Source organism: Thamnophis sirtalis, unplaced genomic scaffold (genome assembly GCF_051295495.1).
Source record: "Thamnophis sirtalis isolate CommonGarterSnake01/CBP01778 unplaced genomic scaffold, rThaSir2_p1.2 scaffold_2, whole genome shotgun sequence".
Taxonomy (NCBI): domain Eukaryota; kingdom Metazoa; phylum Chordata; class Lepidosauria; order Squamata; family Natricidae; genus Thamnophis; species Thamnophis sirtalis.
Genome location: NW_028261382.1, coordinates 5406197 through 5476948, shown reverse-complemented (window position 1 = coordinate 5476948; position 70752 = coordinate 5406197). Strand labels below are relative to the sequence as shown.

The window sequence follows — 70752 nt, the reverse complement described above, 5'->3', positions numbered from 1 at the left end:
GCTTCCCTCCGAGGTGGGTTCTATGTTCTAAGTTTGGAATCGCGAAGACCAATCCCAAGGATTCGCCTGCTGTGTTTATTTATTTATTTATTGGTACGATTTATAGGCCGCCCAATCCCGAAGGACTCCGGGCGGCTTACAACGAGGAAGAAGGAAAATAATAAAAAATGAAAATAAAAAATAAAAAATAAAATAAAAAACAGGTTAAAATCAACACACATCCATTCGTTATGATCGAGGCTGGACCTCACAATGAGATCAACAGCTCCGGGCCTGCCGGAATAGCCAGGTTTTAACAGCTTTCCTGAAGGCCATGAGAGTGGGTAAGGTCCGGATTTCTGGGGGTAGCTCGTTCCAAAGGGTCGGAGCAGCCACAGAGAAGGCTCTCTTCCGGGGAGCCGCCAGCTTACATTGTCTGGCTGACGGCATCTGAAGGAGGCTCACCCTGTGGGATCTCACCGGCCGTTGGGAGGAATGTGGCAGTAGGCGGTCTCGCAGGTATGCTGGCCCTAAGCCATGTAGGGCTTTAAAGGTGATAAACAACACCTTGAATTGCGTCCGGAGACCAATAGGTAGCCAGTGCAGCTCGCGGAGGATAGGTGTAACGTGGGTGTACCTAGGTACACCCAATATCGCTCGCGGTTCTTTAAGAGAGACATGAAGTATCATCCCATCTGAACAGCTGCTGATACAGCTAGAAAAGAGCATGATGGATTGACTGACCCATCAATACATTTGATGTCTCTTGTCCACGGTGGTAGACAGGTTCTTGTCAACAGAACCGTCTTGAAATGGTCAAAGCAGAAAGATTTAGAGAGGTGATGTTGGAGCGGGGAGGACTCAAGAGAAAATTTAAGAGTTCTCCTTGATGGACATTACAGTTACGTATGAATCATGAGCTAGGCTGAACAATAGACCTCGTAGAAATATGAGTTGATAATTAGTAGTTGCCATAATGATCCCGTGCTTGCAGTACTCCAAACCATTGTATGCGGTACACATCATAATAGCGAAGTTAGCCCATCACAGTTAAGGGAAAAACTATGATGGCGCATCTTGGCTAACAACCTTGGTTGCAAAATGATTGGTGGCTCATTGCACTGCTTTGACCTTCCATGTTGGCTCGGATCGGGCAGTTAATTCAATCCATTGTGGGTCTAGTAAATTCCCTAGTTGGCTTGCATGTGTGAATGGTGTCGGTGTTTCCAAAACCACGTTACTTAGGGGTTACTTGGCGTATCGGGACAGAACCCTTCCCGATGGCCTCGGGTCTGGTGCACTCTTGGCCTAACCTGTCCAGCCCCCCCCCCCCTCCTCCTCTTCCTCCGTCTTCTCTTTCCTGGCAACTCACCCCAGCTGAGCAATAACTGTATCCCAGCAACCGTCATAGCAACCAGAAGAGACCCTCCTGCTACTCCAATGGGCAAACAGTTGCTAGGAGACCAACTTCAGTTTTTCCTGCTCCCGTTGCCTGCACTTGGGGGAATCAGCAAGCCCTACCTTGCGTGGATGAGATAATGGCCAACCAGAGAGAGAACCTGGCACCCATGCCCCCCGCAAGGTTTGAAGACCCCCTGCTGCCACCCCCACCCACCCACCCACTCCCTCCCCACCCCAGGAGAGATACCGAAAACAAAAATCTGGGGAGTGGAACCAAAGTGTTTATTTTCTCAGCGGGGAAGGAGATGACTTGATCAGCAAATGTTTTCACTTCTTCTCCTCTTTCTTCTCCTCTTCCTCCTTCTCCTCCTCTTCTTCATCATCTCTTCCTTCTCCTCCTCCTCTTCTTCTTCTTTTTTTTGAAAGAAGCAGTTCCAAAAAAAGGACAAAAGCAACAGGCTGCTCTTTGTGTCGTGTTTTTTTGTAAAGCTGACACCCACTGTCAAGAGTGGGGATGATTCTGCCTGTTAGGTTTGTGGCACAAAAATAGGGGGGGGGGCGATAATGACGACTCCCCCTGCCACCCCTCACCCCCCCCCCGAATCTCAGATTGGCAAGGAATAGAAATTAAAAAAACTTGCCTAACTGGCAACCCTTTTGGTTCTTTCTGTCTCTCTCCTGGTCAAATTTCAAAGCTCGGGGGGGCAGCTAAATAATTTCATCCGGGGGGGGGGTTTAAAATGTTTAGAGTGACTCTTGCAAAGAGGGTTTTAGCCCCGCGCTCTGTAATTCCCTTTCTGCGTCTCTCAACCTGCAAAATGTGTAATGCCAAGTCTCTTTTTTTTTCTCTCTCTCTCTCCCTGTGTGTGTGCGCGTGTGTGTGTGTTTGTCAAAGTCCCCCACCCCGCTCTTTTCACGGAACAAAGGCTCACGCAAAAGGTAACAATTTGCACTGCCAAGCAAAGCGACAGAGATTGTTAAAAAGAATAGCGGTGCATAGTAATTACTCCACTCCTCCTGCCATCCTAGGGACTCGGAAATTTTCCCTCCAAAGGGGGGAGAGAAAAGGAAGGGGAAGGAGAAGGATTGGGGGGGTGGGGGGGGAGGTCTTAATTCCCTAGACTAGCACTGCCACCTGCTGGCATCGTATGCCCAATGCCAGCCAGAACGGCAGAACTGCTAGAAGTAACAGCGGAGCAAACAAGAGGAATAGAATGGTGATGTTGAATCTTTTCGGTCCAGAGCGCCCAAACTAGAATGGATGTGATGTGTGCGCAGGTGCGCGCCAGAGCATTGGCTGAGTGGCGTACCCGTGCCTGTTTTTTAGCCATTTTTCAGGCCGTTTTGCAAGTTGCTTTCAGTCCGATTTTTGGCCCTCCAGCACCTGCAAAGAAAAACGCCCCAAAACCCACTCTGTTTTTTAACTGTTTTTCAAGCTGTTTTTCGGACTCTGGCTGGCGCGCCGGAAACCAGAACAGCAGCTGGCAACAGCTCGTGTGCCCACAGAGAGGGCTGTGCATGCCACCTCTGGCAGGTGTGCCATAGATTTGCCATCACGGGGATAGAGAGTCTCCTGGGCGATGCGTTTGTTTTGCTAGAAATACCTGTGGGCGATTTGGGCCTTAAAATCAAATTTGCCTTAAAACCAATTTGTGCCTTAAAAAAAGAATGACAATTTTAAATGCTCTTCTTTCTTCTTTCTTTCTTTCTTTCTTTCTTTCTTTCTTTCTTTCTTTCTTTTTCTTTTTCTTTTTCTTTTTCTTTTTCTTTTTCTTCTTCTTCTTCTTCTTCTTCTTCTTCTTCTTTTCAAAAAAGGCTTCAAATAATAGGGAACTGATTTATTGAAATATTTGGGTTTTTTTTTTAAAAAAAAAAACAAGATTCTCCCTGCACATATTAAAACAGTACAGATATTTGCGGTGAGGGAGGGAGGGAGAAGGAGGTGATTGTAAAATCAAACTGTGTCAAATTCACAAAATCCTGTATAAAGGGGTTCGGCCTGAATACCTCGCCTGAAATAAAAGGAAAGAAAAAAGAAAAAACATGGTTAGAAGATGATATTTAGGGAAGAGTCTAGCAGCTTTTTTTTTTTAAGAGAAAAGAATATAAATAAAAAGTAGAGATGTTATGAAGTTTTTTTTCTTTTCTTTTTTTTTTTTTTTTAATGTATATTTTATTATGTTTCATTCTATACAATCACATATTCACTGTGCTTGATCAGGGCATATAACATTGAATAATAAACACGGCCCTCACTTATATAGAAAATGCCCTCTACAATACAAACCCAGTATACCACCTTGGCCTGCCATACACCCTCTTTCAACCCCCTCCAACTTTCATTCTTCCTTCTCACACACCCCTCTACGCCTACTTCCCCTCCCCTTCTTTCTAACCCTATCACTCCCTCTCCATTCCCTCCCTCCCTTCTCCTCCTCCTCTCTCTCACCCTCTCCACCCTCCTTCTTCTTTCACTCGACTCTTTCCTTCGGTATCTATTACCTTCCAGTATATTCGGTTTGTACTATTTTCGCACTAACATTGAAAAGCCACAGTATACAAATACAATCATGGAATTTTAAGAGAAAAGAATATAAATAAAAAGTAGAGATGTTATGAAGTTTTTTTTTCAAAGACATCACCTGTTGCTTTTTCACAAAGCCAACCAAGCTAAGAAAAAAACTTCATAGGAAAAGACAGGAAATGAAAGTTTTATCAAAAATATAAAATCCAATAAACAAACAAACAACAAACAAACAAAAATTAACCTTGTCTAAATTATTTCCACCTCTTACCTAGTTTACCAAGTTTCTTGGCAGGGCAGCAGAACGGAAGAGAGAACAACTGATGAATCAACCAGGGAGGATGGATTTTTCAGACGTACTGGTAGTCCTGACTTACATCCATTCATTTACTGACTGTTCAAAGTTACGACGGCACTGAAGCAAGTGACATGACTGTTTTTCACATATACGACCGTTGCAGCCTCCCCCAGGATCCAAATTCGGATGCTCGGCCACCGACTCATACTTACGACGGTTGCAATGTCCCGAGGTCACGCGATCCCCTTTCGCGAACCCTTCCCACAAGCAAAGTCAACGGGGAAGCCAAATTCACTTTGCAACCATGTCCCTCACTTAACAACCGCAGCGATTCGCTTAACAGGCGTGGCAAGAAAGGCGGAGAAATGGAGCGAAATCCACTTGGCAAACGGCTCGCTTAGCAATGGGAATTCTGGGCGGGTGGGTTTCAATCGTGGTTGTAAGTCGAGGACTACCAATTACGGGCAATGAGATGCCGGAATAAACACAGATGTTGGAATGATTTACGTGGCCTAACAGAGCGAGGAGAAATAAGAGGAAGAAGAAGAAGAAGAACGGGCGTTACCTGAGCAACGTGCAGCGGAAATCTGACAAGCGGGCATAAGCATCTTCCCGGTTTCGAACTGTCTTGTTGCTCCACAAACGCTCAGCAACAGCTCCAGCTCTGGGCCTGGAGGAGATTAAAAAGCGTGGCTCAGTTTGGAGAGTTTATACCAGGGGCCAGCAATCAGCGGCTCTGGAGCTGCATGTGGCTCTTTCATCCCACTTTTGCAGCTCCCTGTTGCCATGTTAACACTTCTACAGAAACTTTTCTTTTTTTTCCGCACAACCGGGCTGGTTTTTGCTATCTGTGGATGGGCTGCGAGAAAAGCCTTGAGGAACAGAAGGAAGCAAGCCAACCCATTGCAGCAGTCAGATAAGAGAAATTTGAGTCCCGGGGCAGAAATGTATTTTGATAAAGCGTCTCAAGGAAACCTCCCTTGAAGAGAAAGGGAAGGAGAGGGGAAGCGTATGGGGCTTTGCGAGATTCTGTCATTGAAACGTGAGAATAACTCTTACCACAGCCTGGGGGTTAAATTGGTTGCATCCACGTATTCGCCCCACATGCAGGCTTCCCCCCCAATAACCAGTTCTTTCTGTTCTGCGGTGCCTGTTGGAAGAGACACAAAGGTGTTTGGTTTATATCCTGCCTTTATTGTTTTTACAAGTAGCTCAAGGATGTAAATGTATCTGACACACCTTCCACCTCTTTCCCCCCAAAACAACCACCCTGTGAAGTGGATTGGGCTGAGAAAGAAAGAGAGACAGAGAGAGACAGAGAGAGACACACAGACAGAAAGAGAGACAGACAGAGAGAGAGACAGAGAGAAGGAAGAAAGACAGAGAGATACAGAGAGAGAGAGAGAGAGACAGACAGACAGAAAGAGAGAAGAAAGACAAAGAGAGACACAGAGAGAGACAGAGACAGACAGACAGACAGAGAGAAGGAAGAGAGACAAAGAGAGAGACAGAGACAGACAGACAGAAAGAGAGACAGACAGACAGAAAGAGAGACAGAGAAGGAAGAGAGACAGAGAGATACAGAGAGAGAGAGAGAGAGACAGACAGAGAGACAGACAGAAAGAGAGACAGAGAGAGACAGACAGAGAGAGAGAAGGAAGAGAGACAAAGAGAGATAGAGAGAGAGAGACAGAGACAGACAGAAAGAGGGAGAGAGACAAAGAGAGAGACACAGACAGACAGACACAGACAGACAGAGAGACACAGACAGACAGACAGAGAGAGAAGGAAGAGAGACAGATATATATATATATATAGAGAGAGAGAGACACAGACAGACAGAAAGAGAGACAAAGAGAGAGAGAGAAGGAAGAGAGACAAAGAGAGAGACAGAGACAGAGAGACACAGACAGACAGAAAGAGAGAGAGACAGACAGACAGAGACAGAGAGAGAGAGAAGGAAGAGAGACAGAGAAAGATACAGAGAGAGAGAGAGAGACAGACACAGACAGACAGAAAGAGAGACAGACAGACAGAAGGAAGAGAGAGACAGAGACTGTCTCTTAGTGATTGGCCTAAAGTCACCCAACTGGCTTTCATGCCTAAAGTGGGACTAGAACTCACCGTCTCCTGGCGATGGCCTTAAAGTCACCCAGCTGGATTACATGCCTAAAATGGCACTAGAACTCAAGTCTCCCACTTTCTAAACTAGTGCCTTAACCACCAAAGCAAAGTGGTTCTCTATGTAGATTATTAGTATTATTAACGTATTGTACCGTTGATGGGGCTATACAGGGGAAAAACTCACCTTTGAAGTCCAGGGGTTCCACCTTATATGCTGTCAACCAATCCTGCCCGTAGGAGATGATGTTCAAGTACCAAGGGGAGGACAGCAGGGTCCGGAAACCAGCCTCCGTGACACGGGACATCTCCTCTTGAAAGGTGGTGGTTGACCCTTTCCACACATGTATTACTGTATTAGGATTCACCTGGCCAAAACAGAGAATGGAACAGGGACTGAAGTCCAGAAGAAGACATCTACAGGAGGCCTACGTGCCTTAACAAAGGATGTGTGGTTGTGAGTGGGCTCCAATATTGACAATACTGAGAGCGGTACTGTAAAAGAAGAAGCTGAGCTGGAAGGCGGAGTTAAAAGGGTCATCAGCTTAAAATCCTTACATCGCCACAAACGATCTCAGCTCTGCTGCCTGTGAATTCTGTTGACCCTTATAGCAATAGCAGTTAGACTTATATACCGCTTCATAGGGCTTTCAGCCCTCTCTAAGCGGTTTACAGAGTCAGCATATTGCCCCCACAGTCTGGGTCCTCATTTCACCCACCTTGGAAGGATGGAAGGCTGAGTCAACCCTGAGCCGGTGAGATTTGAACAGCCGAACTGCAGAACTGCAGTCAGCTGAAGTAGCCTGCAGTGCTGCATTTAACCACTGCGCCACCTCGGCTCTCGGCTCTCAAGGGCTGACAGTTAGTTGACTAGATTCTTGTGCAACAGTTTATGGCCCAAAGCCCAGTGGCGATTGCGGTCGTAATTGGAGGACCATACCCTTCCAGTTTAGTCGGCGGGAAGCAATTCAGGAAGGGAAAGAAGAGAAGCAGCCTAAGGCCTTAGAGCAGGGGGTGTCAAACTCGATTTCATTGAGGGCCGCATCAGGGTTGTGTTTGACCTTGAGGGAGGTGGCTAGAGTGGGCACGGAACAGCTCGACGTCACTTGTGTCGGGGGCACCTATGGAGGCCCAAGTGTCCTGCCAGAAAAAACGGGGGCCCCAAACTCTATTTTCGTCTGTGACGGCTTCCTGCAACGTTCTCAGTGAAAACGGAGTTTGGGTGTGCCTCTTGTGGCCCTTGCAAACTCCGTTTTCAGCTGCTCCGTTTTCAGCTGCGACAGCTTCTTGCAGCCCTCTGCCAGGGAAAACAGAGGTCAGGTCACTCAAGCTCCGTTTTCGCTGTCAGAAGCATCGCAGGCTTGTCCTTCACTGTTTCCAGGGTGGCTCCGCAGACCAAATCTTAGCACCTCATGGGACAGATACGCCCCCCCTCTCCAATGGCCTTGAGTTTGACACCCCTGGCCTAGAGCATCCTGAGTTCTCCCAGCACAATCCTTACGTCAGGCCTGCCGCCATCTTTCCTTTTGAATCTTTGGCCTGCCACACTTTCTATTATTCTACTATGCATTTTCTATTGCGGGAAAATGGGAGGGTGTGTGTGTTGTACAGAGTTAGATGCTAAGTAGCCATAACAACATTCTTTCTAGAAAGCCAAGGTCATCCTTTGTCTCTGCACCTCTGCACCTAACCAGAACTGGATGGGTGGAACTGCTATTTAGAACCCTGGATCTAAGCACCCCGTGGACCAGATCCGGCACATGGGGTGTTGAGTTTGATACACACACCCTAGAGCATCCTGAGTTCTCCCAGCACAATCCTTACGGCAATCCTGCCGCCATCTTTCCTTTTGGATCTTTGGCCTGCCACACTTTCTATTATTCTACTATGCATTTTCTATTGCGGGAAAATGGGAAGGGGGGGGGGTGTTGTACAGAGTTAGATGCTAAGTAGCCATAACAACATTCTTTCTAGAAAGCCAAGGTCATCCTTTGTCTCTGCACCTCACCAGAACTGGATGGGTGGAACTGCCAGCATGGCAGTGGGAGATTGGACCATGTGATGGACTTGTGGGTGTGGGGATGCAAGATCTTGAACTTTCAACTGGGTGGGGAAAACCGGGGAAGCTTTCAGATTCGGGTTTTCCCAGATGTGCCAACATGTCTCTCTTAATAAATTGGAACTTTAAGCAATACTTTGCCTCGGACTCTGATTTACTTTTGAATGCTATTTAGAACCCTGGATCTAAGCACCCCGTAAACCAGATCCGGCACATGGGTGTTGAGTTTGATACACACACCCTAGAGCATCCTGAGTTCTCCCAGCACAATCCTTACGTCAGGCCTGCCGCCATCTTTCCTTTTGAATCTTTGGCCTGCCACACTTTCTATTATTCTACTATGCATTTTCTATTGCGGGAAAATGGGAGGGGTGTGTGTGTTGTACAGAGTTAGATGCTAAGTAGCCATAACAACATTCTTTCTAGAAAGCCAAGGTCATCCTTTGTCTCTGCAGCTCTGCACCTAACCAGAACTGGATGGGTGGAACTGCTATTTAGAACCCTGGATCTAAGCACCCCGTGGACCAGATCCGGCACATGGGGTGTTGAGTTTGATACACACACCCTAAAGCATCCTGAGTTCTCCCAGCACAATCCTTACCTTCACACCATTATCGAATACTTCCTGCCACACCATGTAACCTTTCTTGTAAGATGCGACGATATCCAGTAGCCTGGAGCAAAGAGAAGAGCCGAGGGAAGGAGAAAGCATCACATAAGACCCTGTTTCCATCTCCCTGCATCAAACCTTCCTTTTTCTCCCTGCCTTCATCTGGCAGCTCTCAACTAAGCCTCCTGACGTGGGAGGGGAAGTCCATTTGAGGGCCAAAGAAAGAGAAACCAGAAAAACAGGAAGCGTAGCAAAACAGCCTCCTGGCACAATGCTTACCTTTGTCGACCAAGAAGCCGCGCCTGACGAACTGGCATGATCTAGACCAGTGTTTTTCAACCTTGGCAACTTGAAGATGTCCGGACTTCAACTCCCAGAATTCCCCAGCCAGCGAATGCTGGCTGGGGAATTCTGGGAGTTGAAGTCCGGACATCTTCAAGTTGCCAAGGTTGAAAAACACTGATCTAGACCTTGGCTTGGCTTAGAGCGCAATGGGAAGTGGGGCACGATCTTTGGGGAGGGAGGGCCAGTTTGGGGGAGGGTGGCCCCTGTTTTCTCGCCCTAAACAAACACTTAGCAATGGAAGGGGGGGGGGGATCACTTTACCTTTGAATGTAGAAGGATTCTAACTTGGAGTAGTCTTCGCCAAACTGCATCTTCTCCATGAATGCTCGGATGTCTGGGTTAGACTTCCTACGTGGGAACAGAAGAGTTGGGTCAAAGTTGGATGCTCAAGACTTCCAAAGTCTAGTTCCTCAAAGGGATCATTGGTAGGCCATCAAGAATAAAAATGGAAGATATGAGACTGTTTTGTTACTGGAAAGATACAGGTTGATAGATGGGAGAGTATAATTTAAAACTAGCTAAACTTGGCGAAATTTAGTGGCAATAGATATAGTTAAATAAATAATTGATAGTGATAATAGTGTTATGTAGCGTAGTGTTATGATAAGTAATAACTGGATATGAATATCGAACATTGAATGGTACCCATGAAAGGAAGATTAGAAATCCTTTTGGATTATATATAAAAGTTAATAATAATAATTAAAAGAAAAGAATTAAGTTAGATTCAGTTAAGTCTTGATTACTAGGAGGGGAAATGATATGATGCAGGATATAGTCAAATAAAGGAGGGATAATGATAATAATGTATATATATGCTTATTTATCAGCACAAATACAACAAAATGTAACAAAAAGGCAACAGTAAAAATATTGGGTTTCTGCCTGGATGGTATCTTGTGACGAGCCGAAGGACAGAGAATGGAAGTAGTGATCTTCCTCCCATATTTGGGCATACCGGGGGTTGTAAAAAAATCTAATAGATACCTTTCACCCTGGCTTCGCTGATAATGGATAAGAGCCTGTGGCCTAATGGCTAAGATCTCTGCCTAGTATGTAATATAGCCCAGGTTCAAATCCCAGTAAGGGTATGGCTAGCTGATGAGAGCTAAATAGCTTGAAATAGATCTATACTAGTCTCTCTTTATTTATTTATTTATCAGCACAAATACAACATACATACATACATACATATATATATATACATACATACATACATACATACATACATACATACATACATACATACATATATATATATATATATATATATATATATATATATATATATATATATGGGTACAATATAAGGAAATGAGATGCAAATTGTAAACAGTGATTTGGAAAGAAGGATATAAAACTTTGTTATTAAACATTATGGATGTTTAGCTAGAATAGGATATAAGGATTTAGTGTTGATTTGATTTATTGATTTATTCGGTTTGTATGCCGCCCTATTCCCGAGAGACTCAGGGCGGCTAACAATCAAAAAGGGAAGGGGGGTAAAAAATGAAAATTAAAAAATAAGAAGACAAACACATTTTAAAAGCAGCAACACTCATACCCTTCGAATGGGGCTGAAAGATTTAGCAGCCCCAGGCCTGCCGGAACAGCCAGGTCTTAACTGCTTTGTGGAAAGCCGGAAGGGAGGTGAGGGTCCGGATCTCAATGGGGAGATCTTTCCAGAGGGCCGGAGCAGACACAGAGAAGGCTCTCCCCCGGGGAGTTGCCAGTCGACATTGGCCGGCAGATGGAATTCGGAGGAGGCCTAGCCTGTGGGATCTAATAGGTCTATGGGAGGTAATTGGCAGGAGGCGGTCTCTCAAGCACCCAGGTCCAATACCATGTAGGGCTTTAAAAGTAACGACAAGTAACGAGTAGTGTCATTGGAGGATTTTAGAAATAATAAATGAAATGCCAGTATGTGGTTATGTATTAAATCTTGGTATACTTTATGATGAAGGGCGTTTAAACAACTATAGTCAAATGAAAATGGAGGTATGATGACGGTAACATGTATAAACATCTGAGTTAAAATACTTGAGTTAATATGAATTATGCTTGAGGACTGTGGAAGAGATACACGAAAGTCTTTTGTAACCAACTGATACACTTTCTACAGTGTGTAAAAAAGGAAGATTTTATGTGTTTGTTTTGGGGGAAAAAACTTTATAAACAAAAAAGAATAAAAATGGAAGCATTTCTCATGCTTTATAAATACATCAGCTGCACCAGAGTGGCCAGTTTTGCCCGCTTTTAAGACTTCTGGTCTGGAGGGCTGGCTAGGGGAATTCTGGGAATTGAAGTCCACAAGTCTTAAAGCGGCCAAGGTTGGAGACCCCTGAGTTGGCCTGTTTTTGCAAAAAGGGAGGGGTTTTTTTTGCTTTCCCTCAGCCCCCAGCAGCCTTCTGCAGGCTTCAGCAGGGCTGGGGCGAGGCAGAAACAGGTGCCTTTTTGCCTCCCCTCAGCCCTGCTGAAGCCTGCAGAAGGCTGCTAGGGGCGGAGGGAAGGGAAAAAACTTTTCTTACTTATCTCTTTGAAATCTTGCCAGACCTGCAGCTGGTTCCTTTTAGAATCTTTGGCCTGCCACACTAATATTCTATTTTACTATGCAGTTTCATTAGTGGGGAATTGGGAGGGGGAACAGTAAGGAGTAGCATGTTGTCAAAATAAAATTCCTTTCTAGAAAGCCAAGGACATCTTTTGTTCTCTGCACCTGGCTGGAACTGGATGGGTGGAAGCTGCCAGCGTGGCAGTGGGAGATTGGGCCATGGGATGGACTTGTGGGTGTGGGGATGCAAGATCGTGAACTTTCAACTGGGTGGGGGAAACCCGGGAAGCTTTCAGATTCGGGTTTTCCCAGATGTGCCAACATGTCTCTCTTCATAAATTGGAACTTTGAGCAATACTTTGCCTTGGACTCTTGATTTAATTTTGGATGTTATTTGGAATGCTGGCATTAACCTGAATCTGAAAGCTTCTCAGGTTTTCCCACCCAGTTGGAAGTTCATGATCTTGCCCCCACACCCACAAGTCCACTGATGAAGCAGCAGAGTAAAATAGAATATTAGTGTGGCAGGCCAAAGATCCTCAAAGGGACTGGCCGCAAGTCTCACAGGTGCGTCTTATACACCGGTGTGTGTCTTATAGTCTGAAAAAATACAGTATATCCTTGTGGGGCGCCTTCTTTTCACCTAAGGATCCATCTTAGTGCAACAATAGGTTTCCCAATGTATGGTTTATGGCCATCGATCTCTTTGCTAGTTCCATCCCAAGATGTCATTATCACCATGACAATCTTTTCCCTTCTGCCCCCACCATATATTCTCCTTCTCTCCATCCTCCCCCTCCCAGATTCCCCAAGGAAAACAAAACCCACCAGCAAGTGAAGTCCACCTCATCTCCTCCCAGGTGAAGGTAGAAATCTGGGAAGATGGCGCTAACTTCAGCAAAAAACGAAGCCATGAATTGGTAAGTGGAGTTGAGGATGGGGTTGACTGGCCCGTAGCTCCCGCTGGGTTTTGTGGACACGTAACATGGAGTCAATAAGCCTGGGACACCTGGGAGGAGGAAGGAAGGAAGGAAAAAGAAAGAAGCAGAAAGGAGGAAGGAAGGGAAGAGAAAGAAAGAAGAAAGGAAGCAGAAAGGAAGCAGAAAGGAGGAAGAAAGGAGAAAGGAAGGAAGGAGAAAGAAGGAAGGAAGGAAGGAAAGAGGAGAAAGGAGGAAGGAAGGAAAGAGAAAGAAAGAAGAAAGGAAGCAGAAAGGAGGAAGAATGGAGAAAGGAGGAAGGAAGGAGAAAGAAGGAAAGAAGGAAGGGAAAGGAGGAAGGAAAGAGAAAGAAAGGAAGGAAGCAGAAAGGAGGAAGGAAGGAGAAAGAAGGAAGGAAGGAAGGAAGGAAGGAGAAAGAAGGAAGGAGAAAGGAGGAAGGAATGAAGAAAAAAGAAAGAAAGAAGGAAGGAAGGAGAAAGGAGGAAGGAAGGAGAAAGGAGGAAGGAAAGAAGGTGGAAGGAAGGAGGAAGAAGGAAGGAGGAAGAAGGAAGGAAGGAAGGATGGATGGATAAGGGAATAAACAAACAAAACATCCACAAAACTACTAAGTGCAAGTGAATATTGCAGGAAAAGAGATGAGTTAGTCTATTGCAGTGATTGTCAACCTTGTGAACTTTCAGGTGTGTGGACTTCGACTCCCAGGATCCCTCATTACTGGTATGCTGAGTGGGGGAATTCTGGGAATTATAGTCCACGCATCTTAAAATGGCCACGGTTGGGGAACACCGCTTTAGCCCAACAAATTCTCGGGGCCTTTTCAACCCAGCACATTTTGAAGGTTGGGGATGGCTGATCCAGAGTGGAAACACTGAAACCATTACTTCTGTCTTCACCCTCTTTTTTTCAAGCAGCAAAGCAAACCATAATCTTGCTTTTCGCCGTTGAACATTCCCTCCTGGTGTGCAGGTTGTTCTGGGGGGGATTTCAGCACCTCTTTTCAAGGGATAACACGTGTCTGTTCGGATTCTAACTCGGCACCGATGCGGGTTCAATCCCAAGACTGTTTTCTCATCCCAAAAGAGTTCTTACCTGGCCCCCAAGAGCGAGTGTGTCCAGGGGTGTCAAATTCTGGAATCACTCGAATTCCACGCAACCGGGCGTATTCAATCACCATATTCACATCAGCAGCAGCGTATACGTGAGTGGCCGAGTTATAGGAGCCCTAAAAATATAAATATAGGTAAAGTTTCCCCTCGCACATATGCGCTAGTCGTTCCTGACTCTAGGGGGCGGTGCCCATCTCCGTTTCAAAGCCGAAGAGCCAGCGCTGTCTGAAGAAGTCTCCGTGGTCATGTGGCCGGCATGACTCAATGCCAAAGGCTCACGGAACGTCGTTCCCTTCCCACCAAAGGTGGTGCCTATTTTTCTACTTGCATATTTTTTTTTTAATTAAATGTTTTTTAATTTTAGTTTAAAACTGGTACAGCATCTTTCTTAATATATCAATCAATTACAGATAAGTTTTGGTACATCTCCTCCACAGTCAACCAACATAACTCATATTAACTCAAGCATTATTATATATCCATTTTCATTTAACTGTGATTATTATTTAGAAATATTGGTAGGAGTAATAATCTTGAACAAAAATCAAAAAAAAAGAAAAAAGAAAAAAGGACAAATAGAAAATAAAAATTAAAATAAAAGATAGTAAATAATACAAAAAAAGACAAAAACGACAATCAGGAAAACAAAACAAAACACAAGTGTCTACTATGAAAAAAAAAGAAGTATATCAACTGGTTACAACATGTTTTGGTGCTTCTCTTCCGTTAATTCATATTAATTCAAATATCTTAACTCAAATATTTACCATATCAACATCATTATACCTTCAGTTTTAATTATTATGGTTATTTAAACATCCTTCATCCTTAGCTATGCTAAAGAATTAGTCCATAACACATGCTGGCAATTCATTTACTTATTTGTAAAATCCTCTATTATCATCAAATCCTCATATCCTATTTTAGCTAAACATCCATAATATTCAATTATATCATATATCATAACATTTTCCCAGTATTGATTAACATTTGATTGTATTTACTTGCATTTTTATGTGCTTTCAAACTAGTAGGTTAGCAGAAGCTGGGATAAGTCATGGGGGCTCACTCCATTATGCGGCGCTAGGGATTCGAACCGCCGAACTGCCGACCTTTCTGATGGACAAGCTCAGCGTCTTAGCCACTGAGCCACCATATACATACGTATATATATATGGCTCCTATTGAATGGCGAGTCAAGGTGGAGTGAAGGAACTCCATCTTTCAAATCTTATACCGAGGGGAGGACTATGGCTTGCTGGCCGAGATCTCGCTCTGATCAATGAGTTTCTAGCCTTCTGGGACTTCCGGGAGGCTTGTCCCCCCCCCCCTCCGAGTCTCCTGCACTTACCGTGTTTCTCGGAGTATGAGACGCACTGGAGTATATGACGCAGCAAGGTTTTGAAGAGGAAAATTAAAAAAAAAGTTTTTGCACTCTGCAAACCTCACAAAAACACCCCGTTTTTAACAAAAACGACCCCTTTTTTGTCAAAAAAAGGGCATGGATAGCCTTTAGGGAGCTTATAGAGTGCTGCTGGGGGCTGGGGCAAAAATGGGCCCTTTTTTGCTCATTGCTGCCTTCCCCAGCCCCCAGGAGCTCTCTGAAAGCTACGCACGGCCATTTTGGTGAAGGGGTTGGAGGTTCGGGAGGCCAAAAATGCTATATTCAGTGTATAAGACGCACCCAGATTTTCAGCCTCTTTTTTTGAGGGGAAAAGGTGCGTCTTATACTTTGAAAAATACGGTATCTGTGTGTAATTTGCAGGCCTGCTTACAGATAAAAGGTAAGACCTAAGATTGCACAAATAGACCAATAAATGCCAGATAAATAATCTCTAAAATCTTGAGGGAGAAAGAAGAAATATTCAAACGCCTTTTTCTTCTGCAGTAGAAGAGACATGATTACATACCAATGATTCTGGTTTCTCCCCCCACCCCTCGTTAAACACCACCCTAATTTCTTTTCCCTTTCCTGTCTCTCTCTGCTTATCATGCCTGTCTTGTGATCCGATTTCTGCTTCTTAAAGACCTTTGGATATGCTAGATCTACTCGCATAAGATGTTTGAAATTCGCGGCCCTCAAAGTGATTGCGCAGCTTCTGGAGCAGCAGAGTCGGAAAGTCCTATGCTGGCTTTACCATTAAAGCGGGAGAATTGTAAACATTCGGAATCGGTGTCTCCCAGAGTTAAAATAAATACGGTACCTCGCATCCAAAACGGGATGTGTGGAGACTCCTAGGAGGAGAGGGATGGGCGGGGCGGGGCCAGCCAGAGGTGGGATTTGGAGGTTCTCCGCACCGGCCGTAACGTTAGCTACGGGCTCTCCCAAACCCGGGCAAACCTGTAGCAACCCACTCCTCTCCCAGAGTTAAAATAAATACGGTACCTCGCATCCAAAACGGGCTGTGGGGACTCCTGGGAGGAGAGGGGTGGGCAGGGCGGGGCCAGCCAGAGGTGGGATTTGGAGGTTCTCCGCACCGGCCGTAACGTTAGCTACGGGCTCTCCCAAACCCGGGCAAACCTGTAGCAACCCACTCCTGACTAAACGTCAGCGGTTCAGTGGGAGACGCGACTGCTCACCTTCGAACTGAGATCCGGGAACACCATGCTTTGGAACGGAAACGATTGGTCGTCCACGATGTGCCAGTGGAACACGTTAAATTTGTTGTACGCCATGACGTCCTGAGGGAATGAGGGGTGGTTAGAAAAAAAAACCTGCAACCACAACACAGAGCCACCTAAGCATAAGAGGGGAACGTCAGAAGGCCCCAAGGCTCGTGAAGGCAAGGTGAGGGTTGTGGTGAAGGACATGAATTAAGTCCGTCAATAGAATAGCGTGCTTATCTAGGAGGTGGCTTCCAGATTCACCTACCAGGGTCTCCAGGATGATTTTCAAAGGCAGGAAATGGCGAGAGGTGTCAAGGAGCAGACCTCGGTGCGGGAAGCGAGGGAAATCAACCACATCTGTCTTGTTGAGGTAGAACTATATGAAGGAGAAGAGAAGACCCAGTTGACCCGTGTAAACTTCTCCCAGGGATCTCACCTTCTCCAATGAGAGAGAAAAAAACCAGGCCGTGTGCTTGGAGGACTAAACAAGCTCTTCAAGAATTCAGGTCTAGGGTTTATGAGATGCCACGGGATCTTCCCTGGCCCCGTGTTAAGCCGGAAAGCCCTCCGAAGAACAAGTAACAGCTAGCAAAGTGAATTGCAAATGGCAGCTTGAATTAGCTCAAGCTTCAGACTGGGATAGAACGGGAAGGGAGGAGAGAAGGGAGAGGAGAAAAGGGAGAGGAAAGAAGGGAGCCGAGGTGGCGCAGTGGTTAAATGCAGCACTGCAGGCTACTTCAGCTGACTGCAGTTCTGCTGTTCAAATCTCACCGGCTCAGGGTTGACTCAGCCTTCCATCCTTCCGAGGTGGGTAAAATGAGGACCCGGATTGTTGTTGGGGGCGATATGCTGACTCTGGAAACCGCTTAGAGAGGGCCGAAAGCCCTATGAAGCGGTATATAAGTCTAACTGCTACTACTGCTACTACTAAAAGGGAGAAGAGAGAAGGGAGAGGAGAGGAGAGAAGAGAGAGGAGAGGAGAAAAGGGAGAGGAGAGGGGAGGGAGGAGAGAAAGGAGAAGAGAGGAGAGAAGGGAGGAGAGAAAGGAGAGGAGAGGAGGGAGAGGAGAGAAGTGAGAAGAAGGGAGAGAAGAGATAAAGAAGAGGAGAAAAGGGAGAAGAGAGAAAGGAGAGGAGAGAAGGGAGAGGAGAGGGGGGAGGAGAGGAGAGGAAAGGAAAAAGGGGAGAGGAGAGGGAGGAGAGAAGGGAGAGAAGGGAGAAGAAGGGAGAGAAGAGAGAAAGGAGAGGAGAAAAGGGAGAAGAGATAAAGGAGAAGAGAGGAGAGAAGAGGAGGGAGGAGAGGGGGGGGGAGAGGAGAGAAGGGATAAGAGAGGAGAGGAAGGAGGAGAGGATTCTTTATAGGCCAAGGGGACACACAAGCAATTTCTCTCCAGTGCAGAAGCTCAGTGTACATATAAGTAATCAGCCACAGATCATAAATCATAGCATCCTTCATCATTAAGTTACAAATAACAAGCGATCAGTCGTAAGATACCAAGAGCAGAAGAACAGTAAGAAAGATGAGAAGATGAGAAGGATTACAACAATACAGCCCTACTACATGGGTAAATATCTTTAGAAACCCAAGACCCTGTGGTGGGAATTAGGTGTTCAGCAGAGGGATGGTATTGGGGGGGGGATATCTTTGTGTGTGGCACGACAAAACCGCGCTCGACTAAAGCGCGCCCGATTAAACCGTGTCGCTGACGTCATCAACAGGGCGACAACAGCGAGCGTGGAGAAAGAAGGGCGCTTTAAATAGCGCTTTGAAAGCAAGCCGATTCAAGTTAAGGTAAGGGTTAGGTTTAGGGTTAGGTTTAGGGTTAGGTTAAGGGTTAGGATTAGGTTAAGGGTTAGGTTTAGGATTAGGTTTAGGGGGGTTAGGTTTAGGTTTAGGGGTTAATTTTAGGTTTAGCGTTTACAGCGTGCTTCTGTCTCCGCGCTGTTGTCGCCCTGTTGATGACGTCAGCTACGCGGTTTCGTCGAGCGCGCTTTAGTCGAACGCGGTTTTGTGGTGGAACCATCTTTGTGTCTAGTTGTTTTGGGACACAATGCCCTATAGAGGCGTCCTGAAGGGAGACCTTGAAACACTTTATGTTGGGGGGGGGGTGTCTGTAGATATTTTCTCAGCCCTCTTTCTGGTTTGGCCAGTACATAGGTCCTCCGTGGAAAGCAGGCTGGTTACGACTGTTTTCCCCCCACCATTTCCAAGTGGAATAGATACATGGACTCATCTGGGTATGCTTGTGAGTCATTCTTCATTGTTGGCAACAGCCTTGACTAGTCCGTGCAGTTTCCTTGACAACATTTTCAGAAATGCTTTGCTGTTGCCTTTCTCCCCAGGAAGGGTCTGGCGCAAGATCACCCAGCTGGCTTTCATGCCTAAGGGCAAGACTCAAACTCACCATCTCCTGGTATAATCAGCCCCAAGTCACCCAGCTAGCTTTGTCCCTAAGGTGGGAGTTAGAACTTCCAGTCTCCCAGTGGCTGGCCTGGTGTGTTAACCACTGCACGACAATATCTGTCTATTCTCATAGATCGCATTCAAGGGTGTTTGGAGTTTGCTTCAGCAAATTGGGAGAATCTAATTAGTTGGGTCTTATTTAATTGGTGGAGACGCCGAGCTTGTCGATCAGAAAGGTTGGCAGTTTGGCGGTTTGAATCTATAGCACCCCGAAACGGAGTGAGCTCCCGTGACTTGTCCCAGCTTCTGCCAACCTAGCAGTTCGAAAGCACGTAAAAAATGCAAGTGGAAAAATAGGAACCACCTTTTGGTGGGAAGGGAACAGCGTTCCATGCGCCTTCGCCGTTTAATCATGCCAGCCACATGACCACGGAGACGTCTTCGGACAGCGCTGGCTCTTCGGCTTTGAAACGGAGATGAGCACCGCCCCCTAGAGTCAGGAACAACTAGCACACATGTGCGAGGGGAACTTTTACCTTTACCTATTTCATCTTGACATGATAGCACTAATCCATGACTTTGGTTCAGTGGTGGGTTCCGGATCCCATTCCAATCGGTACGGTTGGATCCGGCCCGGCGTCGGCCACATGGACGCCCGCAGCACGCGCATGCATCGTACCTACCAGCGACGCCTTTGCAAACCTCCGCAATGCTCCAGCTGCTCAACAGAGCATTGCGCAGACGCTGTACGCACCATGCACATAAGGCTTTAAAGGACAGATAAGGAGCTCGGGTGAGTGGGTCCTTCGGAGCACCGTACTGGGGTTCCACCACAAAACCGCGTTCGACTAAACCGCGCTCGACGAAACCGCGTAGCTGACGTCATCAACAGGGCGACAACAGCGCGGAGACAGAAGCACGCTGTAAATGCTAAACCTAAAATTAACCCCTAAACCTAAACCTAACCCCCCTAAACCTAATCCTAAACCTAACCCTAACCCTAACCCTTAACCTAAACCTAACCCTTAACCTAACCCTTAACCTAACCCTAAACCTAATCCTAACCCTTAACCTAACCCTAACCCTTAACCTAACCCTAACCCTTAACCTAACCCTAAACCTAACCCTTAACCTAACCCTTAACCTAACCCTAAACCTAATCCTAACCCTTAACCTAACCCTAACCCTAACCCTTAACCTAACCCTAACCCTAACCCTTAACCTAACCCTAAACCTAACCCTTAACCTAACCCTAAACCTAATCCTAACCCTAACCCTTAACCTAACCCTAAACCTAAACCTAACCCTTAACCTAACCCTAAACCTAATCCTAACCCTTAACCTAACCCTAACCCTAATCCTAACCCTAAACCTAACCCTTACCTTAAGTTGAATCGGCTTGCTTTCAAAGCGCTATTTAAAGCGCCCTTCTTTCTCCGCGCTGGCTGTTGTCGCCCTGTTGATGACGTCAGCGACGTGGTTTAATCGGGCGCGGCTTAGTCGAGCACGGTTTTGACGGGTCACGCCGTACTGGAATGGTATCCGGTGCTCCGGGCAGGCTCCGGTACGCCCATACTGGGGTGTACCACCTGCAACCCACCACTGCTTTGTTTAAACATTGTTTGTTGAGTAGGCCTCACTGCTGGGGTTTGTAACCACTGTTCTGTTGACAAACCACAATTCCTGCTGTCGCTCCACACGTACAGTCACACCCAAACAAAGCAATTAACCACAGACGTTGTACTCCCCTCCCGAATATCCCGTACTCACTGTCCCACTTTCGTCCCTCCAGGGAAGCTGGCTGAAGGTCTCCAGTCCTATGGAACAAGGCAGAATCACATCAGTTGGACGAGAAAAAGTCAGAGTACTCAGGTACAAAGACAGCGAGGGAAAACTGTCCCTGCCCCTCATCTTACCTCTGAGGGCACCCCAGATATTGGTGGCTGTGAGTAGCATCAGATCCACCGAAACGCTGAGTTTATCTGGAAGTTCATTTGGGGAACAAAGCAAGCAGTTGAATTAAAAACTTTAAAGCTTAGAAGTTAAAGGTAAAAGTTTCCCTCGCACATGCTAGTCGTTCCCGACTCTAGGGGGCGGTGCTCATCTCTGTTTCAAAGCCGAAGAGCCAGCGCTGTCCGAAGATGTCTCCGTGGTCATGTGGCCGGCATGACTCAACACCCCAGAAGGCGCACGGAACGCTCTTCTCTTCCCACCAAAGGTGGTTCCCATTTTTCTATTTGCATTTTTTACGTGCTTTCAAACTGCTAGGTTGGCAGAAGCTGGGACAAGTCACGGGGGCTCACTCCATTAGAGATTCGAACTGCCGAACTTTCTGATCGACAAGCTCTTAAGAGTCTTGGCCACGGAGCCACCATGTTTAGAAGTTGGCATTCCTCAACGCAAACGACCGACATCGTCTTTTTATTAGGAGTGAGAATCTATAATGTCAGGGATTGTTTTGGGAACGATGGGCATGCAGAGTCATCACAGACCAAAATTGGGAAGCTCCCCTCAAATCTGGATGGCCATCTGTGGTTGTTTAGGAGAGGTCCAGTTTTGGTCACCACGTTACAAAAAGGACGTGAAGACTCCAGAAAGTTGCCATCACTGAGCTTGTGATCACCAGGGTGCCCTTCGCCATCACAGTCTTAAGGGCACCCGGCTGACCATCAGCTCAGTGATGGCAATCCTGCCATCAACGATGAATTAGACACCAGTTTCTTTTCTTTTCTTTTTGGAGAATTATTTTTATTTTTTATTCTCTTACATATCATTTTAAGTAGACATTCACAGAGTTGTTATTCTTCTATACGTTTATCATTCTTATACATTTATTATTTCATTTAATGGGTTGTAATATACAATTTGGGTTGCTTTATTTGAATTCCCTTTTTTCCTGTTGTAACACCACCTCATTTTCCCTTTCTTTTCTCCCTCCCTCCCTTCTCTACTTCCTTCCTTCTTCCTCTCCTTCCCCTTCCTTCTTCACTTCCCTTTCTCCTACTCCTACTCTTCCTCTTCCTACCCTCTCTCCTTTCTTCCTCTCCCTTCCTTCCTCCTCTCCTTCCCCTTCCTTCTTCCCTTTCTTTTACTCCTACTCTTCCCCTTCACCTTTCTACCCTCTCTTCTTCTCCCTTCCTCCTCTCCTTCCCCTTCCTTCTTCCCTTCCCTTTCTTCTACTCCTCCTCTTCCCCTTTCTACCCTCTCCTTCTCTTCTTCTCCCTTCCTTCCTCTTCTCCTTCCCCTTCCTTCCCTTTCCTCTACTCCTCCTCTTCCTCTTCCTCCCGTCTCTTCTTCTCCCTTCCTCCTCTCCTTCCCTTCCTTCTTCCCTTCCCTTTCTTCTACTCCTCCTTTTCCTCTTCCCCTTTCTACCCTCTCTCCTTCTCTTCTTCTCCCTTCCTCCCTCCTCTCCTTCCCCTTCCTTCCCTTCCCTCTACTCCTCCTCTTCCTCTTCCTACCGTCTCTTCTTCTCCCTTCCTCCTCTCCTTCCCTTCCTTCTTCCCTTCCCTTTCTCCCACTCCTCCTCTTCCTCTTCCCCTTCCTACCCTCTCTCCTTCTCTTCCCCTCCCGTCCTCCTCTCCTTGCCTCTTTCTTCTTTCCCCCATCTTCCTTTCACGTTCTCCTCCTTTCTCTTTCTTTCCTATTATTGTAGGAGACACCATTTTCTTACAGTTCTCCGGAGATCCAAGGGTGGGATAGCCGCTGCATCCTGCTTCGGTCACGGAGATGAGAAGGTTAGGACACAGATCCTTGCCGTTGCTCCCTGCAATAGACAATTGGAAATAAAGCAAGGGAATCTCTCTCCAAGTAGCAGTTACACGAAGCTTCCTTTATTTATAATAATAATAATGCAAAGAAGCTGATGAAACTGTTGATCACATACTCAGCTGCTGTAAAAAAATCGCGCAGACTGATTATAAATTGCGGCACAATTCAGTAGCACAAATGATCCATTGGAATTTGTGCAAAAATTATAATATTAAAACAGCAACAAACTGGTGGGAACATCAGCCTGAAAAAGTCACCGAAAATCAGATGGTCAAGATCTTGTGGGATTTCTGTATACAAACCAACAAAATACTGGCGCATAATACACCAGACATCACACTGGTTGAGAAAAATAAGGTCACAATCATAGACATCGCAATACCAGGTGATAGCAGGGTCGCCGAGAAGGAGCATGAAAAAATCGCAAGATACCAGGACTTAAAAATCGAAATTCAACGACTATGGCACAAACCAGCAGTGGTAATTCCAGTGGTAATTGGCACACTGGGTGCTATTCCAAAAGCACTGGAATTACATTTAAAACAGTTAAAAATTGACAAAATCACCATCAGTCAAATGCAAAAAGCCGCACTGCTTGGATCTGCACGCATATTACGAAAATACGTTACGACGTCCTAGGCCCCTGGGTGGGGCCCGACTAGTAACCAATGCCAAATCCGGCGAAACAACTGGCCGCTGTGATACAATTGTGTAATAATGATTGATTTTGGGGTGTTTTTTTTTTCTTTTAACAAAGCACTCTTGCAGCTTAGAATTTAAAAAAACGAAACATGAAAACAAACATCCAGGTTTCTGTGATTCCTATCTATCTTGAAGGCCTGGCATCTGGCGTAAGCAGGGGGAGGCTGGTTAAGGCAAGAGGGGAAAGCTGTTTTGTAAAGCTTTGCTGGCTGGAAGATTCTGGCAGTTGAAGTCCACGGGACTTCAAGTTGCCAAGGTTGAGAAACACTGACCTGAAGGCATCTAAAACAGCTTCACATAGCAATAGCAGTTAGACTTATATACCACTTCATAGGGCTTTCAGCCCTCTCTAAGCGGTTTCCAGAGTCAGCATATCGCCCCCAACAACAATCCGGGTCCTCATTTTACCCACCTCGGAAGGATGGAAGGCTGAGTCAACCCTGAGCCGGTGAGATTTGAACAGCCGAACTGCAGAACTGCAGTCAGCTGAAGTAGCCTGCAGTGCTGCATTTAACCACTGTGCCACCTCGGCTCATCTGTTGCCCAAGTGACCCACTTGGTCACTTTTCACTCATTTTTTGCAAAATGTGGGGCACACAGTGGGTTTGGGAGGCCTGCAGAGTGCTCTTGAGGGCCGGAGAAAGCAAGAACCGTATGCGTGGAGGCCAAACTATATTTTTTCTTGTTATTCTCTTGGAAATCTTGGTGCGTTTTATACTCCGGCACGTCTTATAGTCCGAAAAATACAGTATGATTTATGCTAGCAATGGAGCCTATTATTACAGTTGTAAGTCATTGCTCCCACAAATCGAGGTGTCATGTCACCCAATATAACACATACACACATACCCGTCTTTTCGGTACCAGGAACCAGTTCCACGGAGAAAGATTTTTTCCACAGACCGCAATGTTTGGATGGGGCTTCGCTGGTTTGCACGGCCCAATTTCTGGCATATGTTGGCTCAGTGCTGGCCCATGGGTGGGGGACTGGAGACCCCTGCACTAAAGTATCTGCCAGGTAACTGGGAGTTAAGGAGGTGTTCCAACCGAGGCTTCCCGAGAGCACAAAGCAAACTCCTGGTCCCGACAAAAACCCCTTTCATTAATTTGCTGTGAATTCTGCTCCTTTTAATCCAGCAAAGTCTTTCAAGGGAGGATTTACAGTCACAGACCTTCTCTGGCTTGGAGAGCTGCCAGGCCGATCTCTGCAAAACTTGGCAAGGAGTCTCAGAGAGTCACGAACCAATTAAGCGAACTAATTGCCTCCTGCAAACTCCACTCCCCTTTCGCTCCTCTTATTTGCTCTGGGAGGGGCCATTCATCGTCCACCTGTGGCCTTACTCCCAAGTCGACCCTTGCGCACACCCTGGGAACAGGCTCCAGCTGTTCGTCTGCCTCACTGATGTCTGATTCTGAAGGTAGCTGATAACCGGCATACGGCTCTGGCCCCCTCTCTGCCTCTGACACAGAGCCCTCATCAGAGCCTTCCACAGACTCCAGGACTGGCCCATCTTCCTCCCCAACTTCCTCACTGTCCGAATCTGTTGTCAGCTCTGCAGGCCCCCGGCGGGCCACAATAGGAGGGTGGAAGGAAAAACCACGAATATAAACCTAGAGAACTGTGTCTCTGCTTTTGCACTGCAGTGGGCAATTGCGGTGGTGAGAAAGGGTTCCATTCTCATATGAAATCAGTCTCTAGTTCAGCCCAGTAGGATCTGTGGCCCTCAACTCACAACTGGTCCCTTAACAACCATTCAAAGTTACAACAGACCCACAAAAGTTACTTTCAACCCGTTTCTGATTTTACGACCATCCCCCTTGTGTGTAAAATGATTGCATTTTGTGCAATGACCTTTATGGCCACAGTTGTGTGACTACAATTTGCGATCTTTTTTTTTTTTTTTGCTTCTGATTTCTGGCAAAAAAACGCCCGTTGGGGAAAATGGTTTCGTTTAATGACCATTGCAAAAAATGTTCAAAAATTATATTGGGTGACATGACACCTCGATTTGTGGGAGCAACGACTTACAACTGTAATAATAGGCTCCATTGCCAGCATAAATCAAGGACAGTCTTTACTGGAAAGTCAAGCAGAGAAATTGAAAAAGCTATACTGTATTTTTCAGACTATGTGCTGGAGTATAAAACACACCAAGATTTCAAAGAGAATAACAAGAAAAAATAATAGTTTTGGCCTCTGCGCATACAGTATTTGCTTTCTCCGGCCCCCAAAAGCACTCTGCAAGCCTCCCAAACCCCGTGTGGCCTGTATTTTGGAAAAAATGAGTGGAAAATGGGCCCAGTTTTGGTCTCCCAAGCCCTCCAGACGTGTCGTTTTTGCTCTACCGAGCCCCCAGGACAGAGGTGGGTTCCTACCAGTTCACACCAGTTCAATAGAACTGGTTCAATAGAACTGGTTCAATAGAACTGGTTCGTCAAATCTACCAAACCGGTTAGAAGAGGTTCCACCAGTGGACCCGGAAAGCAGGCCACACCTACAGGAGAGGTTCCAAAAAATTTTGAAACCGACCACTGACACACACACACACACACACACACACACAGACTCACACAGAGAGAGAAAGAGAAAGAAAGGAAGAAAGAAAGAAATAAAAAAAGAAAAAACGAAAGAAAAAGTGAGATGAAAGAAAAATGAAAAAGGGACAGAGACAAAAAGAAGGAAGGAGAGAACACATGGCCGGCAAGCCACTTCCACAAAGGAGGCCACACCCACAGAGTAGGTTCGGAAAATTTTTGAAACCCACCACTGCCCAGGAGCACCCTGTAGACCTCCCAAACCCTCTGCGCACCCCGTTTTTGCCAAAAACGGACCTGCAAGGGGGGGGGGGTTCAGGAGGCCAAAATTGGCCATATTCGGTGTATAAGATGCACCAACATTTCCACCCTCTTTTATGGAGGGGAAAAGTGTGTCTTATGTTTCAAAAAGTACAGCAAGTGCCTGCAGGTCAAGTTTAGGTGTGAGGTCTGACAGAAAACTCAGATCAACTTTTGAGATTGCACATTCTAGGAGAAAATGCCATAGGTGGTAGAAAATTCGGAAACGAAGGAATGAGGAACTATGATCAGCGGTAATCCCCTTGTAACAGCTCTTTTTTATTACTTCCTCCCTTTTACTAGTAGGAAACTCTTTGCTTATGGAACCAGCTAAAGATAGAAATGTTTTGGGTGAGTGCAAAAATTCAGGGTAACTATTATGGGTAGCAAAGAGATCCTAAAAGCTGCCATCTTCTGGTCAGGCTTCCATATTTTTCAGAGTATAAGACTTTCCGAAGTATAAGACGCATCTAGCTTTTGGGGAGGAAAACAAGGGGGGGGGGGAAATCTCCCTGCCTCCCAGAAATTTGCCTCCTTGCAGCAAACAGCAAACAGTACAGTACGGGCTTTTGAGCACAAATAAGCCCTCCCCAAGGGTGGGTTTCTCACCCCGTTCCAACCAGTTCGGTTGGAGCGGGGCCGCTGGCGTCCTCGTGCATGCGCGCAGTGCACACATGCGTACTAGCGCCTGTGCGATGCTCCGGCTGCTCCTGGAGGTTCGCGCAGGCGCTGTATGCGTTCTGCGCAGGCGTGGAAGCGCAGAACTCGTCAAAACCGGGTAAGAAACGCGGGCGGGCGGGTGGATCCTTCGGCGTTCCCGGAAGTTACTTACTTCCGGGTTCGCCGACCAACCGGTTCGCGGGGACCGCCACGAACCGCCTGAAACCCACCCCTGGCCCTCCCCCGAAAATATTGCAACAGAGCAGCAGCCATGAGGTGAACACGCTCGCTGCCTCCTGCAAAAATAATAAGACCTCCCCGAAAATAAGGCTAAGTGGTTATTTTGGGGGGTCAAAAGAAAATCCTGTCTTACTTTCGGGAAAATACAGTACGCAAACCTGTTCACCTAGCCAAAAGGGGCTGAAATATTTAATGTCCAGGGCGAATGTGATAACATATGAAAGCAGCAAAGACAATCACTTCCTTAATTCACAGAAGTATAAAGGGGGGGGGAGGTGCAGACCAACCAGGGTTGCAAGTTTCTATTATGAAAAGCTGGGGAAACAATGGTTTTCGCCTTCCTTGTGGATTTGTTTTCTTGATTTATCTGTCTGGACTGACAGCTTCTTCCTGGAGCAAAATGCTCACGTAATTGCGAGAGATACAGAATCTTGCATTTCTTGGATAACTAATTTCACCATAATTGCAATGGGAATTGCTTCCAAGTCAGCAGTCCCTGGGACTTCTGCTTTGTTCCAGAGGCGCTGCCCTGTTCTTATCCCGTATCTGGCTTATTTCAAAGCCCACCAAATTAGATCAAATGGGTTTTGGGAAAGGAAGCTTGGACAGTTATGCGTCCAGGGGAAAAGAAGGGAAAAGTTCTGCTGGAGCCATGGTTCGAAGTCCACTTATCCTGTTTGCCTGCCCAAAAACACGTTTTCAACCCAAGCAAAGGATCGCCCAACTCGTTCAGCTGCAGGAGAAGCCCCGAGCGAAGCCCCCCACGCTCCCCTTCAAGCGAAATTCCTAGCGAAGCTCCGCAGAGGGAAGCAGATCGTGCGAACGCGGCACCTTTGCTGCCCCGCATTACATCGCGTGCAAAAGAGGGCCGCAAAAGCAGGACCCCTCCTCTCTCCCTCCCTCCCTGCCCCCTCCCCTCCCGTACTTGCTCCTCCTGGAGCCCGAGCGGGAAAAGCAGCTGCCAGTAACGTCGGAACGCCCCGTCCAGCACATCGCAGCCCGGCTTCACCGCCGAGTCGTTGGCATAGGCGAATCGGAACTGCCGGGAGCTGAGCCGGCAGAGGCTGGAGGGGTCCTGGCGGAGCCACTGCGGCTGAGGCCACACGGCAGCGCTCGAGCCGGCGGCCAGGAGCAGGAGCAGCGCGCCCGCCGTGCTCGCCATCCCTGCAGCAGGACGGAGACTGCCCGGCGTGGACGACGAACGGCAGGAGGAAGGAGCCTTCGCGGGTCACGTGACGCAGCCGGGTCACGTGAGAGGCGGCGGGCAGCCCCCACCCTGCGCGCGCTCGGGGGGGCACCTCCCCCCCCCCCACGGGAGAAGTTTCGCGGGTGGCGGAGCTGGGAAAGAGGGTCTGGTTCCCTGCGCTCTTTCTTTCTTTCTTTTTCTCTCTTTTCTCTCTTTCTCACTCTCTTTTTCCTTCTTTTTCTTTCTTTCTCACTCGCTCCTTTTCTCTCTCTCTTTCGTTCGTTCTTTTTTCTTTCTTTTTCTCTTCTTTCTTTCTCACTCTTTTTCTCTTTCTTTCTCTTTTCTTTCTCACTCTTAACTTTTCTCTATCTCTTTCGTTCTTTCTTTTTCTCTTTCTTTCTCACTCTTTCTCTTTTCTTTCTCTCTTTTTCCTTCCTTCTTTCTCTTCTTTCTCTTTCCTTTCTCTTTCCTTCTTTCTTTTTTGTTTTCTTTCTTTTTCTCTCTTTTTTATTTTTTCTCACTTTTTCCTCTCTTTCTTTTTCTCTTTCTTTCTTCTTTCTCACTCTTTCTCTTTTCTTTCTCCCTCTTTCCTTCCTTCTTTCTCTTTTTTCTTTCTTTCTTTTCTCTTTCCTTCCTTCTTTCTTTTTTGTTTTCTTTCTTTTTCTCTCTTTTTTCTTTTTTCTCACTTTTTCCTCTCTTTCTTTTTCTTTTTCTTTCTCACTTTTTCTCTTTTTCTTTCTCATTCTTTTTCTCTTCCTTTTTCTTTCTGGCACTCTTTTTCTCTTTCTTCTTTCTCATTCTTTTTATCTTTCTATTTCTTTCTTTCTCACTCTCTTTTTCCTTCTTTTTCTTTCTTTCTCACTCGCTCCTTTTCTCTCTCTTTCGTTCTCTTTTTTCTTTCTTTTTCTCTTCTTTCTTTCTCACTCTTTTTCTCTCTTTCTTTCTCTTTTTTTCCCACTCTTAACTTTTCTCTATCTCTTTCGTTCTTTCTTTTTCTCTTTCTTTCTCACTCTTTCTCTTTTCTTTCTCTCTTTTTCCTTCCTTCTTTCTCTTTTTTCTTTCTTTCTTTTCTTTCCTTCTTTCTTTCTTTTTTGTTTTTTCTTTTTCTCTCTTTTTTCTTTTTTCTCACTTTTTCCTCTCTTTTTCTCTTTCTTCTTTCTCACTTTTTCTCTTTTTCTTTCTCATTCTTTTTCTCTTTCTTTCTGGCACTCTTTTTCTCTTTCTCTTTCTCATTTTTTATCTTTCTTTTTCTTTCTCTTTCCTTCTTTGTTTTTCTTGTTCCTTTCTTTTCTTCACTCCCTGCCTTCCTTCCCTCTCCTCCCTCTCTCTTCCTTTTTTGTCTTCCCCTCCTTTCCTTTCTTTTCCCTTTCCCCTCTCCTCTCTTTCTTCCTCTCTCACTTCTTTAATTTATGTGCCACCCCACCTCACCCTATAAAGCAAAGCTTTAGAAGGACACTGGCCCTGCAGATAGAAATCTAGCTCCATCCTGACAGCAAAAAAAACCAGCATGGCAGGGCAAATCAAAGGAAGGATCTTTGAGCAACAGGTTAGGCTTGCCAGGTACATCCATTGTGTTTTATTAGTAGCAGCCGATGGAAGTGGGCGGTTAGACCTTTTTCCAAGTGGCTTTTTTATTACCCCACTCTAGTTTATTACCATTATCTACAAGCTTTTCTTTTGAGGGTAGGGCCACAGTCTAGAGCAATGTTTCTCAACCTTGGTGACTTTAAATCCTGTGGACTTCAACTCCCAGAATCCCCCAGCTATGCTAGGCGTGACCCGTCAAAAGCGCGTTCCACAAAAGCGCGGTCGACGAAATCGCGTATGTGACGTCATCACAACGCGACGAAAAAGATCGAAAAATTGAAATAAAAATTAAATTACAGCAAGCCGATTCACATAAAGGTAAGGGTTAGGTTAAGGGTTAGGGTTAGGTTAAGGGTTAGGGTTAGAGCGTTAGCGTTACGTTTAGCGTTAGGTTAAGGGTTAGCGTTAGGTTTTTCGTTACATTAAGGGTTAGGGTTAGGTTTAGGGTTAGGTTTGGGGGGGTTAGGGGAAGGTTTTAGCTTTATTTTTACATTTTTCGATCTTTTTCGTCGCGCTGTGATGACGTTACATACACGCTTTCGTCGACCGCGATTTTGTCGTCCGCGGTTTTGTGGTAGAACCGAATTGGGAGTGGGCCTGGTGGCCTTAACTAGTCTCTTCTATTCCACATCTTCTCTTATACGAATAAGATTAAGAGGCAGTGAAAATGAAGGAATATGTATTAAAACACCAATGTAAAAGAAAATTCAGAAAAATGCTCCAACATTCATAGCTAAGGTGCAGAATTTACAAATACAAGAAATCCTGAGTCATACATGAGTCTTAAGACACAGGCATGGATGTTGATACCTTACGGGTTTAACATTTCTATTTATACCAGATTCAGTAAATAAACCTTCTACGAAAGTGTCCATTTTAATTTTTTGTACAGTATATATATTGATAAATAGAAAACCCATGGAACCAAAAGCTGCGGGCGAGTCCTTTTTAAGTGGGATGAGGGACATTCCGAGTGAAAGTTTCCACTGACCTAGGTTTGGTCAGAAACCGGCCATCATGGTTTGTAATTAAAGCTTCATCCCTGACATTCTCAGCTTAGTTCTTGGCAATGTACAAGTCACCTCACCATTAGGAAATAAAAATGGGGATCCGCATGGAAAAAGATCTGTAAAAACATCCAGAGTGCTCCTTAAAAGATTAATAGTTTCTATCCTTGGGCTGTCATAGTCTTAAACACAATCACTCCACAGAGACGTAGAAATGCATTCTAGTTCTTTTCCCTCTAATTACTTGCGTAGGGATTATTCCTTATACTATTTATGTTGTTTGTATTTGTTGACATGGATTGCACCAGTGAGGCTAAAACCAATTTCGTTGTATACATGATGTATAATGACAATAAAGACTATACTGTATGAAAACTGTAAAGCGACTCCAGGCATAAATGCAGCAGCAGCAGTGTGTGTGTGTGTGTGAAGCAAACCAGACTAAGATTTGTCCAGGATGCTTAACCATGGTTTATTTAGCCCCATGTTCTGGGTTCACGGGTAAAAGCCATACAGTTAGCAATAGCAATAGCAGTTAGACTTATATACCGCTTCATAGGGCTTTCAGCCCTCTCTAAGCGGTTTACAGAGTCAGCATATTGCCCCCAACAACAATCCGGGTCCTCATTTTACCCACCTCGGAAGGATGGAAGGCTGAGTCAACCCTGAGCCGGTGAGATTTGAACAGCCGAACTGCAGAACTGCAGTCAGCTGAAGTAGCCTGCAGTGCTGCATTTAACCACTGCGCCACCTCAGCTCATCTGTTGCCCAAGACTACTCCGTAACCCAGTTTGATCAGCTTGCAAGGCAGAATTAAGTTCCAAAGGTGCTTTTTCAGGAGGCAACTGGAGTTTCTTGCTTTTCCTTTTGAAGACCTTTCGCTTTGCACAGGATAGGATCCCCGCTATCCTGTCAGAGCTTGTTTTTTTTTTTCCTTTGAAGAAATTTCGCTTCTCATCCAAGAAGCTTCTTCAGTTCTGCCAGATCTTCTCACCCAAGAAGCGAAACGTCTTCCGAAAGAAAGAAAACCAGAAAGTCCAGTTGCCTCCTGAAAAAAAAGCACCTTTGGGACAACCATGAGCTTGAGGGACTGAGGATCTCTTGACCTTAAGGCAGAATTAAGGTCAGAAAGGCAGAGCTGAATCTGCAGTATCTGCAATAACAGAAATGTTATATTATAACATAACATATAAGAACATAACATATAAGGCAAAAGGGAAGCAGTATGTTCCCTCTCATATTTGGGATATAGATAGATGCATAGATAGATAGATAGATAGATAGATAGATAGATAGATAGATAGATAGATGGATGGATGGATGGATGGATGGATGGATGGATGGATGGATGGATGGATGGATGGATGGATGGATGGATAGATATAGATAGATAGATAGATGCATAGATGCATAGATAGATCCATAGATAGATAGATAGATGGATGGATGGATAGATATAGATAGATACATACATAGATGCATAGATAGATAGATAGATAGATAGATAGATAGATAGATGGATGGATGGATGGATGGATGGATAGATAGATATAGATAGATAGATGCATAGATAGATAGATAGATCCATAGATAGATGGATGGATGGATGGATGGATGGATGGATGGATGGATGGATGGATATAGATAGATACATACATAGATGCATAGATAGATAGATAGATAGATAGATGGATGGATGGATGGATGGATGGATGGATGGATGGAGGCATAGATAGATAAATAGATAGATAGATGCATAGATAGATGATAGATAGATAGATGATAGATAGATAAATAGATAGGTAGATGCATAGATAGATAGATACATAGATGCATAGATAGGTAGATAGGTAGATAGATAGATAGATAGATAGATAGATAGATAGATAGATAGATAGATAGATAGATAGATAGATAGATAGATAGATACATACATACATACATACATACATACATACATACATATACATACATAATTTTTCCCCCAGTGTAAACATTCCTATTTTATGGACATGGACAGTACATTGACTGGGTCAAATCTTTTTTTAGCCACTTAAACAATAGTAATATGTATGTGTGTATGTATGTTTATGTATGCATGTTTGTGTTTGTGTGTGTGTTTTGTGTATATATATACACATACATACAAACATACACACACACATACAAATGCACAAACATAAACATATTACTATTGTTTAAGTAGCTAAAAAAAGACCTGACCCAGTCAATGTACTGTCCATGTCCATAAAATAGGAATATTTACACTGGGGGGAAAAAATTTTTTTTTAAAAAAAAGAATCTGCCATGCCAAGCTGGCTCAGCATTTTAAGCTGCGGGCCTCGTGAGGAAACCAAACCGCCCTCCACACAAACATACACCCCCGCCTCCTCACACAAGCAGCGTTAGACACACCCAAGATGGCGATCATCATCCCTCTCCCCCCCCCCCCGCTTCCTTGTGGCGAGCAAAGGCAGGCGGGCGTGGGAACGTGCGTGCGCGCACCCTCCCGAGATGGCTCCCGCGTGACGAAACCCCCTCCCCAAGCCACGCTCAAGATGGACGCGGGAGCCCGCCCACTCGCCCAAGGCCTAGCGAGAGAGAAAGAGGGAGGAGGAAGGATGGAAAAAAAGAAGGCGGGGCGCGGCGTTGCCCCGCCCACCGCCGCGGCGGCGCTCGTCGCGGCGCGTCCCGCCGTGTGCGTGCGTGCGTCGGTGCGTGCGTGCGTGGTGGCGTGCGTCGAGGTGACGGAGCGGGCCGGACGCGTCCCTTTGTTGGCTCAGCGGCGCCTGTGAGGAGCGGCGGCGGCGGACGGGCGGGCGGGCTTGGTGTGGCGATCGCTCCGCCGACACGAAAGGAGGCGTGCAAGGCCCGAAGCCTTCGGATCCCGGTGGGGGGGCAGGAGGAGGGCGCCGCCCCGCTCGCGGGCCCTTCTCCGCCCGCCTCGCGTGCTCCGGCTGCCGCCCCCCCCTCACACCCCGCGCGCGCGCCCGCCCGCCCTCCCGCCGCCATGGACTCGGACGAAGGCTACAACTATGAGTTCGACGAGGACGAGGAGTGCAGCGAGGACAGCGGCGCCGAGGAGGAGGACGACGACGAGCCCGACGACGACGACGAGCCCGACGACGACAACCTCGACCTGGGCGAAGTGGAGCTGGTGGAGCCCGGGCTGGGCGTGGGCGGCGAGCGCGACGGGCTGCTGGGCGGCGAGACGGGCGGCCTCGGGCCCGGCGGTGGTGGTGGTGGAGGAGGCCTCGGCGGCAGCGGGCTAGGCGGGCCGGGCCCTGGTGGAGGCGTCGGCGGAGGAGGTGGAGGCGGCCTGGGCCACGAGCAGGAGGAGGATTACCGCTACGAGGTGCTGACGGCCGAGCAGATCCTGCAGCACATGGTGGAGTGCATCCGAGAGGTCAACGAGGTCATCCAGGTGCGCGTGCCCGCCGCGCGCCGCCGCCGATGGAGGCAAAGGAGATAGAGAGAAAGAAGGCCGGGCGGGCTGGAGCAGAAGAAGCAGGCCCGGCGGGAGGGAAAGGAGAGGAGGAGGAGGAGGGGACGCTGCGAGAAGCAGCGGGAGCTGAGCCGGCCAGCCACGCCTTCAAGGGGCGATGCTGCTGGATGGAGCCGGAGCCCACTTCTCTTCTCCCCCGCCCCCCGCAGGAAAGGGCGAGGGGAGGCAACAGAGCCAGGCTGAGATCAGCCCCTCTCCCCTCCACTGGCTGGAGAGATCTCCGGCCTTGCAGTCCCTGCCTGGAAAGAGAGGGGGGCGCTCTAGAGATGGCCAGGAAAGGGTTAAGGTTCCCTGTTTTCCCCCTTTGTGGTCACTGAAGTCTCCCCCCCCCACTTCAGAGGGGTGAATTGGGTTCATTGGTAGAGGAGAAAGGATAACCTCCCCCCCCAGTTGCTCTGTGGATACTTCAGAGGGGAGGGGGGAAATCTGAGTGACCACAAAGCAATTGGGGGGAGGAGCATGGCTATCCTTTCTCTCAGCTAAGAAGGACCTCAATTCACCCCTTTGAACCATGCTTTGTGGGTACTGTGCCGCCCACCTTCAGAGGGGTTAATTAGGGTCTTTAGCAGAGAAGAAAGCATAATCATGCCCCTCCCCCAGTTGCTTTATGGGCACTAAAGTGCCGCCCACCTTCAGAGGAGTAAATCAGGGTCCTTAGGGAGGAAAGGATAACCATGCCCCCCCCCCTCCCAGTTGCTTTGTGGACACTGTGATTCCCCCCTTCAGAGGGGTGAATTGGGGTCCTTAGAGAAGAAAGGATAACCCTACAGCTGAATTGCACAAGAAATGCAGGAAGGAGAAGAGCTTGGGCGGGGGGGGGGGTCGGTGGCACTACATGGTACATGCCAGGTGAGCAGTGACTGGTTGCCCCGCCAACCCGGATGGGAACATGGTAAAGGCAAGAGTCATCGCCCTCCTATTGGCATCACCCAGAGGGGAATCCCAGGCTTCGTAGGATCTGACTTCATATTCTTGGGAGGGTTTGTGTGGTAGGAAGGCTCAGCAGTCCCAATCCTGCAGCTGATACTGGCATGAACCCTTTTTGGGTGGCCCCCGGGCAGCTGCTCAGGATGGCAACATGACAACAGGGGCAGGGCCCAGGAATGTGTACCTATGTCTTGGCATTTTTGAGAGGCAGGAGTGTGTGTACACAGTTGTTAAAAGGGATTGACTCAGGTTGGGCACAAGTGAAGTCCAATACGGAGTGGCGTTTCCATTGGTACCAAAAATATTCTAGAAATGTGATAAGAGAGACAGTGCTTCCTATTTCCTGGAACTTTTAACAAACCCTTATTGTGGGCAAGTGTATTTTGCATAGGATTGGCTGCCTATTGATTTTGCATCGTTTCCTGCTGATGTCATTGATATAAACGGGGACCAAAGCTTTTTTTAACCTTTGTAAATACTATTTCACGTTAGGGTTATAGTTACAATTACACGGTTACAGTTCACACATCCAAACGTCACATTGCTGGCTCTGAAAAACAAGTCTAGGAAAATCCCAGGTTAAGGCTTGAGTTATTCGTAATCTGGGCATTTTATACCTCCCAGCTGAAATTGGCATCCAGAGTTGCACAAGTTATAAACAATAAAATGGTTATTAGCACAGGTGTGTAATTGCATTTCCTGTTGCTAAGTAAGCAAAGGTGTTAATTCGGCTGAAGAAGAGTCTGCTCTAAAGATCAGTCTTGCTCCTGCAATGGGTTGGAATGGTCAGGTTGACTTGTAAGGATCAAAGGTGCTCTTAGCCTTCAAGACAATTGAAATTAGATGAACGCGGTGGGGAACTGGACTGTAATTACTAAGTTTTAAGCTGCACAAAAGTTTTGCCTCTAATTTTCATGGCTAATGACAATTGCTGGGTGCTAATGACGGATAGGCTTGGTTGAATTGATTTCCTGGTTTTGTTTGAAAACTCCTGGTTTAGCACAATGGCTATTTTGAGACAGAGGTCCATATAGAAACATTGACACATTTTCCTTGTTTTAGCAGCAGAAGCTGTTCAAGAAACTGAGGTTAGAATAGGATGGGGAAGTGGGGGGGCGGGGAATAGGTGTCCACATCTTCCAGGGATAAATAACCATTTCCTGTGAAGAAGAAGGATGGTAATCTGTAATCCTTCCATTCCACAAATATGTCCAGTTCAGGTAAGTGATCTATGCTCAGCGGATGAGGAAGCTACATTTCTGCTTCCAAGAGCTATTCAGGTAACTATTCTCAAGAATACCTGAGCAGCTAGAGTTCCTGGTCTTCTCTTGAGTGAGCATTCAAACAGCCCACAAGGGGCTCCTATCCTTGTCTATGTAAATATTGCATGGTGTACCTGTAACATTGCATACCTAAGACCTTGTTGAAGTGCTGTTGACGTGGCTTGCAATAAACCCCCCTTTTTCTGTCCCAAGTTTCTTCAGGATTGGCTTGATGGCCTCAGACATTGACGCTCATGTCCCTGAAACTCTACAAATATTGTATTTTTTAAAACTTCCAAGGGTCATTCATGATGTGTTAGGCGAGAATGCCTGAGGTGGTGAACTTTAGCCTGTATTGTAAAGAACTCTCCTATGACATGAGTTCTTCCTTGTGTCTTCCTCTGTGGTTAATGGCACTCACAGCCTTGTGCTTACCTGGAGATTTGCTCTGACTTTAGGAAGGTGGAAAACAACTGAACTAAACACACAGCGGTGATTTACTTTTGCAATTGGGAACTCACAAACAAGGCGACGTTAATCCTCTTAAAGATTTGCTAAAGGAAAGGGAAGAACAGCTTGACCCTGATGCCAAGAACTTCGAGTGGTAGTTAAAGCTGGGTGAGTAATCGTGGGTGTGGATGGGCCGTATTCCTTCCGCTTCCCAATTCTAATTGAACCAGGCCCAAATCCAGAGCTTACCTTGCTCTTAATCTTCGATACAGAGGCGCAATGTAAAGATTGCCAGTGAAGGATGTCTTTGTGTCTGGCAGGTCCAAGGTCAGATTTAAGAAGGACGTTATTTGTTAAGACTTATCTTGGAATCACACTGTTTCTTTATATGAACGGGTCTCTCAACTTTTGACCCTTGCTGCGGATTGCTAGGTAGTCAAAATTTTATTCACGAAATAAACATTAGAATTAACGTGTCTCTCAACTCTTGACCCTAGGTTCAGATTGCTAGGTAATCAAAAAATTTTTTTCACGAAATAAACATTAGAATTAAGGCCCTTTCATGGTTTGTCTCTTTGTTTCTTTTGTTAATTTTGGGATTGAGAGAGGAGCAAGTTGCCACTCTAGTCAAATGAGGTGGCATGTCAGAAGGACTTCAGAGTGGCATTTAGGTAAACTTGTCCTTAAATCGTAAATGTTATATATATTGCTTGAGAAGGATTCAAATATTGCCAGGAAACCCTGCAAAAAGAATATTGTCAGGTGGCTTTATCTCCTCATATGTGAATACAGGTGCGTTCCTTTTAAATAGTTGGCATTTAATGGCTTCCAGAGTACCTAATACAAAGATGCTAAGTTAAGCCTCTGTTTTTGGCCCTTCTGAAATGAAATGTGGGCCAGATTGCTCTTTGCAGTCCAAAACATGTTTTAATATTTTGGAAACACGGAGCCTCTGGACATTTCATTTGCCTTAATATTATTTTTTTTAAAGGCTGCGGAGAAGGAGAAGAAAATTGAATATGAAGTGTGTTGGTTTGGGATGTACATATCATTACGACCTGGTGTCCAGCAGTGGGATTCAAAAATAATTTTACTACCGGTTCTGTGGGCGTGGCTTGGTGGGCTACTGGTTCTCCAGAATACTACCTCTGCTGGTGTCCGATTCAAACCATTGCTACGTTCTTGGCTTGTATGGTAAACTTCAAGCTTGCTCCACTGTACGTAAGAAACTCTGTTGCTTACCAAAGGATTGTACTTTTTGGGACAGTAAAAAGCACCCACCTTGTGTATTTTTCTTTGCTTTGTATGTATGAAAGCAAACCACATGCTGGCTACAGAGGATTGATTCATAATGGCATTACAGGTACTCCTCGGCTTACAACTACAATTTCAGCCCCAGATTTTTGTTGCTAAGTGAAAACAGTTCAGCGAATTTTTCCCCATTTTACGAACTCTCTTGCCATGGTTTTTAAGTGAATCACTGCAACAGTTAAATTAGCAACACCGTTGTAAAGTGAATCTTGCTCTTTGCTCTGTTATACATGGCACTCCAGGGCATTGCAACCGTCATAAATGTGAACCAGTTGCGAAGTATCTGAATTTTCATCTCATGACCGCTGCAACGGTTGTTAAGTGTGAAAAATGCTCACAAGTCACTTTTCTCAATGCCGTTGTAACTTTGAACTGTCACTAGATGAACCGTTGTAAGTTGAGGGCGACCCGATTTGTTGTGCATAGACTCCGTAAGTGACTTGAGGTATGTTTTGACATTTGGAATTCTTCCATTTTTTTAAAAAAAATAATACCCAGTAACACTTAAAACTATTACTGGGAGGCTGATATGAAGCCATTTGTTGTCACTTGGGTGCTTTTAATCTACTGGAGATTTTATTTTGCAATTTTCCCCCTATCGAGCAATAAGCGTTTCTCTGCCATTCTCCTTGGAGCTGCTGGGAATTTGAGAGAGACCCAGATTCGAATTCTGCCGTAGGCAAGGAAGCCGGCTGACTCTCAGCCCTAGATTGCGAAGTTGAAAAACATCTGTCTGGACCCAGGGAGGTTGGTTGTGGTCCAAAACCCTCCGTGGAAGACTATTCCATCCAGCTGTGAACTAATTCACAATGTGCGTGTGGGCCAATCTACTGTATCTAGTACAGTGTTTCTCAACCTTGGTGACTTTAAGTCCTGTGGACTTCAACTCCCAGAATCCTTCAGCCAGCACAGCTCACCAAGTCACCAAGGTTGAGAAACACTGATCTAGTAGATTGTATCTATTTCTGCTCAAAGATCTGGGGGAAACCTCTCCCATGTTTTAGGAACTTTGATTTTAACCAAGTTTGTTACTCTGCCCAAATATTATCCCAAATGGGAAAATATTGATGATTTTTTTTTAAAAAAACCGGTTATGATTTCCATTATTGCTACGATATCCTCAGAAATCGATAATCCTGATTATTTAGGTTGAATATTTGGAAGGATTTCCTGGTCCTGCAAATTGCAACACTGAAGTTTGCACAAATTGCAACACTGTGGCCATCTCTCTTTCAGCCTGCATTCAACTTATTTACCTTTTATATAGCTGGATTTTTTTTTTCCCTTACAGTGGAAGTGGACTAACGTTTCTCTCTCCTCTGATAGCATTGGCTGTGAGAATGATTAAATTTATATTTTGTAGCGAATCGGAAAAGCAATACGTTTGATGCTGGGGAATGGTGGTTTGGTTGTTGGCCTTGAACTGCAAGGCTTCTTGTTAAGCTATAGCAGTAGACTTATATACCGCTTCATAGGGCTTTCAGCCCTCTCTAAGCGGTTTACAGAGAGTCAGCATATTGCCCCCAACAATCTGGGTCCTCATTTTACCCACCTCGGAAGGATGGAAGGCTGAGTCAACCCTGAGCCGGTGAGATTTGAACCGCTGAACTGCTGATCTAGCAGTAGCCTGCAGTGCTGCATTTAACCACTGCGCCACCTTGGCTCTCTTCTCGTTAAGCTATGATGTGAAAAGGGGGGGGGCTTTGAGCCATCTAGCCTTTCACATATTTTGAGATTAAAGTGAACAGCTGATGTTCCTTGGGAGAGGAAGCAATGTTAGAACAGTGGGGAACTCTGTAGGGAAGTTGGAAAGCCACTATCTCTGCAAATGTCTATGGAGATTCTCAGTTGCCCCAAAGGTGCTATTTTTCAAGGGGCAACTGGAATTTCTGGGTTTTTCTTTGAAGACATTTTGCTTCTCATCCAAGAAGCTTCTTCAGCTCACACAGAGCTTTCCTTAGTGTCTGTGGCTGTAAAATAGAGCCGGAACTAATTGTGACAGCCGTCCCAGAAATTAATACCATTACTGAAGCTATCGCTTGTAATGTTGAAACGGCCTTAAAGATCCTGGATATATTTTTAACTTCAGAAGGGCTGTCTGCAGGGGCTGGACAGCTGATCTCTCTCTCTCTCTCTTTTAATCACTCACAGTCTTAGAGCAACAGAGTACATAGATTATCATGCTAGCACAGATCTAACTAGAAAAGAAGTGTTATGTAACATGTTGCCTTAGAATAAAATGACTGAACTTGGATGTTTTTTTTTTAGGCTGCAAATATTTTCTAAATAAGTAGGACTTTGGGTTAACGATTAGAGTTAACAGATCTTTTAGCTGTATTTAGTGAAGGCCTGTGACATTTGTCCTGAATTCTGGAGAGAATTTTGTAAAGGGGGGGGGGAGAATATTTATTAAAAAATGCTTCGGTTGCTAGCATCAAATGAAATCGTTTCGACATCCAATTTTATCTTTTCATGTAAACTTGATGGAAGATTGTCTGGTCAATTCATTGTTTTGAGAAGTAATAAACAAAATTCCCCAAAAAGGCATTGGCAAAACATTTCTGTATATTTGCCAAGAAAACTGAATGTGGATATGTCCACTTGTTCCCCAGAGCTGATTTTACAGACATATTTGTCTTACATATCCTAAAAATAGACTCGAATTATATTTAAATCAGACTGTATTCTATTCCTGTTCCTTTTGCATTCTCTGATGATCAGATACAGTGGCATCCTTACCCATCATATGGATGTTACATTTAATTACTTTTACATACTTACATCTCTGAATAAAGTCAAAAATTGCAGAGGTTAAACCCTTCCAAGTTGGGAAGGCTTTTTGTTATTGTATGAACAATAAATCCTTGAAAGATGCTTTTTTTTCTGAATAAAGGGCAATAACCCTGCTCTGGCCCTTTGGAACGAACTCCCTGCAGAGATTCGGACCCTCACCTCTCTCCAGGCTTTCGGCAGGCCTGGGGTTGACGAGTTCCCTTCCCCCCTCGAATTGTGTGACTGTTGACTGTCTTTTAAATTCTCTTGGTACCTGTTTGTTGTACTCCCTTCTTGTTTACCCCCCCCCCTTGGGTTTGTTAGCCGCCCTGAGTCTCCGGGAATAGGGCGGCATATAAATACAATAAACCTTAAACCTTAAAACCTTAAACCATTCATCAAATATATGCAAACGAAACCCTTCCTCAACCTGGTGGGATCTGTAGCCTTATTTGCTTGGATTCCATTTCTAGGGTTTTAGACAGGAGTCTTCGCCAGCTCTGTTTGCAAATGTGGGTTGAACCTGGGACTTTCTCCATGGGAAGCACGCATAGCAGAGCCACAATTCCATTTTCAAGGAACATCTGTGAATGTAGTTTTTTTAAATAAAAAAAAAGTCTGAACTCTTGAAAGAGAAAATTCACTTTTGCTTCAGAACTGCTAATTATTGTGGCCCGCCAGCAGCCAATGGAACTGGCAGCAGAGTCAGACAGCGAGGAGGTTGGGGAGGAATGTGGGCCAGTCTTGGGGGTTGAGGAAAGCTCAGACGAGGGCTCTGCGTCAGAAGCAGAGAGGGAGCTAGACAGCAGTGAGGCAGAGGAACAGCTGGAGCCTGTTCCCAGTGTGCACATGCACAGAGCTGCCAGAAGACAAGAACAACTAAGAAAGCAGGGTTGACTTGGGAGTAAAGCCACACCTTGGAAGTAATTGGCCCCTCCCAGAGGAAACAAAAGAGGAGCGAATGGGGAGGGGGCTTTTGCAGGAAACAATTCGTTCCTTCAGTCGTTTCAAGAATGGAAAGTTCTGTTTGTGACTATAAGAGACTCTGTGTCAAATGCTGCCTTGCCCTGTGTTTGGAAACTAATTATCTGGCAGCTCTCCAAACGAGATAAGGTTCGTGTGGATAAATATTCCTCTGAAAAACTGTTTGCCAAGCCTGGCTGACTGAATGAAAGGAATTCACAGTCGTGTAAATAAAAGGGGTTTTGCCAGGACCAAGACTTTGCTTCATGCTTGTTAAGGGAGCCTAGGTCAGAACACTAATAGACTTCCTCGGTGGAGATCATTTGGTCCATCATGAGTTTTTTTCTAAGCCATTTCTGCTCATTCCCCCCCCCCCTTCTTCCTAGCTGTAATAATGATACTGGCTTTAATGAACGGCACAAAGAGGTAAACATTAGCACTAAAATAATACAGACAGGAACCTGACCCTTCTTTGCATACAGCATATGAGACAGAATTGGAAAGAATATATGAAGCCTTCATGGAAATACTGCCAGATAATGTGTGCGTGGGATTGACAGCCAAATAAAATTTGATTTATCAGCAGTCTCACCAGTGAATAAATAGGTTATGGTGTTCTACATTTAGCAGGGATGGTATAGCCTGGATGGGGAATAAAACTTTTAGTAGTTCTTAAATAGTTTAGTAGTATATTCCATTCAAAGTTTCTTTTACATCTTTTATTCACTGACAGCAAAGGCCTTAAAAAATTAATAAATTTTATCTCCTTTGTCAAATACAGGCAGTCCTCGACTCACGAGGCCAAATTTTCAGTTGCTAAGCGAGACATTGGTTAACTCACTTTTGCCCCATTTTCTTGCCATTGTTGTTAAGTGAATCACTCCAGTTGTTAACGTAGTCACGTGGTTTTTAAGTGGATCTGCCTTCCCCGCTGATCACACGACCCCCCCGGGGACACTGCAACCATCATAAATATGAGTCGGTTGCCAAGCGCCTGATTTTTAATCATGTCACCTTGGGGGCTGCTGCAATGGTCGTAACTGTGAAAAAGGTTCATAAGTCAGTTTTTTTCTGTGTCGTCATAACTTGGAATGATCACTAAATGAAGTGTTGTAAGTCAAGAACTTTTGTTGTTGTTAGTTGCAAAGTTGTGTCATTGGGACCCCATAGACAATGTTCCTCCAGGCCTTAACTGTCCTCTACCATCCTCTAGAGTCCATTGAAGCTCATGCCAATTGCTTTGGTGACTCCATCCAGCCACCTCCTTCTCTGACGTCCCCTTCTTCTTCTCTTGCCCTCAATCTTTCCCAGAATCCGGCTCTTCTCCGGTGAGTCCTTCCTTTTCCTTAGGTGGCCAAAGCCTTTGAGTTTCCTCTTCAGGATTTGACCTTCTAAAGAGCAGTCAGGACTACCTGTACTCGTAAATGCTACTTAATGTGAAATAAAGCCAAATATCAGAAAAACCAAAGCCACACTGTTTATATCTCAATGCAATAGCAGAGTTGGAAGGGACCTTGGGGGTCTTCTAGTCCAACCCCCTGCCTAGGCAGGAAACCCTATACCGTTTCAGACAAATGGCTACCCAACATCTTCTTAAAGACTTCCAGTGTTGGGGCATTCGCAACTTCTGGAGGCAACTTCTGTTCCACTGATTAATTGTTCTCACTGTCAGGAAGTTTCTCCTTAGTTCTAAGTTGCTTCTCTCCTTGATTAGTTTCCACCCATTGCTTCTTGTCCTACCCTCAGGTGCCTTGGATAATAGCTAGACTCCCTCTTCTTTGTGGTAACCCCTGAGATACTGGAACGCTGCTATCATGTCTCCCCTCGTCCTTCTTTTCATTAAACTACACATCCCCAGTTCCTGCAACCGTTCCTCATATGTTTTAGCCTCCAGTCCCCTAATCATCTTTGTTGCTCTTCTCTGCACAAACCTTAATCTCAATCCTCTAAATATTGGGCCTTCTTTGCAAGTCATGATAGGGTGGAATCTCCCAAAAATTCTGGTTTTCTGGTGCGTCCTCCTTTGATCCGTTTGGATTCTTCTGCCAGAGATTACCATGGTGGATAGGTAAACTAGGGAAGGCATTTCTGGTTAGTTCTGCAGCTCCCTCCTCCAGGAGGAGCGAAGTGGGAAGCTACCTTATTGCATGCAGGAGCTTGCTTTGCTTGCATTAAGCCTCGATTTCCCAGATATTTTGTTTATGATGAGATGTGAATGTTCCTGGTATGTGTCAGCTGGGCTGAGCTATTTGTTGTGCCTGGAGAATGGTCCTTCACTTATGCAACATCAAGTCAAGTTGCACAATGAAACATTAAACTGACATTTAATAGCTAAGAGGATTATACTTATATGTCTTACCTGCCTTTCTATTTGTGGAAATCTGTACTAGTAATCCTTTTTTCGTTTCATTGGGATCTGTGGAGTATGTAAATAGCATGGAACATTCAGAATAACTTAAAATCTGGATTATTATTTTTTTTTAAGGCTGTTTCCCCGGACCTCCTCGGATAAGAAGCCCAATCGGGCTTTTGAGCACTTGCTCTAAAATAAGCCCTCCCCGAAAATATTGCAAAGCAGCAGCTATGAGGTGACCACGCTCGCCACCTCCTGCACCTCAAAAATAATAAGACTCCCCGAAAATAAGGCCAAGTCTTATTTCCGGGGGTGGTGGTGGTGTCAAAAGAAAATAAGACCCTTATTATGTACGCTCCCCGTTGGGAGAGCGAGTACGTTTAGAGAAGCGTTGTGAGAGTTGTGTTGGAGAACACACAAACCAGCATACAGAGACACTGCAGTTTAAATAGGCTTTTACTTTCGTGGAAATAGAGGTATCCGAGTCCATCAAACAGTCCAAGTCATACACGGATACGACAGTCAGTCATCAACGTCTTTCAGTTAAGGGATGATCCAAATAACATAGTCCAGTAATCATATAATCAGTCCGGTACACAAAGTTTGCTACCAGTTGCAAAACCTACAATAGCTCACGGCACTTTCTAACAGCCAGCTTCCAAAAACACTCAGATCAGATCAGCCCAGCATCTAACGAACAGAGAGGTAACAGTCATTCTGGCTCCTCCTTATGGCTGATTGAGGAAAACAGCAACCAATCACATTTTACAGTATGATTTAAAGAAACAGCTATAGCATTGTTACATGATTTATATATTGCCAACCCAACCGTTAGATTATATTCCTAACAACCCTGTCTTATTTTCAGGGAAACACGGTAGTCGGACTCTTGAGTTAGCCTGTTGGGAGTCTGGTCTTAACATTGCCTGAATGTATTAAGAAAGAAAATGAATTAAAGCCAAGCATTCTAGATCTAGTGTATTTAGGGGGAGGGGGAGTCCCCATTATTGTACAGGCTCCATGTTCTCATCTAACGTACCAATAAAGGAGAATTATTTGTAGCTCAGGGTTGAAACGAGGGGTCCTTGGTGCTCTCTGAGCTGGGTGGTTTTCCTGCAGACCGTTTCATTAGCACTGATAATGTTACCTAGTCTGAATGATGAAACATTTGCAAGAATAAAAACCAAGCTACCCCACAATCCTCCTCCTCCACAGACCCCCCCCCCACTCCCTTCTAGCCCTAGTTTGGGAAATGAAACATCTGCAAGGCAACACCCAGGAACACCAAGGACCCCACAATCCTCCCCCTTCTAACACTGATGATATTACCTAGTTGGTAATCTGCAAGGAAAACAAGCTCAGAGAGCACCAAGGACCCCCACAGCAGTCCTCCTCCTCCTCCACTCTGCAAATCCCACTTCCTTTGGACACTGATGATGTTACCTAGTTGGGTCATGAAACATCTGGAAGGAAACAACCAAGCTCAGAAAGCCCACCAGTATCCTTAGTCTCTGGTGTGTTTTAGCGGACTGGGGAATTCTGTGAGACGTATTCCACAGCCAAAAGGGCCATAAGGAAAAATTCAGGTTCCACAATTTTAGATTTCGCTCATTATTGACCAGGCAACTGGTTTCAACTTGGATTTTTGCCTTTGAAATAATTATGCCGGCTATATCAGATATAATTGGGAGAGGTGGGGATGAAGTTTTGGGAGAAAGGGCAGAGCTGCTGCTCCCATTTCTTAAAATGACTTTCCTTCTTCCTCTTCTAGAATCCGGCCACCATCACCAGGATACTCCTCAGCCATTTCAACTGGGATAAAGAAAAACTGATGGAGAGGTAAGTGTGTGTGTGGGTGTGTGTGTTTCTCTGTGTGTACACGGACTGGAAGTTGGTCTTGGTCAAGGGATCTCCAAACTCTTTGAAGACCTGTGGACTTCAACTCCCGGGATTACCGTATTTTTCAGACTATAAGACGCACCGGAATATAAGACGCACCATGATTTTGAAGAGATACATTTTTTAAAAAAGATTTTGCACTCTTCAGGCCTCCTAAACCCTCTGCACACCTTGTTTTTTGCATAAAAAGGGGGGGGGATGCAGAGCTTTGGGAGGCTTCTAGAGTGCTGCATGCTGCGGGGAAGAAGAGGCCCGTTTTATTGCTTGATTTTGCCCTCCCCAGCCCCCAGGAGCACTTTGCAAGCCTCCCAAACCTTCTGCACATCCATTTTTGCAGAGCAGGCAGGGTTTCAGGGGGCCAAAAATGCTATATTCAGTGTATAAGACGCACCCTCTTTTTTTTGGGGGGGGGAAGGTGTATCTCCAAAAAATACAGTACTCAACCAGCATAGCTGGCAGAGGAATTCTGGGAATTGAAGTCCATAGGTCTTAAAGTTGCCAAGTTTTGCAGTCCTGTAGCCGATGACTGGATGGGCGGAAAAGGCAAGAGATTGGCTAGGAGAAGTTTGTTGTTCTCAAGCGATTATATGTAAGGGGTTTATTTATTTTCCTCCTTCGGAGGCAGCCATCAAGAAAGCTTCACAATAAATATTGAAACATTTGCATTATTGGTTAGAAACGTATTCCTAAAATTGGTTCTCCATCCTGCAACAATGAGGCAATGGCGCAACTGACTAATGATATAGTTAAAGAAACTCGATCAGAAAAAAAAAACCTCTCTGATAATTACTTGGTTTTTCTCCTGGGTAGACAGAATAGCAAGAACTCAACTCTTGTGATTCTTACATTCTTTAAACAAATAAGGAGTAGAAAATGGGCTATGTTTGTGAGCCAGGCCCTTGACATTTGAGGCTACTTAGAAATCAAAGACGCCCATTGAGGTCCCTTGGGAGGAGAGGAGGAAAAATGTGTCTTTATTTGGGCCAGTTATTGGAAAATTAATGGTTTGGTTCTTTTGAAAAATTCCTTACCCAATTCATAAATTCAGCCTGGGTGGTATAATTCCATATCTCTCACCACATACTTAAAAAAGAGTGTGGCGCCATTATGCCGCCCATCCTTAACCAAAGATGCTAACAGTTTGGAATTTGTTGTGGAATAAAGTTAAGATATTTGTAACATGAGATAAAAGGGATTTTTTATTTATTTATTTAATAGAAACAATTGGCATAGAGACATAAGCTGCTTCAGAGCTAGCTGCCCTGGTATCGGAACTAGCTTAGTAAAATTTATGTCACGAGATATAATGTGGCTTTGGCCTTATCTGTTGGGCCAAAACATGGTTGTTTAGTTAACAGACTTCTGAGTGTGATAAAGAAATCCAAACTTGGAAAGGCGCCCAAAATGGCCTTACGAGTTAAAATGCTTAACTCACAACTATAGTCAGGAGCCTTATCAGTATAATTAACTGACTGGCTTTATCTAGTTGCAAAAGGGACGTAGTGGCTCAGTGGGTAAGAAGCTGAGCTTGTCGATGAGAAAGGTCGGCAGTTTGGAGGTTTGAATCCCTGGCGCCGCGTAACGGAGTGAGCTCCCGTGACTTGTCCCAGCTTCTGTCAACCTAGCAGTTCGAAAGCATGTAAAAATTGCAAGTAGAAAAATAGGAACCACCTTTGATGGGAAGGTAACAGCGTTCTGGCATTTAGTCATGCCGGCCACATGACCACGGAGATGTCTTCGGGCAGCGCTAGCTCTTCAGCTTTGAAACGGAGATGAGCACCGCCCCCTAGAGTCAGGAACGACTAGCACATATGTGCAAGGGGAACCTTTACCTTATCTAGTTGCAATTAATCATACTGGCATTTTCCACAACCTTCCCTAGAAATTTTGGAGTTGCACACAGCCTTGATAGGATGGCCTGTTCAGCATCTCTTGAAATATGAGGGCTTTGGAGGCATTTTGAATATTTTTCACGTTGGAGAGTTTATCTACAAGCATTAATCTGTGGAAGGAACGGTTTTTCACTTTTAGTTTTTGATATCTAATTCCAAATCACTTTTAAGACAATCTGGTAGGCTAGAAAATGTTTCTTCATCACTAGGGAGAATGCATCCAGTTTGAGATTTTTTTTCTAGAAGCATAACTTGAGCTCCTGAACCAACAGAAGGAAGGAAAATGTTATGTTGTCTATTAACAGTTCTAATTTAATGTTTAATTGCCGAAGACAACGTTATTTTGAAAGCTTTTGTACACGGGGCTGCATTCCTGTGGCTGAATATTTTTTAATGTGTTTATTGATTGGTGGTGGGTCATCAAATTGATGTTGAGTCTTTGGGATGATAAAGATGACATTGAAGTTGACTCTCTGCGATCCTCTTTCTCCAGGACGGTCTGTTCCTAGCCTGACCCTTCAGTTTTCCCCACTGGCATTGATTCTATCAAGAGTTGTGTTTGGCAAGATGGAAGGCAACTCTTTAGTTACAGCTTGTATTTATTTGTAAATTTAATGTGATTGTATATGTGTGTGTGAGAGAGAGAGTGAGGGAGAGATAGACAAAGCAAGAGACAGACACACAGACGGAGAGAGACAAAAAGAGAGACACAAACACACACACAGAGAGAAAGACAGAGAGAGACATAGAGAGAGAAAGACAGAGAGAGACAGAGAGAGAAAGACAGAGAGAGACATAGAGAGAGAAAGACAGAGAGAGACATAGAGAGAGAAAGACAGAGAGAGAGAGAAAGACACATAGAGAAAGAGAGAGACAGAGAGAGAGAGAGACAGAGAGAGAAAGACACAGAGAGAAAGAGAGAGAGAAAGACAGAAAGACATAGAGAGACAGAGACAGAGAGAGAGAGAAAGACACACAGAGAGAGAGAAAGAGAGAGAGAAAAAATATATCCATAAACCCATTAGATGCTTACACAGCAACAGGGATTTGTGCCCTGAAGTGACCCTTTGTAGCAGGGTGGCCTACCACTATTTTCACAGTGCATTTTGTCGTTTTAAAAACAGAAACACGAGCAATAGTTTTGTGGATTTAGATAAGCAAGCCCATCTGCCTCTTCTAGCTAACAGATGAATTAAAACACAGAAAACTTTTGAGTTTGTATACAGGCCCCAGAGCTCCTGCATTGCCGGCTGGAATTGTTTTCAGCATTATTATTTTTTAAGGTGGGTTTTTCAGAGGGATTTTTTTATTATCATTATTCATTAAGCTTCATTCTTCTTTGGGTAGGTACTTTGACGGCAACCTGGAGAAGCTCTTTGCGGAATGTCACGTCATTAATCCTAGTAAAAAGTCTCGAACACGTCAGATGAACACCAGATCATCTGCCCAGGACATGCCGTGTCAGATCTGCTATCTCAACTATCCGAATTCGGTGAGTGCCTTCCAAATTGTGCAACCTATAACTTGAACATACATACATACATACATACATACATACATACATACATACATACATACATATCCTTAACTACCATATTTTTCAGAGTATAAGACGCACCAAGATTTTGAAGAGGCAATTTTTTAAAAAAAGTTTTAGCACTCTGCAGATTTCCCAAAAGCGGCCCATTTTTTTGCCCAAAAAATAGAGGCTGCATAGCCTTTAGGAGGCTTTCAGAGTGCTCCTGGGGGCGGGGCGGGGGGGGCAAAATTGAGCGAGAAACGGGCTGTTTTTCGCTCATTTCTGCCCTCCCCAGCCCCCAGGAACACTCTGAAAGCCTCCTAAAGGCTATGCACGGCCAGGGGGCGGGGTTTCAGGAGGCCAAAAAATGCTGCATTCAGTGTATAAGCCGCACCCAGATTTTCAGCCTCTTTTTTGAGGGAAAAAGGTGTGTTTTATACTTTGAAAAATACGGTATCTGTGTGTAATTTGCAGGCCTGCTTATAGGTAAAAGGTAAGACCTAAGATTGCACAAATAGACCAATAAACGCCAGATAAATAATCTCTAAAATCTTGAGGGAGAAAGAAGAAATATTCAAACGCCTTTTTCTTCTGCAGTAGAAGAGACATGATTACATACCAATGATTCTGGTTTCCCCTCCCCCCCCCTCGTTAAACACCTCCCTAATTTCATTTCCCTTTCCTGTCTCTCTCTGCTTATCATGCCTGTCTTGTGATCCAATTTCTGCTTCTTAAAGACCTTTGGATATGCTCCACCTATGGGGCTTTAGAGGCACATGTAGATCTGCACGCGTAAGATGGTTGAAATTTGCGATCCTCAAAATGATTGCACAGCTTCTGGAGCAGCAGAGTCGGAAAGTACCATGCTGGTTTTACCATCAAAGCGGGAGAATTGTAAACATTTGGAATCGGTGTCTCCCAGAGTTACATATTTTGATCGCAAAAATATTTAAAGGGATCTTTGTGAATCAGATCTAGGTTCCTCTGTACAGGTAGTCCTCACCTAATGACTAGTCGTTTTACAAGTATTCAAAGTTACAATGGCCACGGAATCAGTGCTTTATAGCCTGGGAGATTACTTACTTGTTTCTTAATGACTGTGAAAAAACGCAGAAAATTACTTCTGGTCACATGTGTGCCTCAACTTACGACTGCAAAAACTTGCCGCTGTAATGCTGGGCTCAATTGCAGTCATAAGTCGAGGACAACCTATCTTTGTACCCCCAGAATATTAAGAGGTGCTTGATTGCCCAATAGGTTTGGCAGATGCTGTAGATAGGGATAAAGTATCCTGGAATCCTAGTGGGCAACCATTTAAATAGGAGCCACCCGTGGGCAGCAGCTGCCAAAAAAGCCAACACAGTTCTAGGCTGCATAAACAGGGATTGAATCAAGATCACATGAAGTGTTAATACCACTTTATAAGGAGTTGGTAAGGCCACACTTGGAATATGGCATCCGATTTTGGTCACCACAATGTAAAAAAAATGTGGAGACTAGAAAGAGAGCAGAGAAGAGCAACAAAGAGGATTGGGGGACTGGAGGCTAAAACGGATGAAGAACAGTTGCAGGAACTGGGGATGTCTAGTTTAATGAAAAGAAGGAAAAGAAGGACCACAGGAGACATGATAGCAGTCTTCCAATATCTCAGGGTCTGCCCCAAAGAAGAGGGAGTCAAGCTATTCCCCAAAGCACCTGAAGGCAGGAGAAGAACAATGGGTGGAAACTAATCAAGGAGAGAAGCAATTTGGAACTTTGGAGACATTTCCTGACAGTTAGAACAATTAATCAGTGGAACAGAAGTTGCCTCCAGAAGTTGTGAATGCTCCAACACTGGAAGTTTTAAAGAAGAGATTAGACAACCATTGGTCTGAAGCGGTGTAGGGTTTCTTGCCTAAGTACGGAGTTGGACTAGAAGACCTCCAAGGTCCCTTCCAACTCTGTTATTCTATTCTAAGTATACAGATTAAAAATTCCAACATTTGGACATGTTCTAAATATGTTGCCTTAATGGGAGATTTTGGCAAATGTGCCAGCTTGTTCATTAGCCATCTTAAATTACATTGTTTGAGTGCGAAAAGCGCAGGAAGGGTGGCAGCCTTGATTGGGATACTGTGTGTGTGTGTGTGTCAGGAATTCTGCGTTCATTTCCTGGTCAGTGGCTGCTGAGATGAATGTTTGGGGCAGACCCTTGGGGGAGGTGGGAGACCTCCCCCGAAGCCCACGAGCTTCAATGGTTGCGCTGTGTTATTCTGGACCTGAGAAAGATGCTACCGTTACAGTTTCAGAGCTGGGAAAACGAATAACGCTAACCACGATTTGTCTTTGCAGTATTTCACTGGCTTGGAGTGTGGACATAAGTTTTGCATGCAGTGCTGGAGTGAATATTTAACTACCAAAATAATGGAGGAGGGCATGGGACAGGTAAAAGTCTCCCATCTTGTCTTTATACAGAAATGAAGATTTTTAAAGGAAAGGCGGCATCATGCTCCCAATTGTTCCTTTGATGAAACATCTCCCCCCCCCCCCCAAATAAAAAAATATTGGGAAGCAGCTGAGAATTTGTATTGTTGGCACTTTTCAGAACCACCAGCAGTAGAAACCGAGAAGTTGCTGAGAAAAACCGGGTGGGGTCTTACTGTCTTGGGCCTTTCCTTTTAAGATCTATGGGGAGAAGGGAAGCATGGAACCGAAGCCTACCTCAGATAGCCTCTGGAAGCCGGGTGAAGGAAAGGCAGTTTAGATTAGTGGTTAAATGTCTATTTAACAAAATGACACTTTGAAAGAAAGCACTGTGAGGCTAGTGGTCAAGGCACCAGGCTAGAAACCAGGGGAAAGTGAGTTCTAGTCCTGCCTTAGGTGTGAAAGTCAACTTGGTGACTTTGGGCCAATCACCAGGAGATTGTGAGTTCTAGTTCTTCCCTAGGCGTGAAAGCCAGCTGGGTGACTTTGGGCCAATCACCAGGAGGTTGTGAGTTCTAGTTCTTCCCTAGGCGTGAAAGCCAGCTGGGTGACTTTGGGCCAATCACCAGGAGGTTGTGAGTTCTAGTTCTTCCCTAGGCATGAAAGCCAGTTGGGTGACTTTGGGCCAATCACCAGGAGATTGTGAGTTCTAGTCCTGGCTTAAGTAGAGAAGTCAGTTGCATGATTTTGGACCAGCCTCTCTCAACCTAACTCCCTTCCCAGGGTTGTTGTGGGGAAACACTGGAGGGATATAAGTAAAATGAATAAGACACAGTCTTGCAGTGGTCTGGAATTGGGGGTGGGGGGAGGGAAAGCTTCTCTAGAGGTTTTGTTTTTAGAGAAATCAATACCTAAACTAATCAGATGTGTTCTTCCCTGTCTTCTCTTTCTTCCCATCGCTTCTCGGATGTCCTTGCTAGACAATCTCGTGCCCGGCTCACGGCTGTGATATCTTGGTTGATGACAATACAGTTATGTAAGTATTGCGCTTGGCGCCGTTTCAATAACACTTGCATTTCCTGAGCTTTTGCGCCGGTTGCTTGGCTCCACCGTCTGTGGAGGGGGATGGGTCAACGGCGTTGTTAACATCACAGGACTCTTGTCCCCCGGGGGAGGGGGGGTGTTGTCAGGAACAGGGAACTTTTCCCACCAAAGTGGGCTTTTGCGGCCCACTCCTTCCTCTCTTGCCATGGGCCATGGTGACGCAGTGGTTAGAAAGCAGTATCGCAGGCTAACTCTGCCCACTGCCAGCAGTTCAATCCTGACAGGCTCAAAGTTGACTCAGCCTTCCGTTCTTCCGAGGTGGGTAAAATGAGGACCCAGATTGTTGGGGGGCAAGAGGCTGACTCTGTAAACCGCTTAGAGAGGGCTGGAAAGTATTGTGAAGTGGTATATAAGTCTAAGTGCTAGTGTTAAGTGGGAAGGAAGGAAGGAAGTAAAGGAAGGAATGGAGGGAGGGCCGTGATGGCGCAGTGGTTAGAATGCATTATTGCAGGACGACTCTGCCGACTGTCAGGAGTTTGATCTTGACAGGCTCAAGGTTGACTCAGCCTCCCGTCCTTCCGAGGTGGGTAAAATGAGGACCTAGATTGTTGGGGGCAAATATGCTGACTCTGTAAACCTCTTAGACAGGGCTGGAGAGTACTGTGAAGCGGTATATAAGTCTAAGTGCTATTGTTAAGTGGGAAGGAATGGAGGGAGGGAGGGCCGTGATGGCACAGTGGTTAGAATCTAGTATTTCAGGATGATTCTGCCCACTGTCAGGAGTTCGATCCTGACAGGATCAAGGTTGACTCAGCCTCCCGTCCTTCCCAGGTGGGTAAAATGAGGACCCAGATTGTTGTGGGGCAAGAGGCTGACTCTGTAAACCGCTTAGAGAGGGCTGTGAAGCACTGCGAAGCGGTATATAAATCTTAAGTGCTCCTGATAGGTACCAAGTGCTACTTACTCCATTGTTTGATCAAGAATGAAGGTGCAGCATCAGGCCCCTCTTTTCCTGTACAAATAGTCCTCGACATACGACCACAGTTCAGTCCAAAATTCCCATGGCTAAGCAAGACAGTTGTTAAGTGAGTTTATGAGACAAGACAGTTGCTAAGTGAGTATGTTAAGTGAGTCCCATTTTGCGACCTTCCTGGGCCTCGTTGTTAAGGGAATCGCCGCAGTGGTTCAGTTAGTTGTTAGTCGGTTGTTAAGTGAATCCGGCTTCCCCATTGACTTGGCTTGTCAGAAGGTCACCCAAGGGGAAATCACATGACCCCTGGGATCCTGCAACCGTCATAAATATGAGTCTGTTGCCAAGCATCTGAATTTTGACCGCCTGACCAAGGAGATGCTTCAACGATCCTGTGAAAAAATGGTCATAAGTCACGTTTTTCAGTGCCGTTGTAACTTGGAACGGTCACTAAGCGAGTCTAGGACTACCTGTACTTTTGCTAGAGGGTCATAATGAGAAGGGAGCGGGGTGGAAGCAGATAACGGGACAGAGGGATGAAGAACGGTGGTGTAAAACTCGGGCTTTGAACTGTGTTGATTGAGGTTGTTAAGCATTGTTTCTCTTCTTAAGTCACCCAAAATTGGGAGTGAACTTCTCAGGGCTTTGAAGCAAAGCAGAGGGACTCTGAAGCCCAAATTAGGTCATCTCATAAATCCAATTCATGGCCTCACAGCCTTGCTTGACACGGTTGGGCTCTTGCATAATCCTTTCCAGGAATAAAATATGTCGGGTTTGAATGTATCCATTTGGCCCTTTTGAGGTGGCTGTCGTAACCCTTTCGAAGTGACTTCAGAGGTCCTTTCTCAATAGTCTCTTAGAGAATAGAATAGAATAGAATAGGGATAGAGTATGGAAATAATAGAATGGAATTAGAATAAAATAGAATGAAATAAAATAGAATATGGATATAATAGAATGGAAAGAATAGAATATGGAAAGAATAGAATATGGAAAGAATAGAATAGAATAGAATATGGAAAGAGTAGGATAGAATAGAATATGGAAAGAATAGAATGGAAATAGAATAGAATAAAATATGGATAGAATAGAATATGGAAAGAGTAGGATAGAATAGATTATGGAAAGAATAGAATGGAATTAGAATAGAATAGAATATGGAAAGAATAGAATAGAATATGGAGAGAATGGAATAGAATATGGAGAGAATAGAAAATAATATGGAAAGAATAGAATGGAATTAGAATATAATAGAATATGGAGAGAATAGAATAGAATATGGAAAGAATAGAATGGAATTAGAATAGAAAGAATATAATATAATATGGAAAGGATAGAATAGAATAGAATAGAATAGAATAGAATAGAATATGGAAAGAATAGAATGGAATTCTTTATTGGTCAATTGTGATTGGACACACAAGGACTTTGTCTTTGATGTATATGCTCTCATAAAAGAAAAAATAAATTCATCATGAATCATAAGGTACAATATGTCATAGGGGACAAATGATAGTCATAGGGGACAAATAAACAATCAAATCATACTAGGAAAAATATAAATTGTAAGGACATAAGCAACAAAGATACAGTCATGCAATCCTAAGAGGGAGGTGATGGGTGATAGGAACAATGATTCTAGCATTTGCATGTTAAACTGGGGAGGGGGGGAGGAGATTACATTACTGCAGGGGAGTTTGGTGCTCCCATGTCTAATTCCTATGTAAACATTCGAGCCATTCATTTCCTGATTCGTAAATCTGAAATAGTCCGATTAAAACCCTGTGAGTTTAAACTGCCTCAGTAAAACCCATTCCTTTTTGGCCTGGCATTTGACTGAGTTCGTTGCTGGCACTTCTCAGGGAGGGGGGGGGGGCAATGCACGGGCAAGATAGTTTGGGGAGAGCCACTCCTTCAAATATTGCGGTTTTATTGCTAAGTGAGACTGTTTGTTTTCCTTGAAAGCTTTAAAAGGTTGGGCTTTAAAGGGAACAAGGTTTTCTGAATGGAATATTATCTTTCTCTTCTCTTTGTAGGCGCCTGATCACAGATTCAAAAGTTAAATTAAAGTACCAGCATTTAATAACTAATAGTTTTGTAGAGGTGAGTGTTCGGTTTTAAAACTCTATGCTAAGGTGACTTAGTATAGGGGAATTTTTTCCCCATGTGTTTTAGGAATCCTTGATATGTTAAAAGCCTAGATATGTTTAAATATGTGTTGTTGATTGATCAATGGTGTTCGCTTTTTGGTTCCCTTCTCAGCGTTTCATGGCCAAGTAGTCATCATGGATGCGAGTGTCTTTAGTTAACTGGCTCTAATGAGAGAGCATTTTGAAAGCTACAATATTCCTTTGGCTCCCAATCTAAAATCCCTGTCCATGTGAAGGCCACAGTTTTACAGAAGTATTTTAGCCACTTGGTTTGGTTGACTGTTGGAGGAAAAAACCACTTACTAGCTTCTCATATCCTTTTAATGAGGCAAAAGGACTGTTAAATTCATCATTAGATTTAGATGGAGGCTAATAAGATCTGCTAAAAGTAGGCTGCTTCAAAACTCTAGGACAGGGATCAGCAACCTTAAACACTCAAAGACCCACAAAAGTCCTAACCGGAAGCCCCTGTTCAATTCTGGAGCTGACTGGAGGTCTGGTTCCTCGACTATAGAGTCTTCTCCTAGTGTGGCGTCCTTTTTCCTCTGCCAACCGGAAGGTCGGTTCCCCCACCATAGAGTCTCCTCCTAAGGTGGCATCCTTTTTCCTCTGCCAACTGGAAGTCCAGTCCCGCCCCCCCCCAACCATAGAGTCTCCTCCTACCATGGCATCCTTTTTCCTATGCCAACTGGAAGTCCGGTCCCGTTCTCCCTCCCCCCGCCCCCAACCATTGAGTCTCTTCCTAGCGTGGCATCTTTTTTCCTATGCCAACTGGAAGTCCGGTCCTGTTCTTCCTCCCCCCCCCAACCATAGAGTCTCCTCCTAGCATGGCATCCTTTTTCCTCTGCCAACTGGAAGTCCAGTCCCGTTCTCCCTCTCCCCCCAAACCATAGAGTCTCCTCCTAGCATGGCATCCTTTTTCCTCTGCCGACTGGAAGTCCAGTCCCGTTCTCCCCCTCCCCCCCCCAACCATAGAGTCTCCTCCTAGCGCAGCATCCTTTTTCCTCTACCTGTCCTAACCGAAAGCCCTATCAATTGTAGAGCTGACTGGCAACAGGGAGCTGCACTTGTGGCTCCAGAGCTGCAGGTTGCTGACCCCCTCCTTCCGGAGGTGTGCAAGAGACCATGCAGGACTAGAAGACCTCCGAGGTCCCTTCCAGCTCTATTTTGATTGATTGATTGATTGATTGATTGATTATAGCAATTCTTCTCCAACCCACCTTGCTTGCAGTTCTGAATTCGTTTATTTAAATCCTAAGTAAGGAAGGAAGCATGAAGAAGGCTGGAAGTCATTTTTTTCCCCCACTGTGCATGCATTCGTTCTGGCTTCCAGTTTGTTCCAACAAAGAGTAAACTGATAAATTGTTTACTTGTGAGTTAATCAGGTGGAAGTTGGGAAGCTTCTGGAGAAATGAAATGATTGGTCCAACCTTTCTAAACTGGGTGCCATCCAAATGTAACCATTCCAGAATTTTAAGACTGGTCTATGGAAAATCACAATCATCCAAGGACATGGTTGGTCCAACGATGCTTTTCCAAAAGGCAACTGAACTTACTTTCTTTTCTTTTTTTTTTAACTTGAAGGCAACTGGACTTTCTTTCTTTTTTTCCCCCCCTCTCCTTCCTTTGCTTTTTATCCACGAAGCTTCATCCAAGTAGAACTGAAGAAGCTACTTGGATGAAAAGTGAAATGTTTTCAAAGGAGGGGGGGAACCCCAAGAAAGTCCAGTTGCCATTTGGAAAAGCACCTTTTGGGACAAGTTATGGCTTGCTTCTAACTAAATCTGTGCAATTGTCATTGAATACGAAGAGAAAATAACAGCAGAGTAGTTTCCACTGTGATGAAGCTTTGCATAAAGGATTTCTGGCAGGAGAAGAATGTACTCTTAACAAGACATCTTTCAGTGCAATCTGTCCCTGCCTTTTCTGCAATACCCTCCCCCCCCCCATTTGAAAGCAGTGAGGCCGTGCTAACGGGTGTGTTTCTTGCAGTGCAATCGACTGTTAAAATGGTGTCCTGCTCCAGATTGCCACCATGTTGTCAAAGTACAATATCCTGATGCTAAGCCTGTTCGCTGTAAATGTGGCCGGCAGTTTTGGTAAGCAAGGTTGGATGATGACAAGAGCACCAAGGTTAGATTTTGGTACCTGGGCGTGTTGGTGGGGGGAAATCGGCCTTGGCTTCCTCTGATAGCCAACCCAAGTGAACACGGGCTGCTGAATATTTTCGGGGGGGATAGGCAGACTGTTTGCTGACTGCCGGTCATAAATCAAGTTTGAGGGTTAGGGCAAAGCTCTGTATCTTAAACGTTCTGCTGTTTTTAAGTACTGCTTAACTGGAAAACTGTCTAAAAAACCCATTTTAAACATTTGTTGCAGTTTTAACTGTGGCGAAAACTGGCATGATCCTGTTAAATGCAAGGTGAGCTTTTTCAGCTTTTTGGGGTGCATCTCGCCTGTGGCAGTATAGAAAAATAATATAGCTTCAGGGCAGTGGTGAAATTCAATTTTTTTTTGCTACCGGTTCTGTGGGTATGGTGTGGTGTGGCTTGGTGGGCGTGGCAGGGGAAGGATACTGCAAAATCTCCATTCCCACCCCACTCCGGGGATACCAGCCAGAGGTGGCATTTGCCGGTTCTTCGAACTACTCAAAATTTCCGCTACCGGTTCTCCGAACTACTCAAAATTTCCACTACCGGTTCTCCAAACTACTCAAAATTTCCGCTACCGGTTCTCCAAACTACTCAAAATTTCCACTACCGGTTCTCCAAACTACTCAAAATTTCCACTACCGGTTCTCCAAACTACTCAAAATTTCCGCTACCGGTTCTCCAAACTACTCAAAATTTCCGCTGCCGGTTCTCCAAACTACTCAAAATTTCCACTACCGGTTCTCCAAACTACTCAAAATTTCCGCTACCGGTTCTCCAAACTACTCAAAATTTCCGCTACCGGTTCTCCAAACTACTCAAAATTTCCGCTACCGGTTCTCCAAACTACTCAAAATTTCCACTACCGGTTCTCCAAACTACTCAAAATTTCCGCTACCGGTTCTCCAAACTACTCAAAATTTCTGCTACCGGTTCTCCAAACCACTCAAAATTTCCACTACCGGTTCTCCAAACTACTCAAAATTTCCACTACCGGTTCTCCAAACTACTCGAAATTTCCGCTACCGGTTCTCCAGAACCTGCTGGATTTCACCCCTGCTTCAGGGGGTCAGCGTAGCAGCAGCTGTACACGAAAGGGGATAATATAGGATAACTGGGAAATATGGCTTTCGAAAGATAGGCCAAGAGCCAGAGGGTTTCACTTCAGATCGCCCCACCCATGTCATAGTGTGTATGGCCCACCCTTAGCTCTTTTCCAAGGAAGTTGGAATGGACCATTCAAAAACAGGGTGAGCAAACAAACACACAGTTCTCTGCTTAGAGAACCCTTTGTATAAACTGAAGAAAATGTGTGATCAACTCTGATTTGAAACTCACTCCTAACTATTTCATACTTTCATTCATTTTTTGGCGAAGTTTTGGACCTGAATTGGTTTGAATAACTACCGTGTTTTCCCAAAAATAAGACAGGGTCTTATTTTCTTTTGACAACCCCCCCCCCCCCATAAGCGCTTGACCTTATTTTCAGGAAGGTCTTGCTATTTTTGAGGTGCAGGGGGAGGTGAGCGTGGTCACCTCATGGCTGTTGCCATGTTGCAATATTTTCAGGGGAGGGATTATTTTAGCACATGCGCTCAAAAGCCCAATTGGGCTTATTATCCGGGAAGGTCTTATTTTGGGGGAAACAGGGTAAATATTTTTTTTTACAATTATTTCTCAAGATGATACGAGTCTATTTGTATACATTCAGCTAGCGGTTTCATCCACGAGGCCGGGAATTTTGAATTTTGGGACAGCTGTAATCTTTACGTTCATTGATGTTTTATTTTAAACTCTGCCATGCCCTCTCTTGCCTGCTTCCTTTTGCTTTTAAATGGTCATGTACAGAACTTGAAGGGCATGTGTCCCATATTTCTGTAGGCAGTTCCCTTCCATCTGATAAACTCTTTAATTTAGGAATGGTGCCCTTAGAAGTATTGTGATTTCTCTCTCTCTCTCTCTCTTTTTCCCGGATAGTGGTTAAAGAAATGGATTAAGAAGTGTGATGATGACAGTGAAACTTCGAATTGGATTGCGGCAAACACAAAGGTTTGGTGGTTTGTTTCTCTGGCTTGACACCCTCACAATAACAGAGTCTCTTGTCTCCCTTACAAGAACGTTCTGTGAAGTCTGAACCTTCCTTTTGCATATAGGGAGTGATAATTTTTTCCCCTGTAAACAATAGCTCTTTGGTTTTCCTCTCTTTCCAACTCAAAGAACTGAAGAGCCAAAAAAAAAGAAAGAAAAAAAAAAGGAACAATGTCTATTACGCCTGGTTTGGGGGTTGTTGTTTTTGTTTTTAATTGCTTAAAAAAATCAGGCATTATTGTCTTAACTCAGTGATGGCAAACCTTTTTTGGCTCGCATGCCAAAAGCGGGGGGACGTGGGGGGACCCCAGCGCGCATGACCAGCGCTCCCCCTCCATTTTTGGCATGCTTTTTTCACCCTCCCCAGGCTTCAGAGGCTTTATAAGCAGCCTGGGGAGGGTGAAATCAGCCCTCCCCCCCGGAGGCCTTCAAGAGCTTCCCTGAAGCCTCCAGAGCATGAAAAACCGGTCCTATGGGCAAACCGGAAGTTCAGGAACGGTCATGCATGCATGACCAGCACTCCCCATTTTTGGCCTTCTTTTTTTGCCCTCCCCAGGCTCCAGAGACTTTATAGGAGCCTAGGGAGAGCGAAAACAGCCTCCCTCGCCTTCCATAGGCTTCTCTGATGACTCCGGAGGACTAAAAACGGTGCTAAGGACAAACCAGGAACAAACTCACCTGGGAAGCTCCTGAAGCTTCCGTAGGGCCTCCGGAGAGGGCGGGGGAGGCTGTTTTCGCCCTCCCCAGGATCCTATAAAACCTCCGGAGCCTGGGGAGGGCGAAAAATGGCCTCCAAAGAAGGCCGAAGTCAGCCAATCCCGGGTCTAACTGAAGAGAATGAGCCAACCTGCAATGATTAAAGGCAACTCAGATCAGGAATGTGTCCTGTTTTTGCCACTTGTGGAAACGCAGGAAGGCGTCTTCTGCTCTAGTCTGGCTATTGATCCATTGCCGTATTGATCTACGGTGCCTTTCCCAGGGTTCAGGCAACCCTGGCTTACGGAGGAATCCTGTGCCAGTTGCAGAACGTCGCCTGTGGTCTCTCTAGAGATACGCAGCCTTTTCTAACCTCAGATTTCTGGAAATGGGTCCCATCTCAAAACGGGTGGCCCGTTTCATGCCTTCTAGGTAACAGTCTCTTCAGCAAACTCTGTCCAGTCTTTCGCGGTCGGTGGCGGAGAAGAGGAACTGGTTAAGGTGTGTGGGGGGAAAAAAATAATACACGACATGAAGAAAGTAGACAGGTTAGAGATCGGTGTCAACTGGTATACCTGATTCAAACCATTGTTTACTTAACCCCATCAGTAACCTCTGGACTTTATGACCTCAAGACAGGGCGATGGCCACTAATGTGGTTAGTTTTGAGAGGGATTTGGATAAATTCAGGAAGGGTTGGAGAATCCTTCAGGCTTATGATCCGCATACAGTAGTAGGAGAAACAAGGGTGAGGGATGAGTTTGTTTCCTTCTGAGGAGCATCCTGGCAGAATTTTGTTAGCCAGAAACAAAAATGTTGGACTACAGTGGTCCTTGCCTTGATGGGCAAGTGCTGAGTGTCTTCACCATCCTTCTCCCGGGGCTTGTCAATGCGTCCAGAATTTATTTGACATCACAAGCCAGTGTTTCTCAATCTGCATCATTTTAACTTGTGTTTGGCTTCAGCTCCCAGAATGCCCCAGCCAGCATGGGAGTGCCCACATCTTAAAATGGCCCAGACTTAAGAAACATTTTTGCAAGGCCTAGCTATAAATGAAAGAAAATTAGTAGTAGATTAATCTACTGGTAATCGACACAGAAGTAGGGACACATTGGCTAAGACGCTGAGTTTGCCGATCAGAGGTTCGGCGGTTCGAATCCCTAGTGCCGCGTAACGGAGAGAGCTCCCGTGACTTGTCCCAGCTTCTGCCAACCTAGCAGTTTGAAAGATGCAAGTAGAAAAAATAGGGACCACCTTTGGGGGGAAGGGAACAGCGTTCCGTGTGCCTTTGGTCACATGACCACGGAGACGTCTTCGGACAGCGCTGGCTCTTGGGCTTTGAAACGGAGATGAGCACCGCCCCCTAGAGTCGGGAACGACTAGCACATCTGTGCGAGGGGAACCTTTACTAAGCGACACAGCGATTACCACATGAAGATTTTTCTATAAAAGTTGAGCTGGAAGCAGTGGAATTCTTACTGGTTGGGTTCTCATTACGCGAGAGCAACTTTTTGGGCTGTTTAAGGCAGCGGCGGGAAGCCGTTTGACAGCTTAAATGTGCAATCCAAAGACCCTCTTAATTTCATCCGCCCTCCACCAACTACTTCCCTTAAGTCTTATTTCCCCCATCTCCCCACCACTAATAATAGGGGTGATTAATAGTAATAATAATGGGTTTTTTAAATAAGAAAAATAACGCCTTGCTGGCTTTTGATCCCGCCGCTCTTCCTGTTGTCTGCAGGAGTGTCCCAAATGCCACGTGACCATCGAAAAAGATGGCGGCTGCAACCACATGGTCTGTCGGAACCAGAATTGTAAAGCAGAGTTTTGCTGGGTGTGTCTCGGCCCGTGGGAGCCGCATGGATCTGCCTGGTACGTTTAAATAAACGCTTACGGGGGTTTGGGAGCTGTTGGGTCAGTGGTGGTACGGTTGGAACGGGCCCGGCGTTGCCCACATGGACACGTGCAGCGCGGGGTGCATGCATGCGTTATACTTGCCAGCAACGCCTCCCCAAGCCTCCAGCCGCTGTATGAGCGTGCGCGGAAGCGCCAAAGGCTTTAAAGCAGTGGTCTCCAACCTTGGCAATCTTAAGTCTGGAGGACTTCAACTCCCAGAATTCCCCAGCCAGCTAAGCTGGCTGGGGAATTCTGGGAGTTGAAGTCCTTCAGGCTTAAGGTTGCCAAGGTTGAAAACCACTGCTTTAAAGGACAGGTAAGGAACTCGGGTGGGTGGGTGGTTATCCAGTGCTCCGGGCAGGCTTCAATACACCCATACCAGGGCGTACCACTTTCAACCCACCATTGTGTTGGATGGTTAGCAACGTTTTTCTGTCTGAGGGGTGAGCCTCAACAGATAATTGCTGCCTAATTGATGGAAAGCAATATTTTTTTTTAAAACTCTGTGATGAGACGATAGGATCTTCAGAGAAGTCCTTAGTCTGGTTTGTCTCAGCCTTTTAGCAATTTTAAGCTGCATGGGCTTCAGCTCCCAGAATTCCCCAGCCAGCATGTGCAAGAAATTGTGGAGTGAATAATTCAAAAGTCCTCCGCGGAGAAAGCCTTCCATATACTGTATATACTCGAGTATAAGCCTAGTTTTTCAGCCCACTTTTTGGGCTGAAAAAAGCCGCCTCGGCTTATACTCGAGTCAGTGAAAAATTTGCCCGAAATGGAGGAGAAAAAGGGGCGGGGCCATGCCGCTGGGTGACACTTGTGAATGGCCCAGTGCCCCTGTGAGTTTCCCCTCCCTCTGTGTCAGTTTGCCGCGCAGCGCGCACCGCACCATCCCCCCTCCTCACGTTCTAATGTAATGCAGGGCTGTCTTACGATTCCCCTTCCTCCCCCTCCTGCCGCTCTGCAACGATGTCCCACCTCCTCCTTGTTATGGCAAGCAGCCACATAGCGATGTCCCACCTCCTCTGGTACAGTGATCCAATGATAGGAATCACTGTGCCGTGTGTCATAGGAGGCGGGACATCGCTCCCGCGGCTGCACGGGACATCATCATCACAGCGGGACATCAGCATCATGAGGTGAGTGAAGTATTTCATTGAATACACCGCTAGTTTACTGTTTTTCTTTGAAATAAATATTCAAAAACATTATTGGTATCTATTTTTATTTTTGAAATTTACCGGTAGCTGCTGCATTTCCCACCCTAGGCTTATACTCGAGTCAATAACTTTTCCAGATTTTTGTGGTAAAATTAGGTGCCTCGGCTTATATTCGGGTCGGCCTATACTCGAGTATATACGGTAAGCTGAAGAAATGCTGAACGATCAACTCAGCATGATGTGATTTGAAATTCACCTCTGTTTCCTGCCTTGTTTTGGCATCCTGAGAAGGATGCTTTGGACCTGAAGTGGTTCTTCTTGCTGGCTGGGGGATTCTGGGAATTGAAGTCCACTTGTCTAGATTAGGGGTCGGCAACCTTAAACACTAGATCCATTTGGACCCGTTTCCCACAGAAAAGAAAACACGGGGAGCCCCCAAATCTTTCCCGTGCCTGACTTATTTCCTGAGCGGCCACAGAACTAGCATATGCAGTTGAACTAATTGTTCTGTTTTGCTGAGCCCCCTGGTCTAGGTTGAGAAACACTTGTCCAGTCAGCTGTTAGGCCCTGAAGCCTAGCAAAGACAACCCAAGAGATATTTGTCTTGTTTACAATAATATGCCACTGAACGAACCCAGAACTTGGCCCGGCCGATAACAAACGAGAAGGATCCTTTTAGAAATCTACCCATTCACAAACCTTCTTTCAGGTACAACTGCAACCGCTACAACGAAGATGATGCCAAGGCAGCAAGAGATGCCCAAGAGGTGAGTTCATCACTCTTGGCAACCCTCTGCGTCCAGAAGCTGTTGACCGCCGGCTCGATCTCTCTCTGGTTGACCAGATGAAGAATGTGGAGTAGGGTTTAGCTTCCAGCCCGAAACCCGCAACAAGTGGTCCGATTTACTGTATTTACTGTACTTAAGATATTGGAGCCACTTCAAAAGTTATTTAAGTTAACTTTGGATTTGTTTGTTTGTTTGTTTGTTTATTAACAGTTGTAGGCCGCCCTTTTCCCTGAGGGGACTCAGGGCGGCTCACATAAAAATCAGGAAGGGGAATACAAACAATGACGTAGACACATATAGTAAAAAATAATAAGCAACATTCATTCATCATTCGGGAGGGGCGGCTATCTTTGTCCCCAGGCCTGACGGGCTAGCCAGTTCTTAAGGGCTGTGCGGAAGGCCTGGACGGTGGTGAGGGTACGAATCTCCACGGGGAGCTCGTTCCAAAGGGTCGGGGCTACTACTGAGAAGGCCCTCCTCCTTGTAGTTGCCAGCCGGCACTGGCTGGCCGATGGAATTCGGAGGAGGCCCAATCTATGAGATCTAATTGGTCGCAGGGAGATAATTGGCAGAAGGCGGTCTCTCAAAACGGATTTGTGCTGGCAGGGGATGTTGGGTCAGGAGGTGGTGCCCTGAGGGGGGTGGGTATCAGGTTCAGAGCTTCACCTGGAGAACTTGCTGAGCGAGGTCAAGGCTTGCCTCGTTCAGGCATTTACCTCCCACAGACCCATTAGATCTCACAGGGTTGGCCTCCTCCGGGTGCCATCTACCAGCCAATGCCACCTGGCTATTACCCGGGGGAGGGCCTTCTCTGTGGCAGCTCCGGCCCTCTGGAATGAACTCCCCGCAGGGATTCGGACCTTCACCTCTCTCCAGGCCTTCCGAAAAGCCGTCAAAACCTGGCTTTGCCGGCAGGCCTGGGGGTGATGAGTTCCCTCCCCTCTCGACATGTATGGTTGTGCGACTGTTGTCTACTTTTATTATCTGTATTTTGTCTTTTTATGTTCCCCCTTTTTTTCCCCCTTGAATTGTTCGCCGCCCTGAGTCCTCCCGGAGAAGGGCGGCATACAAATAATACAATACAATACAATTCAAGGGAATCCCTGCCTTTCCCCCCCCCCCCCCCCCGGAGGATCCCCTTGGGATTGCTCTGCTTTAATTCTCGCTTTTCCATTTCGCTAATGGGGAATCAAATGCAGCGCTCCAGAGCCGCCCTTCAGAGGTACCTCTTCTACTGCAACCGTTACATGAACCACATGCAGAGCCTGCGCTTTGAGCACAAACTCTACGCCCAAGTCAAGCAGAAGATGGAGGAGATGCAGCAGCACAACATGTCCTGGATCGAAGTCCAGTTCCTGAAGAAAGCGGTCGACGTCCTCTGCCAATGCCGTGCCACGCTCATGTATACCTACGTCTTTGCCTTCTACCTCAAAAAGAATAACCAATCCATTATCTTTGAGGTAAGACAACCCTTCGGCGCCCTTGAAATCTCCCGGGCAGTAGACCCGGGATTTGGTTGGGAGAATGAATCTCCCGGGCAGTAGACCCGGGAGATTTGGTTGGGAGAATGAATCTCCCAGGCAGTAGACCAGGGAGATTTGGTTGGGAGAATAAACCTCCCGGGCAGTAGACCCGGGAGATTTGATTGGGAGAATGAATCTCCCAGGCAGTAGACCCAGTATTTGGTTGGGAGAATAAATCTCCCAGGCAGTAGACCCGGGAGATTTGGTTGGGAGAATAAATCTCCCAGGCAGTAGACCAGGGAGATTTGGTTGGGAGAATAAATCTCCCGAGCAGTAGACCCGGGAGATTTGGTTGGGAGAATGAATCTCCCAGGCAGTAGACCCAGTATTTGGTTGGGAGAATAAATTTCCCAGGCAGTAAACCAGGGAGATTTGGTTGGGAGAATAAATTTCCCAGGCAGTAAACCAGGGAGATTTGGTTGGGAGAATAAATCTCCCGGGCAGTAGACCCGGGAGATTTGGTTGGGAGAATAAATCTCCCAGGCAATAGACCCGGGAAATTTGGTTGGGAGAATAAATCTCCCAGGCAATAGACCCGGGAGATTTGGTTGGGAGAATAAAAATTGGCAACAGCACTTCGACTTATATACCGCTTCGCAGTGCTTTACAGCCATAAGTCAGTCTCTCTTCCCCCCCCCCCCCCCCCGCAAACACAATCTGAGTCCTCATTTTATTGACTTCGGAAGGATGGAAGGCTGAGTCAACCGTGAGCCAGTAAGAATCGAGCTCCTGGCAGTGGGCAGAGTAAGCCTGCAGTACTGCATTCTAAACACTGCGCCACCACAGAAGGAAGGAAGGAAGGAAGGAAGGGGGAAAAAACAGCAATAGCACTTATATAGCTTGTCGATCAGAAATTCGGCGGTTCGAATCCCTAGCCCCGCGTAACCGAGTGAGCTCCCATTACTTGTCCCAGCTTCTGCCAACCTAGCAGTTCAAAAGCACGTAAAAAAATGCAAGTAGAAAATTAGGAACCACCTTTGGTGGGAAGGGAACAGTGTTCCGTGTGCCTTCAGCATTTAGTCTTGCCGGCCACATGACCACGGAGACGTCTTCTGACAGCACTGGCTCTTCGGTTCAGCTTTGAAACGGAGATGAGCACTGCCCCCTAGAGCCGGGAACGACTAGCATATATGTGTGCAATGGGAACCTTTACCTAATGGAAATACTAAACTAGGGTTTTTTTTAAATTGCTATTCTGATGTGTGCGTGTGTTATTTTAAACCCAAAGAGTTACTTCAATTTTAATCAGAGTGTTTTTTGCATGTTTAGAATAATCAAGCAGACTTGGAAAATGCTACCGAGGTCCTTTCTGGGTATCTGGAACGAGATATATCTCAAGACTCACTGCAGGATATAAAGCAGAAAGTGCAAGATAAATACAGGTACCCCTTTGTTTCGGACAGCACGGCTCAAAATATTTACCATTGATCTTGAATTCACCTGTAGAACATTTGAATTGGCAGGAAACATATTCCCTCTGTGTCCAACTTCTGATTCAAGCAAATCTTCAAGACCGTTGAAATGAGGGGAAAAAAAGTGCAATATAGGAATTAAATTAAGAGTTAAAAATTGGGTGAAAGAAGTGCTTTGTTCCTCTATTGAGAGATTGAAGGGCCAGTTTGGTTCCTGAAGGATTATATTCTGTAAGTCTGGAAGCTGATCATGAAAATGGCTTCTCTGTTGGGCTGAATAAAATACATCGTGGGGGCATCTGCATGTCTTAATAGAACAGAATGGAATAGAATAGAATTCAAAATGAATAGAATAGAAAAGAATTCAGAATGAATAGAATAGAATTCAGAATGAATAGAATAGAATTCAGAATGAATAGAACAGAATTCAGAATGAATAGAATAGAATTCTTTATTGGCCAAGTGTGGTTGGACACACAAGGAATTTGTCTTTGGTGCAGATGCTCTCAGTGTACCTAAAAGAAAAGATACATTCATCATAAATCATAAGGTACAACCCTTAATGATAGTCATAGGGCACAAATAAACAATCAAATGATACTAGGAAATAATCAGTATAAATTGTAAGGATACAAGCAACAAAGTTACAGTCATACAGTCGTAAGAGGAAGGAGTTGGGTCATAGGAACAATGAGAAGATTAATAGTAAAATAGATTTGTAAAGCAAGGTCAGCGCCTCTTAAATCCGTACTTCTCAGCCTTGGCTACTTCTAAGATCTAGAGACTGCAATTTCCAGAATTCCCCAGCCAACCATGCTGACTGGGGGATTCTGGGAGTTGAAATCCATAAATCTTAAAGTTGTCAAATTTAGAGACCCCCAGCCCTGGAGCCAAACAGGGCTGACTGGAGGATTGTGGGAGTTGAAGTCCAGAAGTATTTTTTTTCCAAAGGTTTTATTTCTTTTAAAACACAAATATTTCATCATTCGTCAATCATTAAAACATTGAAGTACAATTTTTTTGTATGCCCCTCCCTCCCTCCACCCCCACTACACCCCTCCTCCTTCCCCCCCCCCCCCGACTTCCCAGAACCCGTACACGGTATGGATTTTTAACAAACACAAGTCTAAAATCTATTGAGAAAAAAAGAAAATAAAGAAATTAATGACATTCTACATTGACCTTAGCTTCTTCTTGCTGAACTAACTTTAAACAATTTAAATCATTTCTGATCTTAAGCATAGGCTAACTGTAGTCCATAAGTATTAAAGGTTGAGATATACCGTTTTCACTGCACGGGGAGAGGAATTACTTGCACATGACTGGCAATGCCATGTGCCCAGTTCCTCAACCCCACCTCGTTGCTTTTAAATATATCATTGCCCGGAAATGTTTTGGCCTTGGCATCTAAAGGCTCTCGACTCTCTCTCTCTCATTTTTTTTTCCTTGCAGATACTGCGAGAGTCGGCGAAGGGTGTTATTGCAACATGTGCACGAAGGCTATGAAAAGGACCTGTGGGAATATATCGAGGACTGAAAAGTGGCCTGCATAAAACGAACTCTTGACAAAACCTTTTTTCCCCCCCATCTAGAATGCTCATACCATTAAAACGAAACCCGCATACACACACAGAGAGAGACACAACATAACAAAAGGGGCACCACGCCTATTACACACCCGCTGGTCCGTAGTTAACCGGAATTCTGTTTCGTTTTTTTTTCTCTTTTTCTCTTTTTTTTGTTAATGGAAAAAAAAAATTAAGTAAATTATATTGTAATAAAAAAAGGTAGATAAAACATTGTGCAACAGTATTCTAGGTGGCCAGTAACGTGTGACAGACGCACTAAAAACAAAAGCAAGCCCCCCCCCCCCTCCGACTTTTAACTCTGTAGCTTCCTTCCCTGAGCTCCCTTTTTTTTTCTTCTTCTCTCTCTCTCTCTCTCCTCCTCTGCATACGACCGATGAAATTTAAAACGGTTTTTTTTGACGCCGCTGTTCATGTCCAACCAGCCGTTTTGATGTACTTTGATATGAGATTTCCTCCCCCCCCCCCCCACGCCCCCTTTTCCCTCTCCCCACCCTTCCGTAACAAATACACACCAGTTCATGGGTGGTGAATGTTGTTTGGCTTATTGTAAAGATGATTTTTTGGGGGGTGGGTGGGAGGGGAGGGAGGGGAGGGGAGGGGGGAGGAAGGGGCACCAAACAAGGAAAAAACAAAAAAAAAAGACACTTTGTATATGACTTTTAAAAAAAAAATACGAAAATGAAAAACAAAAGAGGACAACACAGTATTTTTCAAAATTGTAAATAGCGTATATGCATGGATAAAAAAAAAAAGGAGCAAGCGTGGCACGTGTTTGCATAATGTTTAATTACAAAAAAAATATTTATTCTTTAAAAACCTTCAAGATGTCTATTTGCCGTGCATTTCTTTTTTCTTTTTCTTTTCTTCTTTTTGTCCAATTTGGTTTTGATTCGGGGAAGGGATGGGTCGGGAGGGGGCTGTGTGCGCTTCTGTAAACAACTCTAGCTCAAACAAGATAAAATAAGAGAAAATAGATAAGGGGAAGGGGGTTTATTTTGTGGGGAGGGGGTTTCCTCTTTCTTCCTTCCACTCCTTGCAACCGATCCCTGCTTCGGGTGTGTTCCTTGCTGGCAACGAACACCGTCCCTTCGGCACTTCCAGATTTC

The 70752-nt window shown here is 45.3% G+C and overlaps 2 protein-coding genes across 2 annotated transcripts; one reads left to right on the top strand and one right to left on the bottom strand.

Annotated features, from left to right (window-relative positions):
• Window positions 1-3251: 3251 nt before the first annotated feature.
• On the bottom strand, window positions 3252-28361 carry HEXA (hexosaminidase subunit alpha). Its single transcript, XM_087704093.1, has 14 exons — window positions 28077-28361; window positions 22613-22710; window positions 20859-20924; window positions 20713-20759; window positions 16805-16915; window positions 16513-16614; window positions 13916-14048; window positions 12717-12897; window positions 9599-9685; window positions 8984-9056; window positions 6511-6691; window positions 5262-5352; window positions 4768-4872; window positions 3252-3392 (listed from the first exon to the last, which is right to left on the bottom strand). The coding sequence occupies exons 1-14, from the start codon at window positions 28307-28309 to the stop codon at window positions 3335-3337; spliced, it is 1566 nt and encodes a 521-aa protein (XP_087560219.1). The 5' UTR covers window positions 28310-28361; the 3' UTR covers window positions 3252-3334.
• A 5341-nt stretch (window positions 28362-33702) lies between these two features.
• Window positions 33703-70475, top strand: ARIH1 (ariadne RBR E3 ubiquitin protein ligase 1). The gene is made up of 14 exons (XM_087704092.1): window positions 33703-34351; window positions 46242-46309; window positions 49609-49753; window positions 52112-52204; window positions 53164-53219; window positions 56234-56300; window positions 58340-58446; window positions 58727-58769; window positions 60475-60546; window positions 63023-63153; window positions 65044-65101; window positions 66322-66582; window positions 67915-68027; window positions 69510-70475. Exons 1-14 carry the CDS (start codon window positions 33938-33940, stop codon window positions 69592-69594), a joined length of 1713 nt encoding a protein of 570 aa, XP_087560218.1. The 5' UTR covers window positions 33703-33937; the 3' UTR covers window positions 69595-70475.
• Window positions 70476-70752: the final 277 nt, after the last annotated feature.

Bases quoted from the DNA above. Each gene is read 5' to 3' on its own strand.
- HEXA (XM_087704093.1), bottom strand. From the start codon at position 28,309: ATGGCGAGCACGGCGGGCGCGCTGCTCCTGCTCCTGGCCGCCGGCTCG. The intron at 16,916-20,712 runs GTGAGTACGGGA...TCCTTCATATAG, and splicing joins GGAGGGACGAAAGTGGGACA to TTCTACCTCAACAAGACAGA. The intron at 12,898-13,915 runs GTAAGAACTCTT...TCCTCCTCCCAG, and splicing joins CACTCGCTCTTGGGGGCCAG to GTGTCCCAGGCTTATTGACT.
- ARIH1 (XM_087704092.1), top strand. From the start codon at position 33,938: ATGGACTCGGACGAAGGCTACAACTATGAGTTCGACGAGGACGAGGAG. The intron at 53,220-56,233 runs GTAAGTATTGCG...TTCTCTTTGTAG, and splicing joins GTTGATGACAATACAGTTAT to GCGCCTGATCACAGATTCAA. The intron at 63,154-65,043 runs GTACGTTTAAAT...ACCTTCTTTCAG, and splicing joins GAGCCGCATGGATCTGCCTG to GTACAACTGCAACCGCTACA.